This window comes from Agelaius phoeniceus, chromosome 3 (assembly GCF_051311805.1).
Source record: "Agelaius phoeniceus isolate bAgePho1 chromosome 3, bAgePho1.hap1, whole genome shotgun sequence".
Classification (NCBI taxonomy): Eukaryota; Metazoa; Chordata; class Aves; order Passeriformes; family Icteridae; genus Agelaius; species Agelaius phoeniceus.
The window spans coordinates 80,796,828-80,868,916 of record NC_135267.1 but is presented as its reverse complement, the minus strand read 5'-3'; the positions used below and the strand labels follow the sequence as shown (position 1 = coordinate 80,868,916).

The 72,089-nt window shown below is 39.2% G+C and overlaps 1 protein-coding gene across 3 annotated transcripts; it reads right to left on the bottom strand.

The window, feature by feature from the left end:
* Positions 1 to 18,172: 18,172 nt before the first annotated feature.
* Positions 18,173 to 65,169, bottom strand: RMDN2 (regulator of microtubule dynamics 2). 3 transcript variants are annotated; one of them, XM_077175718.1, is made up of 11 exons: positions 65,036 to 65,169; positions 63,781 to 64,247; positions 57,265 to 57,460; positions 56,199 to 56,301; positions 52,321 to 52,381; positions 41,084 to 41,159; positions 39,351 to 39,428; positions 30,755 to 30,853; positions 28,947 to 29,000; positions 28,778 to 28,858; positions 18,173 to 18,887 (listed from the first exon to the last, which is right to left on the bottom strand). In XM_077175718.1, the coding sequence occupies exons 2-11, from the start codon at positions 64,233 to 64,235 to the stop codon at positions 18,834 to 18,836; spliced, it is 1,257 nt and encodes a 418-aa protein (XP_077031833.1). In that variant the 5' UTR covers positions 64,236 to 64,247; positions 65,036 to 65,169; the 3' UTR covers positions 18,173 to 18,833. The 3 variants fall into 3 exon arrangements, with proteins under 3 accessions (XP_077031833.1, XP_077031834.1, XP_054485774.2); XM_077175719.1 differs by lacking the exon at positions 65,036 to 65,169 and adding an exon at positions 64,728 to 64,880; XM_054629799.2 differs by lacking the exon at positions 65,036 to 65,169 and adding an exon at positions 64,732 to 64,869.
* Between the last annotated feature and the right edge of the window lie 6,920 nt (positions 65,170 to 72,089).

The following is a 72,089-nucleotide window of genomic DNA, read 5'->3' as shown; positions in this document are numbered from 1 at the left end:
TGAGATTATTTTTCTGAAAGCTTTGGAAAAAAAGGATGTCCAAAAAGTAAGTCCTGACTGCCTGTTAAGTCAAATAATAGATCTGGAGGCAGCAAACATGGAAACAAGAGCTGAGGAACTAAACACAAGGGATTGGCTGCAGGATTTGAGAACAAAACAGATCTACAACAAAAGATAGTCTGTCATTCTCCTCACCTCGGCATCCCCAGTACCTGAGAACAACAGGAGGAAGAGACAGCCCAGCTGCAACATCTGAACACCTTTTGGGGGAATCTTCCACCTGACATTCAGACAGAGCAGTAGAAGAAGCTGGCACTACACCAGAGAGAAACATTTCTGATCTAGAGGGTCTGTTCAGAGCAGCTCAGTGTCATTTATCTGAGCGGGAAGAGTTTGCCATCAGTTGGTTATTCTCACACTATAATTTTGTCTTCAGCTGTATCTAGGCATGCTCAATACCCCCCAAGGAAAGAATGGCATATATACTGTGGCATGCTCCAGAACTAGGCTTAATCTCTGGTGTTATTGGTATATTTTCAGTGGTGGCACAGACCAGGCTTTATTTCCATAATCTTCCTTCTCCCAACCTGACCTCTGGTAAGAGCATAACTGTTATCATGCAGAAACAGGCTTCTAAACCTCTCATGATAACAAATGGGATTTCACATAATCACATTTTCTCTGCTAAAAATAACAGAACACCCTCCACTTATCTAGACTGTTCTGCTCATCATAATAGAAGTGGACATGTGGAGTGAGACACCTTGCTCCCAGTACAAAAGCAAGATTAACCAAGCAAGATAAAGTTTGACTTCACAAAGCAAGTATGGTTTGCAATTGTCTGCAGAAGAGCACACAACAATACCCCATGCTTCTTTTATGCTTTGTATTCTGTGAAGTATTTTCAAGCTGAAGTTCAAAATTTTAATTCAGCTGTATATCTTCTTTTCAATTACACTTTTTCACTCTACAGAGGAAATGCATAAATTGTGAGGCTATTAATCTTCTGTGGTTCACAAAATTTAGATAATTCAAGTTTTAAAAAGTGCCACCAGAAAGCAAACTAAAACTTCACAATAATTACCCTAATGAAAAAATGAGACTCCTAAATGAACCTTGGTCTCGTTGCAAAAAAGCTCATTTTCCCTCCCTTCATTTGGTGTACTGCTGCTGGGACACAGTGCTGTGCTTCAACTTGTTCCAAGACAGAACTCTGTTCATCTCTCTGTTTCTGGCACAAGAGAGGAAGAGCTGAACCTATACTCCAAAACAATATGCCCTGCAGGGAAGCTTTCTGAGCAACCCTTCCAGGTGGCACAGAAACAAAAGAGAGGTGTTTTCCACCAGTTTTCTCCAGATGAGAATTCTCTCTCATGTGCCTAACATCGTGCCCAGCCTGCATCTCTCCAGTACCTGAGGAGCACCAGTGCCACAGCGAGCTGAGGGAGATCAGCCACTGGGGCTTTGGTCAGAAACTACACAAATAGTCTTTAAAAAATCAAACAAGAAAGAATTCCCATAAAGGAGGGAAAGAAAAAAAATCCAGAATAAATAAATATTTAAATTGACAAGTTCTCCACAGAATTCCAAGGCAGATGCTCCAGTGACATCATACCTGAACTGAAACTTTGTACAAAAGAACCCCTACTACTCCTGATGCCATTACGACTGATATATTTGGCACCTGTGTGTGCAGACTTACAGCACACTGACAACCTTGTTCTCTACATTTGAAGGTTAAGGTAATTTCCTTTAAGCAGAAATAGAATACAAAACATTTGTCTCACAATGTATTCACTACACAGCGCTGTTCAGATATCTTCACGCCTTACTTAAAGCCAGCAAGATTCCTTTCCTATCTTCACAGGGATCTCTCACCCCAATACAATACTTTTCTGCTTGAGTAAATAGCTCTAGCCTGTTCCCAGAGTTAAGTGTATACAGTAGTTTTTATTGTGCATAAAGCCATAAAACTGCTCAGCAGAACAGAAAGGAAAGTTCCTGGAATAAGTAGATGTTCCATCAGTTGTCTGAATGACTGAAACAGTGAAAGCAGAGGAGATGCATGAGGCTTGCATACTAAGCTTTTGCTCTCAAGAGGACAGATTGCTTTTCCTAGGATTTATGAAGAGTCAGTTAATGAAGTGACAGGAGTTCTTTAGCTCTTTTTATAGCCCCCAGACTGTGTTGCTGTTAGCATATACCATTTTCCCTAGCAAAGATCCAGTTAGCACAGCTTCCTGCATCATTACATTCATATACAGCCAAGGTCTTCATATAATTCTGAACAAGTTACTCCCTGAGGATTTGTCATCCTACTCTTTTCTTCAGAAACTTCCCTGAAATACATGCATCTCTAGGTGGCAAAAGTCAATTATCTCACTTAAACCAAGCCAAAGATAGTAGTTTTTATTTTTCTGATAAAGGCACTCTCTGCCTTCTGGGGAAATCCAGCTAAGCTTGATTATATGCTAATAGAAGCAGTTGTTCTTCAGGGTCAATAGCAAAGATTTTTTGTGTTCAGAGGAATAAGTATAAGGAAAATTGGGACAGTTGAGAAATGAGAAGAAGAACACATCAAAGGAGGAGAAATAACAGGCCAAAGAGAATAGAAAGAAATATTTTGTGCCATGGAGGAGAATGAAAGTGAGGAGAGAGAACATGAGCAGCTGCTGATGGTAATTAGCCCCACTACAACAACTCCCCAGGGCACCCTAGGGACCACAGATTGTGATTGTGACACAACCCCCCAGCAAAGGGCAATTAGTGCCATCTGCCCCTCAGCCAGCCTGCTCATACCAAACATATTCAGGTTATTGATGTGCCATGTCCTGCCTTTACTGCTTCCACACCAAATGCTAGAGAACTGCCTTTTGTTCTGCCCTGCTTAGAAATGGAAATGTTAAGCTACAGAACATAATTGGTGGTGCACTTAGATTAGGAAAAGAACAATACTCTTATGCTGGTGGGACACATTTCCTTAGGGACTGAGGAAATAAGCCACATGGTTTAGCTAGGCCATGTTGCACAGTCTAACCCAACCACCTGATGTCACAGAATCACAGACTGGTGGAGATGAGAAGGAACCTCTGGAAGTCACCTGACCTGACACCCTGAGGAAGCAGGGCCTCCTGGAGCTGGTCTAGTCGTTCTACTCTCATGTTAATAACTACCCACAGTGCTATAAGCATTTTCCTTCAGATTTTTTACAGCAAACACATAGTAAATTTATTTACCACTAGTTCACTTTCTTCTTAAAGTTAAGCCCATATGGGCAAAACCCTGGGAAACACATTGCTGTCCCTAGGAAGTGTTCTTCCACAGCATCCTTCCCTGCTCCTACTGGATGAGAAAATCCTTCCCTTCACTTTCTTTAGGAGGGATCCCCACAGGCAGGAAGGGAGAAAGACCATATAAGATAGCATGAGTGCCCATCTCCTGCTGTTTTGAACTGGATTTTATGTGATTTTATGTGCATTTGCTCCCTGCTTCAGCACATAATAGAGAGGATCTCTCTGTCCAGAACGAACTGTCAGAGACTTTGCTCCTGCTGAACTGAGCCAGTAAGTCATTCACGTCTTCCCCAGATGTTTCTGTTTTCTGAACTAACAGGAACCACATGTACTCCTGGCTCTCCCTGAAGGTCTGGGCCAGCACAAACAGAGGAGGGGGGAATTTCCCACTTGACTTCAGGAAGCAGGCGCCTGCAGGAGCAGAGTTGGTCCAGGATGCTTCCCATGTGAGGGCTCTAACAAAGAACCACTCCCAAACCACTGGGAAGAGAGCACACAGGTGGGACCAACTGTTGCAAATGCCCCTCACCTTCAAAAGATTTTAATCCTTTTACACTTCTAAATAGCACTTCACTGTCTTTGATACTTGTAGTATCAATTAAGCACTACATGCAGCAAACTTACCTATGGTAGTAGGTGAAACAGCCATGCAATTTAAGACATGGATAATAAACAGTAGTGCCCTGTTTGCTCACTGAGTTTTAGTGTACAAGTCTGTGTTTATTGTAATGGTCATCATGTAATCAAGGAACCGAAGCTTTCCTCTTAGCTTTTAAAAAACAAATACCTTATAAAATTCTGTTATCTGTTCTCATGTTTCCAAATATCAATAAAACTATGGTCAATGCACAGCATGCCATCAGTCAAACTTTGTAGCCAGGCTTTAAGAGAGGAAAACCTACAGAGCAACACACTTGCAAACACCCAAATCCCTAATCTGGCCATCACCTTTTACTGACTTTTTTTTGTAATTTACTGTATACTGAAAGTTAAATTTTAAAGATAGGAAACAAATTACAATTTATGCCAATGCTAATATAGGCAGAAGAATTCAGGCCACTGAATACACTTGAAAAATAACTAGAAATTAGAACTATACCTTTCCCTTTCCAGTGTTTGGTTTGTGGGTTGGAATTTTTTCCTTTGCTGTCTCATTCTTGCATAGATAGTGGTCAAAACCCCTTGCAGAATGCATGCTTTCCCAGGCTCCAAAAACATTCTATTTAGTTATCAAAAACAGGTATCAAAACTCTACCTCAAATTTTTAGAGTCTTTCTTTTATCCAACATACAAAAACATGTGTTTACAGAAGCTCACCAAACCCAGCATGCTTAAACTGTGCCACAGAAGTGATCTCCAAATTTATTAGGAGGTACATCATGTTTTCAGCTTAAATGCATGTGGTTTATTGCCTTTTAGTTCTGACTGCTAAATAGCAGCATTATTTGAAAAGACAGGCTTCAGGGACATAAGACTCATGGGTAAAGGAATTTCAGTAGCAGCACAGGCTTGCACAGTAAGGCTGGAAAGTAGCCCAGTGTTTTTCTAGGATATTTCTTTTCCTTTGTCTAGCTTTGGCCAGATTATATGTATTTTTAGTGCTGCTTCTTGCAAGGTACTGGCCCTCAACCTGTGCTCAGTAAAAGGCCTGGACTCCTGCAGATGTCCTGTGAATTTCTCCACTGAAACTTTAACTCTTACGTCAGTTTGAGTCCCTTCTTCACAAAGGCACTCAGACACGAGTAAAGAACAAATTAGAGAGAATCACCACATCCCTATGCTGGTTTAAAGGGAAAAAAAAAGAAAAAACAACAAAAAAACCCAGACCACCCTAATTGTAATTCTGCACTTGCAGTTTTCAACTTTTGACATACAACCCCAGGATCCTTTTATACACACTATCAGAGAACTTCTCTGCCAGTAGCCTGCAAGGCATGACAAAGGCACATTTTTTGTCCAGGAACAAACTAAAACATGGGGTTAAAGTTCATAATTAACTACAGCTCCATTCCAAGTCCAGTGATCTTAATGAATATCAGTAAATTTCAAAGACTGTCAGGTTACTTTCTTCTCCCAGATGACCAAAACAGATTCCAGGAGACAAAAAGAACTTGATTTCTGTCTCCATGCCCCCAAGAATCATTATTATTTTTAATGAAACACATTGAAGGTCCACACTGCTGTCTGCAACTTGGTTTATTTTTAGCTGGCAATGTAGTTAATAAAAACCAGGTACGAACCTCATCCTGCTTTAGAAGCCCATCTTGGAAATCAGACAGCTCTGCTAAAGTCATTATAAAACAAGATTTTAAGATACATCTAAAAAGCCATAAACCAAACTGTTCTTAATATGCCATAAAAGAGCTGTTTATCTATGTGCATGCATTGAAACAACTGATGTTGCACTTTTCCATTTATAGGGAAAGGCAACCCTGTCAGAGAGACCACACACTATGTCACATTTAGTACCTGTTAGGAAAATTTCAGCATGATTTTAATTATTTCCAAGCTTGGTAAATCCCCCTTCTGCCTCCTTGCTGGAAGGGTTTACATCAATTAAAATGGACCATCCTGTAAACTGTTTAAATGCCTAGAAAACTTCAATTTGCATCATAGTTAGCAAATTCTTCTCCTTCTAATTGTCCAGCTACAGCCTTGGCCACGACAACATAAAATGCAGTTTGACAGGTAGCACAGTACCTAGAATGCCATCCAGATGTCCCTGTATTGCTCTCAATGCCTGTGATGAATTGTTTGTGCTATCTACAGAGCTATCCTGCACTGCCAGAAAAACCAAGAGAGAACAGAGGGGCCACTTGGCTGCAGTGACACCAGATGAGCTCCTTCAGCATTTGTATCTAAAGGCTAAACCTCTAGAAAAGCTAGGGCCACAAACCTGCTATCCTACATCTATGGCTGCGAATCTCTTGAGGAATTTGCATATGCAAAACCAAACACATTCATTCATCTTAGGATGAACCACCTTCAGGAGGCAAGGCTGTCTGGGGTCCTGCCCACCCAAACCCCAGGAAAGTGCTCAAGCAAGGAAAGACAAGTACAGAGACTACACAACAGGAAGCAGCAACACCTTTGGTGGAAATGATGTGGGCACGTGGGCCAGGAAGAGAGGCCTGACACTCCATCTTTGGATCCACGTCTGGTGCACCTGGACATATCATACCCTTGATAACCAAGGGCCAAGGCTTAGCTGAAACATCTCCCTCATGCTGGGCTACTCACAGCATTAGAGCCTACAGGCTGGTTTTTTCAGAGCAGAAAGACACAGCAAGGTGCAAAGCAATAACCTGTAGTCATGTTGGGGCTTGCAGCTTCAAGAAGCCCAGCATTAGAGGTTTCCACACACAGTTACCCTGGCAGAGGGAAAAATTGAGTTATGACCAGCAGAAGAAAGTCTGCTGTTAAAAGCAAAGCTGGGGCTGGTGTTCACTGATCTGCCCCTCGTATCTCGGTCTGCAATGCAGAGGGGACAGCAAAAGGTAATTACAGGAATATATAAGAAAGAAAGCCTCTTGGCCCCCTTCCAAAGAGACCTCAGCACTTGCTAGCAAAGGGCAATCTTCACCTGCAGCCAGACATCTCCCTGCTCTTCAGTCTGGCCAGCAAGATGAAACCTGAGAGCTTAATCCATGGTAAATTAAAGAACCAGTATGTGTTTTAACAATTAATAAGAACATTCCAGGGAGTAGCAGAGTTTGTGCATATAAACTGGCTAGGACAAAAACCTAAAACATTCTTGCATGTCCTACTCCACAGCTGGGATGCCCACCTCTTCTGACAGAATCTGTTCTGGTAGCACAAGCTTTGTTCTTATTTCTCAATGAAAAACAATAGGAATAATGAGATCACTACGCTCTTTTATACATTTTTCCCTTTGCAGAAATAAAAGGCCAGATTTATGTTTTGTTTCATACTTCATTCCAATTTGGAAAAAGACACATATATCTTGTTAAGCAGCCTCATGCTGCAGTAGGACTGAGCACTGCTCTCCCAGTGTGAACAGATCACATAGAGATTTTGATATCACAGAAATGGGTCATCTGAAGTTTCCTTGGTTCTGGATTTTGCAAGTAAGCCAAAGCTTTCTGGGAGTAAAGGAAGGGTGTTTGTTACCAAGGAAACTCAGCTGGTCCTTACAGTAACAGAAGATGGATTATATGAGCAGAACAAAACTTCTGGTTATACCTAACCACAATAAATACCAGATGCTTCCAATATATTTCTGCTCCCCTCAGGGTGGAGTTCCCAAGCTTTCAAGACAACGCCGTACAAGTCCTTTAGACACCTAACTGTAAAAGGAGGACAACAGCCTGCCCAAAGAAATCTTTCATGTAAGGAGGTACAAGTATCCCAGTTGAGTTTCATATTGTTGCAGGAGGAAAACAAAATTTTTACATAGCCCTTACAATGATTAATAATTGAATAAGGAGTTGCATAGGAAAATGTTATATTGCTAAACATCTTTCACACAGATGAACGTTAGAATTGTTTCTCCCTTGCATTTCAGGAATTAGTAAATAATGCTGGGGCCAATTCCCAAACACAAGGTGATTTTAGTAGATCCCCTTGTTTGGGACCAACCCAGTGTCACCAACAGTTAAATATAATCCCTTAAATTATACACCACTGGCTCTGTCTGACAAATGCAAGTGTAAAACAAACTCTGGGTAGCACTTCAACACCAAAGGCAAGGGCAATCTTGGGATTTAGGGGCAGCAAAGTCTCTTCATTCCCAAATGGCAGATACATCAGTGTCTCCAATAAGGGGGTTCATTGACAGGTTCAGAGCATGGACTAAGAACACAAGGCAGGATGCAGACACACATGCTGTGTCAGGCATTTGAACAGGGAAGGCTGCAGACCCCGAGGGGAACAACACCATGAGCTACACTGTGAGATGCCTTAATTCTTTCTGTTCCTTGCATCACCTGGGATCCCAAGCAGGCTCATGAATTTCAGTTCACAATCTAGAAACAGAAGAGCTAATTGGAACCCAGCACACCAATGCAGCCAAGCCCATCGCCAAACCTCTCTCTGGGGCTTGCTGTAACCACAAAACTTCTGGGTGCATTTCAAGCCATAGCCCTCACAGCAAGCCCAGCCCTTCCCTAGGGAAAGGGATGGGTGTTAAGGAGGAGATCCTAGGGAAGTGCTTTGCTAATCACACTTTCAGCTCCAGGAAAGTGTTCATGTCCCCAGGCAATGTTTTTGACAAAATTGCATCTGAATGCCAAAAATTAAGGAAATGAAAAATGAGTAAAGAGCAAATTAAAATCCCATAGCATTTAATTGTGGAATCAACAGAATGTTGTGTTCCTGGAACAAGCACCGTGCCCCAGGCACCTCAGCAACTGCAGCCCGGCACTGAGAGGGGCTGAGTCTCCTCAGCGTCCCACTGTCCCAGCCAAATGACAACTGGGAACGCATGAGACTCAAAGCTAAAATCCTGGTACACGCCAGGGTTTCTCCTCCCTTTCCTTTTTAGTGTTTGCAGCACTGTCTTGAACGTGACTAACGAGAACAACTGAAACAATGGATGTGGCTTCTGCAAAGCAGCCCATTGTCAGAGAGGGGATCGCAGGGCTGGTGACTCAGTGGCTGCCCAGCATCCCTGTTTCCCCACACGTGTCCTTGCAGGCTGATCTCCTCATTAGGATATAACTACAGGATGCCATGTGATCTCTGTTTAATGGAAGCATAGTCATGGTGCATTCATATATTCCTTTAAAAATTTAACTGATGGACATGCCTCCTTGCAAATTGCTTTCAACTGTTAAAGCTACTTTCACAAGGGGGAAAAAAGGGGTTAATTAATAAGAAACATGTAATTCAAAGTTAAGAAAAATCATATTAATACAGAATGAATTTGTTAAGTTCTTACTTATTATCACTATGATAACATTGTGCTGAAAACTGTTTTCTTTCCTTCACCAGAAGATATGTTGGCTCCTCCCATCCCTTAAGTTTACAAGTTTAGAAACTGCAGCTTTTGTGATGTGAAAAATCTAATAGCAAATTCCATCTGTGCTGAAAGATCATGAGTCTCTCTAAGGCTGCCCCAATGCCTGCAATATTAATAATTACTCAACCTGTCTGAATATGAGATATATCCTTCTGAAATCTGTCAATAACAACTGGAAAATCTATTATGTCATTGGAAAAAAAAATTGTGGACTTGAGCAATGGGATTGCTTGGTACCTAAGTTTCCACATCACCTGTATTTTATTTTAATTACATTGAGCAACTGACTGCAATTTCCCATGTCTCTGGTGCAAAAAAAAATATTTTTGTAGCTTTTATAAGATTCTGAAAAAAAGAGATGTTCCACTCAGTTTGCAAAAGCTGATCCTAGAGATGAGAAGGGACCCTCTCTGATAAAACAGGTAAGTAATTGCAACTATGGCCAAGTAACTCAGTAAACAGAGCATTACCCCCCTCCCCCCACCCCAAGTTGTACATACTGCATGCACTAAGCATTAAATATATTGGAGGTTGTACATAATAATGAAGATACCAGTGCAGAACTAAGATTCCAAATTCCTCTGTTTCTGACTGCCAAGTGTCAGAAAAATCAGAATAAAAATCAAAGCCAGCTCTGGAGAGGAGGAGTTACAGAAAATCAACACAATAAAACAGAATTTGTCAAAACCCATGGAAACTGAAGTCCTGGAGATGTACACAGCTCTGCTGCAGACTTAAGTTTTATGGACACTTTCCCTTCTGGCCACAGGGCCCCAACTGTCTCAGGTCAAACCTACTGACAGGCCTGTGGTTCCTGCTGAAAGTTCTGCCCATACACTTGGCAGAAAAAGCACTTCATGGCCCCTGCAAAGCTGCCTCTAAAGCTCACTGGTTTAAGGTTACATTTTGACTTCTCCTTACTTGGAATCTGACTGAAAATACCACTCGTTTTGGCAAGAAAACTGGAAGAGATTCAGTGTAATCGGGGTGAGCAGACCAGTTATTAGCATCTCAGCAGGAGCCACTCAGGGATGCACTTCAGTCTCCACATACTTAAGAGCTAAGACAGTTTCAGTCTTGCCTGAAATTTCTCTCCACTCCCCACTCCCACAGGATTTACTTCACTCTTTGGTGAACAAGTACTGAGTTCAGGAAGCCAAAGAAAGTCAATCATACCATAGATGGGTACTAAGCAATCCTCCTTGAGAGTTTCTATGCAAACCACAATCCCTACTTACAAAAAAAGCACTCCCAAAAGACAAAACCCCACCCCAACACATAAAGCTCTCCCCTCCTCCTCATCCTCCCTTTCAGCCCCAGACTGCCTGGAAGCAGATATGATGTTTTGGGAACCACCATTCAGGTGACAGAGAAAGGATAGGTGGACTATGTGTTGATTCCTACTGACTCAGTAACCCCTTCATGGAGTTTCCAAGCTCACAGTAGGAGAAGGCAAGGCAAAGGAAGTGAATACATTAATTTACAGCTTCTTTTACCTTTTTTTTTACCATCTGCCTGCTCCAAATTGAACACATAGGAGACTTCCATTAGGAGCTGACAGCTCTATATAAAGTTTATCAGGATTTTATCATCTAGCATTTCCTCTCCAGCACACAAGGTATCCTTTGTTCAACAGATAGTTTCCCTGTCTTTCCTCTCAGAGGGAGGTCCAGCTGCGTGCTGTGACAATTCCCCTTTCATCTTTTAACTCTGCAGTTAGAAGTTATGATATCAAAGGATGTGCAGGCAGAGTCTTTCTCAAGTTTTCACTTCACACATGGATAGAAAATTTAAAAAGTTCACAAAGCAATCAAGTTTCTTATTGAAACTACAAAACACAGCAAGTTATATCTACTGTAACTCCTCTGTTAAACTTATGGATATATCGATCCACACAAATATTTTTGTATGTATATACACCCAAACGCAAAAGCTGTGGTCTCCATACAATTTCTGCTCATGCAATTACAATTCTGCATTCAAAACCAGATAGGATCCATAGCAATCCTGCCAGAGTAAATCCAGTGCAACACAGAAATCAGAAGGTTGCAATGCAGCTGAACCCAGTCAGCCTGTTTGCCCTCAGTCGGTACCACCGTGGACACACTAAGCACCTGCTTCTGTTCTGCTGCTCACGGTTTGACATAAGAAAAGCTCCTTCATGTAAGTTCTTTCTCTGGCCTGAATTTAAGGATTAAATAACCCCCCAACCATTTAGGGAAGACACGGCACCCCTTTGCTTTCATGTAAGGCCGCCAGCTCATGAAGCGGCTCTCAGCCGGTGCAATCGGCGTCAGCTCCCCTGCGGAGACTGCGGGCGGAGCGCTGCTCGCTGGCAGCAGCTGTCCCCCGCCTCGCACCCACCCGGGCTGGTCCCCGCCTCCCAGCCACCCGGGCTGCCCCTTCCCTCCCAGCCACCCGGGCTGGCCCCCTCCTCGCACCCACCTGGGCTGCCTCAGGGCCCTCCGGGGGATTGTAACTGAGCCCTGTAACCAGTCATGGAAGAAAGGGAACGAACTATCGGTACTTAAAACACATCGTATCCCACAAGCCCGAGCCACAGCAGTGTTTTCACACTGGTGTCCTAGCTCAATTTGGGTGCACGTTTAACAGTAACAAGCTTTTCCCACAGGAAAACGGCAGCTCATAGGCAATGCATTTGAACTGTCTTTTCCGCCTTGTATTTTTCCATATAAATTTAAGTTGATGAACATAAACAAACATGTCTTTTGAATCAAGGAAAGTAGAAAATTATACCATTTTCACTTCAACGTCACTTGCTACGCGCAGCAGTGCCCCACAGCACAAGGGGGTGACAGAGCCCTGGCGCATCCCCCCAGGTCTCGTGGCAGGCCTGAGGGGAGGAAGCTCCGCACAGAAGAAAGCCTTGCATGCAGGTAGTCACAGGCTCAAGATTTAACATGCCTACCCACAGGAGTTACCAAATCCTGTCGATCTTTGGTTAGCTCTCCAAGGGACAACTTCCAGATTTGCTCTTTTAACTTAATGCCGGCCTGTGCCACAATCAGACACGCAGGCTTGTATAACACCCACCATTACAGTCCCCCCCACAAGTATCCCCCACACACTGCTCCTGACATAGCCACGGCAGGGTGAAGCTGGATACCCCACAGGGCACGTACTCACCCCTCCTTCGCCTCCAGCCCAGCAGCCGCCATCCCGCAGGCTCCTGCAGCAGCACAGCTCCCGGGGTAGAGCTGCACATCCCCGAGGGACGCTCAGCCGCTGCTCACCCGCACCAAAAGCGCCGATTCCCCGCTGCCAGGGCCCACCTGAACCCCATCAGGGCTCGCTGTGCTCGTGGCTCGGCCAGGTGTGTGCGCTGCCTCTCTGTCCGCCTGGCTGCTGCTCACCAGCGGGGCACTGGCTCACACAGCTCAGTGCCAGAGTATACACAGAGCTGCACGGGCCTCCCACATGCTCCAAACCAGCCTGGAACCAGCAGAAATGGCTTCATCTTCCCTGACAGCATTTTGGGGGCTGACTGAAAGAGTAAAAGAAGACTAAAAAGTGAAGGTTACTTTACCACTGTCTGCTCTTTGTATTCTCCATGTGTTTTTCTTACATGTTTTATTTCAAACCATCCTCATGGGTGAAAGAAGCCTTGTCAGCCCAATTTTTTCACATGGGCAAATAAGTTGTGGGAGGAAGGAAAAATTCTATGGTGTGCAATAGGCTAGAGTAATCACAAAACTCCCCCTCTAGAGAAAATAAACTCATGACCTTTAGAGAATTCATGTATGGTGGGCAACTAATCAAAAGTATTTCTCAAATGACTGTACAGATCCAGGTCCAGTAGTTTGGGGTTTTTTCTCCCCCCTTGATCTATTGTTCTGAATTTCTCCCATGAGAGCTGAAAATACCTGCCTTTCATTTCCTGAATCAACCTGTTGGGACATGTAGGACTGGCTGTAAAAGGGCATGAAAGCAGTGCACTGCTGAACAAGCTGGATTGAGCACTAGATGTACAGAAGCAATGTCATACAAGGTCATGCAGGTACTTTTAAAAATCTCATCCTGGCACAATGCCTGGGACTCACGGATGTCCAGAGGCTGTGTTGCCATGCTCTCAATGGCACCAAAATGTCACAGGCCAAATCAGTGAAACTATTCTTCAGTAAGAAAAACACTTCTAAAACAAAGAAGATGTCAAATGACTGTGGGACCACACACTCAATTATGATCTTTTGAGCCAGTGTGCACTGTGTGCACTGGTAATTCTTGCTCAGGGATTCATGGTGAAGGCAGCAGGAACACTGTTGTGCTTGGAACTGCCAATACCCATACACTGGTGGTATCAAACCAACACACAATCTAGCACTGCTTTTCTATGAACCACTTGCTGCACTTAGAACTGTTGCATTAGATATATTCTGCTGTTCTAATCTGAAAAACATGTATTTTATTACTGTTTTAAGACTTTACATATTAACTTATAGGGCACTATGTAAGCTGGCCTAACATTTTGCAAAAGAGTAATCCTTAACCCAGAACCACAGTCAGGAGCTTTACAAATGAATTTTCGTTTCTTCATAAATTATTATCTTCCAAGATAAGGAACACACAAGTAAATCACTGAGTCCACTCTGCTGATTTGCCACATTTTTCTGAACAGCAAACAAAAACATTTCTCTCTGGAGAGTGAAATCTCAACAGCCACGTTGGTTACCTTTATCCATGAATCAGAAACCTGACCTTAGTTTGGAAAAAGCACATCCATATTCATATCCTTAACACATGTTTAGGTTACAATATTCCCTGTAAATATTGTGTGGCTCTATTTTCAGCTTATACACGTAGGCAATTCAAACCAGCTCATAATTAATCTTAATAAACAAAACACATGAAGAGTGGACAGACTGTGTTTGCGTGTGTGTAACTTGGGTATGTAGCTAAGGAGCTTAACCCCACAGTCACATCATGGGTCAGCAGCACTACCAAGCACAGAGCTCAGATTGTTCATATTCAAGTTTGCACTGGATCCCACAGATACTTCTAGAGTAATTGGTTGTTTATTTAAATGAGTAAAATATTTCCTAAAAAAAAAAAAATTATTAATGTTTCACATTCTTAGTTCCAGTGCTTCATTTCCCAGCATCACACATGCATGGGTTACACAAACATAGACGGGGCCAGAAAAGCTTACTTCTTTTTGTATTGTCAAGACAGTTTGATTTGTTTCTTCTCCAAGGAACTTGGAAGCCTGTGAGAAGGAAAAGTGCTGGAAAATAAGAATATAACCTTATATGCAGAAGGAAAACAGAGCAAATAATAATGTGGCCTTTCAGAGTCACTCCTTCTTGAGTTTGCACTGGATGAATGCTGCAATACAATTTCATCATATTACCACAAGATTTTCTGATTTGGAGTAGGTATAATGTACTACTGTGCCCACTGAAAAAAACACCACAAGACTAGCCTCCAGAATGTCCAGGAAAATTCCAGAAAACCCACCAATCTTGCTCAATTCATAATAACTCACTACAGTTCTAGGTACTTCAAGCAGAATGTGATCAGGTAGTAATGGCTGAAGGTAAGTAGATCCAAATAAGCTGCTATGTTTGGGTTCAACATGGCTGGATCTCTGGGTAGCCATTCCTTCATTGCATTTATTTTGTTGTTGCTTTGGTTTCAGTGTTGCTTTTTGCTTTTGGGGGTAGTTTGTTTGGTTGGCTTTTTAGTTTTTTAGTAGACTTTTACTACTATAATAACAGAGTTTTAGGCATGGATTTATGTGAGGGTTTTTTTTTTTTAACTTGAACTGGACATAGAACTTGTCACTTTCTTTTCTAGATCATCAGCTACTCTCACCACTAGTGGACAGCTTTCTAACTGATTGCAGAAGTCAGTGTATTGATATTACTACACAGAAATGCACAGCTCACCATGACTCAGCAGAAGGAAACACAGTGCTCTAAACAAAGTAGTATGAGAGAGTGTATCTGTTACCATTTCCACAATTGCCTGTGCCATTGCGACCAAAAAATGTATTACATGCTTTGTGTGTTGTGAGGGACAACTGCAAAGGGATTAGGCTTCAGTGACAGAAGCCTTAGCCTCACCACAAGAAATAAAACTTACCTCAGTTATCACAGATGGCAGAACTAGTAGTTTTAACTGTACCGAAGCACATAAATCCTGGTACCAGGTCAAGGCCCCCTGAGCTCACTTTTTTTCAAGTATGTAAAGAGACATATTACACAGAGGATTTACAGTGTATGTACTGGAGCAGAGACCAAACAAGAGATGCCACAGCAGAAGAACTGAAGGAGGTACCATGGCTTCAGGAAGCCTGCAGCCCTATCTGCTCCACATGGCCTCAAACCCGCAGGGGGTTAATACAGAATCACAGACTCTAGCTCCTCCACAGAGACAAAACTACGGAAGTGACTGTCTGCTTGTGGATATTTTAAACAAAAAAGAAAACATATGGCCTCTGGAGCTATGCTTGCTTTTTCTCCAGCTGGTATGACACAGAGAACAGATAGCCTGGGCCTACAACTAAATGCAAAAGCTTTATTCCAAGGAGCAATCTAGGGAACGTGCTTCAATTTTAAAAGTTCTCCGATTAGCAAATCAGAGACAAAAAAATTGAGAATGCTCATGTATACTAATTAGCAAAAACTTTTAAAAGCACAAAATTCTTAGCTGTTTCTTACCTGTGTGACTAATATTTCTGCAAACTACTAAAGACAATTTAGAATTAAATAAGCCCAGCATTTCTCTCACAGATATTAATTTGTAATTCTACACATACATTAGTAATGAGCAAAAATTAAAACTGAATAATGGGCTTAATTCAGAAGGCTGAAAAGAAAGATCAGTAATTTCATTTATAAAATCATAAATTTCTTTTAAAATGTAACCATGTGGATTAAAACCACAGTTATAATAAACAGTCAACAGCAGTCATGATGCACATCTTTAAATTCAAGTCGTGAAACATGCTGATAAATACTTCAGAGCACAAACTCATTTGGTAGTCTGGGCCCAAAGCTGAGCCAGTGTGTGCAGACCCAGCCCACCGACTTCTCTACCCCTGCAGGAGTGCCTGCAGCTCATAGGGAGCTGGAGTTGTGCACTGCCCAGGGACAGCAAGGCCAGGAGGGATATCAAGAAGTCATCTAGTCCAACCTCTGCCAGAGGATGAACGTGCCTTAAACACTGCCTATGTATGAAATCTGATTTAACTTTTATACTAAAACTTAAGTAAATGATTTTATAATGTTCTCAGGAAATGTATTGCAGGGCTTTGCAAAGTTACCATCAGGATCATTTTCTCCTAATGCCTAATCTGAAGGCAGGCAATTACCTCTTGCCCTATGAATAGGGAATTTGGAGAACAAGCTTTGGGGTTCTTTTTTTACTGTCTTGTCTGCAAAAGCTTTTTACAAATGTGAATACTCCTTTAGTCCTTGCTCCTGCAGACTAAACACACCAAATTCTTTCATGTTTTACACGCAAAATAATGTTGTCTAGCACTCTCATCTTTCTTGTCTCTCTCTCTTCACTGGACTCCTTCCAGTTAGACCCCAACCTCCCTCAAGTGTGGTGCCTGAAACCAGATACAGTACACCAGCTCAGACCTCATTAGCACTTATTAGGCCTAATTAGAGTAAAAGGTTATTTCATGTGAATTTAATGGGGAATGTTTATTTATTCAGTCTAGTATGAAATTTGCTTTTTCACAAAAACATAACATTATTGACCCATGATTAACTTGCCACTCACTGGAATCTGCATGTCCTTTTCCATAGAATTACAACTGGCCTGGTCTCCTCCAATCTCTTTCTGTTAATTACTTCTATTCAAGACTTTATATTTGCCCTCAATGAAGTAAATCCTAATTATGTCATGTAATTTCAGTAATTAATGTAAGTAACTTCTTGTTCTAATCTATTTTTCCAATGCACTTTCAGCTTTTATCAGCAATAATTACTTGTAAATGAAGTATCTATTGCACAATCCAACTTATTTTATAAAGTATACAAATTAGCATAAAAATTATTTCAGGAAAGGCCTCCTTATTACATCTTCCTAGGTGACAGTGAGTTGTTAACAACCCCAAGTACAAATCACTCTTGTAGATTCTTTTAAACTATGCTTCCTGCACTGTCTACGAAAACATCAAAAGCAGACTTTACCAAGAGCCCCTTACCAAAATCATGATGTGTCACCTTTCCAGCTTCCCCATTCACAAGCCAATTACTCTGTGTGAATCACAAGACTGTCACAGAAGGAAGTGTTAGGATTAATCTTTCATTTTCCCTCTTCTCTGAGGTTATGTATGGAAAAAAAATAACTCTTGAAATGAGGACATATAGAAACTATTTTTCCCACAGGATGAACATTCAAAAAAAAAAAAAAGCATATTTCAATTTGTGAAGATCTCCCCATCTTTGCTATAAAGTGGTCCACATTATCTTACACATCAAATTGATCAAGGGAACATATAGTTGTCCCTACTCAATTCAATGTTCTTTAACAGAAATGCCAACTTCTTCAAGGTAGACTCCCTGCATCTAGATTAAGAACCTGAATTAAAAGCCAATCACAACTGGCCTCTCTTCTTCTACAGACTCTGGTGTACCCTGGATCAGTCCAGTGGTGAATGGAAATTCTTTCCCTATCTGCTACATTTTATTGAAAACACTGCTGTCCAACACACTCAGAAGTAGTAGGTCTTTAGTAGTCTATTTTTATGTACAGGTTATGTCATATAGATGATATAAAAGGTTAGTGATGGACACATGCTAGACTAGGTTCTTCAAAGACACTCTGATGAAACCACATTAGGCAACTCTTCAAAGACAGAGAGCCAGACTTCACAAACTTGATGGAGATCCTGATACAAATCCATTAAATATCAGAGCTGTAATAGATTATTCTAAACCACTTTATTTAATTGGTCTTATCTTTCATATTGTTCTTGATGTTACAAATAAATTATAATATTTAATTTATAAAATTTTCACATTTCTTTGTAAAACCAACAATAGGTTTAAAGTAAAAAGAGCTTTGTTGCAGCAACAGCTTTGTTTAACTTCAACAAGATTGTAATATTTTAAGAGTAGAGAAATGTGTAAACATAAATAGTAATGATTTTCTTCTGTACACATCCGTGTAAATTAGTTGATATAAATATAATTTACTACAGAAACATTTTTTTATTTGTTTATGCTACACACAGTTCTATGCTGGCATCATGTACTAGTTGATTCATCTTTCAAAGAGCGAGATTTATTCCTTTTGCATTCAAACCCCCAGTAAGTCCATTGCCAGCAGTGGACTTCATGTTCAGAGAATCAGACTCACAGTGTCAGAAATCTAAAATTAAACTTCAGTACAAGATTATAAATAATCAAAAATGAATGTATTATTTTAATACCATAATTGCCAGACACTTAAAGGCCACGATCCAAGCCAACCAAAATCAATGACTGTTTTTCCATTGACTTAGCTGAAATTTACCCGCAGTTTCCAGTCGCATTTTAGTTTTACAATTTTATTACAGCATGAAGAGTTAAAAGTACGTAGTATCAGAGCTTCAGCGTAAGAAGTAAAGCCTCTAAGTCTTTCTGGGCCTCTTTATCCTGAAAGAAACAGACAACCATGCATCAATTTAGAGAGGATAAATCCCTTCATTTGCCTAATACGTGCCTATCCACATTTCTTTACTAACAACAGACATAACACACAACTGCAACAGCCACAAAATGTAAAGACTGCATAGTAAGTTAATTTATCAGTGAATACAAAAATAAAGTTTGAAGTGAAAACAAGAGCCAGATGGCGGCCCTCCCTTTACAGCTCTGTTAAAGCACTTAAAATGTTAGCCCACAAATAGCCTTCTCAGCAGACCAGTAAGCCCTTCAGCCTGGGATATAATTTTTATTGGTGTACTTTGCACAAAGTATTGCCTTGCCTTATACCTGATGTAATCTCGCATCCCGACCACATGCAGTTTCTCTAAAGATGTTCTGTGATGTTTGCTAACGATTTATTATGCAACTAAGAAGAAAACATTGGGAAATGTAACTAATGACATAGATTAGATTGTGGGTTCAGAGCATACAGCCATACCTACCTGTAACAGCCACCATGGGCTAACTCCACCCTCAGTAGCTTCCAGACTGGGCTTTGCCTATGCTACTGGGCTCATGGCAGACCCAAGGTGGGAGCAAGTGCCAGGTGACCTGCTGTGCTCAGAGCCAACACTACACTGCACTCCTAGGGCAGCAGGAAAAGGCTCCTTTTAGGCCAATGCTCAGAGCCAACACTACACTGTACTCCTTGGGCAGCAGGAGAAAGCAGGAAAAGGCTCCTTTTAGGCCCAAATGTTTTAAGTGCACAGCTTGCAAGGGGCTTCAAACCTAAGCCAGGCCTAAGACTGTCTCACAGGTACCCACTGACATATGTTTTGGGTATTCCATGTATAATCTGCTTGGAAAGGGGGACATGCATATGAGCATGTAACCACAGTACAAAAACTCCATTATTCTACTTGTTTTTAAGTGTCCCCTGGATATAATCTGTTTCCTTTAGCTGCTGTTGCTGTGAAACTTCTAGCTTGAAAAATGCACCTTGGTTTAAAAAACACATTTCTAAAATGTCACCACCTCATGCCTGAAGGCTCATAAGGGTCTAAACACCCAACACATGCACCTATGGATATTTACCAGTGCAAGTGAAAAGTGCCTGCACATCACAGATTTTGTGTAAGTATTTCTAATGACAGGGTCCAGTAATGATAATGCCATGGGATATTCTGAAGGAAAATACTGTAGATAGTCAGTGAAGTAATCACTAGATTTCAGGATCACTTCATTACTCAATCAACCAAAGAGCTGGAACAAAATACAGAACATTTTAGAATGTATTTCATGGGTGAAGAAATTCCTGCTTCTCTTTATTTTGGTTAGTTGTCTATAATGTCATGGAGGAACAGAGAAGAATATTGAGATGATAGAAACCATATGCCAGACATGTCAAACTACATCATATTATTGGTCTGGATTAAGGCATTAATACATTAGCTGGACACTTCTCTTGGAGTTACTGCCTTACTCCTACTGGCAACAATAGGCTAAACTATCTGCCTAATCATTTATCAGAGGCCTTTAAAGGCACACACTGCAAAGCTAGTAAGCTCTTGCCAAAATACTCTAACAGAAGGAAATGTCATGCAGCATTGAGCAGCCCTTAAACTCCACATCACTACAGGCTGTCTGGAGTACCATGCCGTCCATCGCTTTCAACAAAAATTGAAAACCTCAAAATTTTCCCTTAATTCAGGGAAAACAGACTCTTTTCTGTACTGACCGTGGTCAACTTGTGAAAATGATTCTAAACTCCATTAAATAAAAAAGTAAAAAGCCAGATATTGTCCCATGCTAGTAAGAAATGGAAAAGCTTAATTGTATCTGGTTGTACTCTTATGATACTTTTCTAAGTTGAAAATTATAAAGGTGCAGGTTTTCTCATATCTGAATAGTGTTCAGCATTTCATGAGTTGATGGGATTCTCTACTCATTTTGCAGGATACAGCATTTTAAAAATATATCTCCAAACAACTTTGGATAATTGTCTCTTTAGAAGTAAAGGATTTTATTGGGCAATGAGCTTTACAAGTTGCAAAGGTCCAGAAAACATTGGGCAATCTTCCCTGAATCTTCCTCTGGGCTTAGGAAAAAGAATGGAACAAAACCCAAGATTGTTCTGAGAACTGTCTGGAGAAGAAACTGCAAACGTGCAAAGCATTCTACCTCTGGTTTGCCAGTTCTAAACAGGCAAATATCAGTTAAAGCAGGAATTACTGTTGCAAACTGCTTGACGGGTTGCATTAAAGCCAGCAGCTTCCGGTCAATAACAACTCGTATGGCAAAAGCATTGAAAAAAATCAGTAATGGCATTAAAAACAGAGCTAAGAATGGTCAGTGAAGGGAATATTATGTCACCTTTGGAGAGACTCCTTCCAGACCAAGAGGTGTGTCATGCTAAAAGGAGAGAGAAGCCACAACTCTGTTCAGTGTACTAGTTTCTGGTTTTAGGGTGAAAACTTCATTATTGCCCAAAGCTTTGCTGCTAATGCTAATGGAAAGAAAAAGCCATAAATCCTGTCCTGGGTCAACTCTCTTCCTTGTTGATTTCTGGGTCTGTGGCTTTCTGAAAATGAACAATAAGGTCAGCCTTTTTTTTTCTTTCTTTTTTTTTTTTTCCCAGACAGCAGGGTTTCTCTTTAGAGTGTGGCAAGCAGAAGAAGAGGTGCAAGTTGTAGGAGGAATGCAACGTACTTGAGTCAATCCCATTTGTTCACCCTGAGGCTTAGTTCAGCACTGACTAAATACACAACCATTTTCAACCTTGTCTTTCTACTGTCAAGGCTTACATTTATTAAACACTCCTTATATCATTTTCAGAGTTGAATATGAGTTCAAAATGTTCTGCAAACTGCTACACAAAATGTATTCAAATTACAGGGTCAGGGACCGTATTTTGCCTTATTTTGTTGCTTTACTTTTATGTTTCATCATTCACAGGGGATATGCACAGGAAAAAAAGACCTGGGAGGCCAGGGACTGAACAAGGGGAGAGAGGGAGTTGAAAACAAGAGCAAGAAGGAAGAGAGAGCTGGTGGGAAAAAGGGAATGTAGGCTTAACTGGAAGTAGTCCACATTTTGACAGTTCATTTTTGCTGAAAAAAATTTACTGATACATATACATGGAGAATTACACATATAAGTATGAATGTAAAAATTAAATGGTAATTAAAGCCAAGAAAGAAAGATAATGATTTTACCTTCCATCTCTGTTAATTATTTCCTTATGTGCTAATACACTCAACCCAGGCACTGCACATGTGTGCACTTGTTGACAAAGTCCCAAGTGTCAGCAGAGAACGATACAGCCCCATGACCACAACCAAAATGGTTACACCAGCCAACGAAAACATAATTGTGTGCAACCACTGCCAAATCCCAAGCTGACATGCATCCTGTAGGGTTTCACTGAAGTCAGCAGGGCAGCATGGTATATTAAATGAGCTGGGCTGCAAGGGTGGTCCAAAGCTGTACTCTGATATGCAGTAACAGCAATGAGGTGCTGAGAGACACTCCTGCTTTGGGGTACAGCTGTATCATTCCCTCACAGCTCCAGCAGAAATCCTGGACTAGCAGAAGAGACTCCCAAGTATGCACAAGGGTTGATAGAGAGCAATAGCTCTTGTGGACAGTACAAATCATGCAAAGCTAAATGCTATCCTATCCCTTCCTGGTTTCCTGACAGACTCTCACAGATGGTGTGACTGTAGTGTGCACTAACAATTGTATAGTACCATGAGTTTTCTCCTTTGATATTGCCACACACCAATGCAATCACCCATGTGATTCTCCTTCTTCTACATGACTGCTGTATGCCACAATCTGGTGTATTCTACGTTCTTTCATATTACCACTATCTTCTCTGGGGATTAACCATAACTTTTCAAGGCTTTTAGGATCAAGGCAATCACAGCTTTAAAATATGCAGCTGTCAATAAGTACAGATTTTTGGATATTACTTCAAGTAGAGGGGAAAATACCCTTTCTCACCCAGAAGAATATGAAAATGAGCTCATTCAAGGACTACTGTTGAAAAATTACAAACCAGCAGAATACAATTCAGAATAGTTAGTAGACATGTAAAATTTTAATTGGCTAGTTCCTTCCTGACTTGAAAGACTACATTTCACCTATGATCTGTTTTTCTTTTACTACTGTATACAATATGGAGCTTTTGGTGTTCAAGACATTCTCCTCTTTCTGTCTGCCTCTCCCATGATGGGACCTACAGCTTTTCTTTCTGCACAGTCATTGCTGAAACAGCCTGAAGACAATCAGACCCAGTTAAAGCCCTCTCAGAAAGGTGCCTGTCAAGGCTTTCCTTCACCCTGCATATTGCCTCTAAGACAATGTATTTCAAAATCCCAGGAGTCTGACTTGGCCCAGCTACTCTACAAAAATTCAGAATGGGATTTTGCCAATCTGTTTTGTAATCCTGGAGTGTACCACTACCTCAGCGAATACTTCTTCCATTCTGTCCCTGCATCATGAGAATGCCAGTGGAAGAGACACACTCCATACTTTGGGGAACTGGCTGCTGACCAGTCTTGCTGGACTAAGAACTATGCTAAAACTGTGTTAGCTTTGATAGGATGTTGAAATGAATACTGTGTGACAGTCAGTTTCATCATAAATATAATAAGCTTGGTATTTATCAGGATAAACTTCATCCTTATGTATGAAACTGTGACACCACAAAAAATATCTTCACTTTTCGGAATCATTTTCAGAGGGAGAGAAGAAATAAGTACACAATGCAAACAAAGCTTTTTTCAAGGACTTCAAAAACATGCAGATAGAAAATTGATCTGATCACTAAGATAGAGAAAAATAGACTATTCTTTTAAGTACAAAATAATGTAAAATATGGGCAGTCTCAAATTATTTTAGCAACTCTTTACCAAATGTCTCACTTCCCCTAGAATTTTAGTTTGAAGTTTGACTTCTTTATCATGAGTTTTTAAAAAGTGTATTCCCTGCACTTGAAGCAGTCACATCCATTGTATACAAACCCACTAATTACAGAATAGTTTTTTTAAGCACACTCAAAAAATATTTTAGCTTTGAGTTGGTGGTAGCTATTAGGAAATTCTTGTTCAACTCCACAAACAGTACTAGCAGGAAAACAATAGCCTAGCATTCAAAATGAACACAAATCAGAACACTTCCATTATTTTTCAATTGAAACATCATTGATTTTTGCTGGCCATTTGGAGGACAAATATGCAAAAAATCTAAAGCAACAAATATTCACTGAAAAGCATGACATTTTGTATTGAGCTGAAGATATGAAGAAAATATTCTGGTTGATGAGAAAACAAAAACACTTTATAAGGTTAGTTGAAATTACGCCGTTTCAATTGGTAGTTTTTTTCAAAAACAAGTCATAATTTGTAACCTTCACTTTAAAAGCAAGGGTAAATTACTTTTTTCTCCTCAAAATCTTACTCAGAAGGACAAATTACAATAGCAGCTTCAAATAAGATCTGTTGGAAATATCACAACAAGGTCTGCTCATATGACCAATCTATGGCTGCTGGAGTGGTATTTCTTGGAAAAACTTGAAAATACAGATAGAGAAATGGTCTGTTGGAATGGAACAGTGATGGGTGCTGAAATTTATACTCTGACCTCTCTTCCATCCCTCTGCAAATCCCACTTTTTTCCTTATAGACAATATTAAAAATGAAATTAACAGCCAAGGAAATCAATTATGGTGTTGTACAAAAAAGTGTAAGAAAACTGTATGAGTTCTCCTCAGCAGCTGCATTCTTGTGTAAAAATTCAGCCATTGTTGCTGCCTATTATTACATTTATCACCTCCTCCACACAAGTTTCAGATGTCACTGAGGCTGAAGGCAAAGTCTTTAACAAGTCTCTGCTTCCTGCTATTCTACACTTGTAAGAAGTGAATGTCATAATCATGAATTTCTGTAAGATCTAAATCTCTCTTCTTTGTTAATTTCAACTCTGAATTGCTATCATTTCTAATTCCTGGGAAGGACAGAGTGCACAAAATCACCAATAATTTTGTAAAACACTTTCTTATCTTTAGGGAAGTTTTAATCTACATTTTAAGTAAGACTTTCAGCAACTCAGTGCAAATAGATTTCCTTTGCATTTTTCCTGCTTTCCTGTCTTCATCTCTTCCAAGACTACACCTTTTGTAATGCAACTGCTGCTTTTGAGATTAATTTAAAAAAAAAAATGTAATAGAGACCAGAACCTTGAAATTTTAATCTCTTTCTCTGCTAGGCTGTTAACTCCTTTGTGGTGAGCTTACTGGTCCTACAAGCACAGAATTCATTGTCGTGCTCATGCTTGTCTCCAGACACAAGAAAAAACAGTTCAGTGACTATTATACTTTATAATTCGGCATTGAGACTTGAAATTCTAAGAGTTCCAGTCTTGAAAACTTCCAACAATCTTTATTATAAACAAGAAATTAGGGTCTTATTCCCCTTACAAGCAAAGGACCACGTGTTTAACCATACACACACACACACCCCCTAACCTGTTCTGTCTTTCTGTATGCAAGACAGACATTCATGATTTCAAAATTAAATTACATTTTGTCTTCAAATTAAAAAAGTAATTTTGTTCCACCACAATAGTCCACCACATCTGGTTTCAAGAGTCCTTCACACAGTCCCAGTCAGCAAGGCTCTGAGCACACTACAAAGTAATGAGTCTCAGTAAGGGTAATGCAACATCCTCTAGATGAACAGAGCAGCTGTTAAGCACTTAACAATAACTCACAGCAGCCCTGAACATTGGGATCTCTTTTACTGAAGGGCAAATGTTTCCCAGGACCCTGAGGTTATCCACCTGGGTAGCAACCAGAGAAAAACTGAACAATTAAATGTCCCATGCACCTCCAGCAGTGAAGTACCACTCTACACTATTTATGGCCAAGGAAGGACTGTATGATTCATTGGAGGCTTTTTGTTTAGAAAGGATAGAGAAAGGTCTTTAAAGTTGCACTGTAATATCAGCTATGTTTTTCCAGATGTAATTTGAACCAAATCTCACATATTTCCTTTTAAAATAAAAAGAATCCATAGACTGATAAGTTAAAAATGTGCCAAATTACTTTTAAAAACTGTCCTGTTTTTACAAATCCTCCTGTAACTCTTAATTTACAGGACTCACTCAATCAGAACTTGTTTCTTTTTTTATAATTTCTGTGTGTCCTTTTTAAGATTCAGAATAGGTTTGAAACAGGCCATTTGATTTTTTTTTTCCTTTAACAAGAATTAACTATGTTTGGAAGCCCCTTTACCCCTTGAATTAAAACAAACTCTGTAAATGGTAAAACAGAGGCACAGAAGTGATATCTGGATGTGACATAACATTCAAGACAAAAATAATATCACTTAACTTGAAATATCATGTGAAATGAATCCTAGAAAAAGTGTCAAAGAAGTGTCCTGAATTACAGCAGCTGAGAATTTGACTTGAGGATTAAAATGAGCTATGGGCTAGTTTACTGATGCCAAGCACCTCTGGTTCCCAGAAGGCACTGGAAACTGTGGATGCTCAGAAGCAATAAAAAGTAAACCACTGTCTATGATAATTTTTCTGCAGGATGATTTTTATCATGAAATACTATACATTTCCTCAACATGGCACCTTTCCAGAAACTTTGTCTCTCAGCCTGCTCCTGATTTTATGCCTTTATACAAATACATGTTTCTCACTAGAATCCAACATTTAAAAACAATAAAGGAGTTCCCCTGCTAGAAGAAAGAGAAAATTCATATGAGAAACTATGATTACACTTGGGAATGATGGGTTTCACATGACTGTGACAAAATACCACACTGCTGACAACCCTGAGATCCTGAGCTGTGGCAAATGGAAAGAAATCCTCACACTGCTGCTGACCTGTGCTTTTTTTTAGACCATGAGACCCAACTTCTACAGGGCTGCAGTCAATTCAGGCAATAATAAAGTGCATATTAGCATCTGTTTATTACTCTCTCCCCAATGCCTCTTCAGTCTTATTACAGTCTCTCTCCCCTCTTAAACTAATCTCACTAAATGTTATTCCTACATACAGCTCCAAGCCCTGAACCACTTCACTTCCAACACATTTTCCCAAAAATCAGTAACAGTCTTTCTGTAACACAATAACCAAAACAACATGTAATATTCAAATTCAGATGGGATTTGAGGTAACAGCCAGCAACAGCAGAGTTCGTGTTCCAGATCTCCATTTCACAGTAATTTCTTTCAGCATGCACTTGGTTTTTTTACCCTGTGCTGAGTGCTTGGTTGTTTTTTTTTAAATTGAATTACATACTACTGCCCTAATGCCATATTCTTCTGGACTCTTTTTTCCTAAATCTAACTCAAAAACATCACAAGTAAACAAGACAAAGGAGATTAATCTGTGATATCTACAGAATTTTTCAAAATAGGAGAGGTCAAATCATCTTGTCCTCTTTAGATGGACAAAAGATTTTTGGGGGCCATTTGATGCTCACTCTTCTGATTACACAAATCAGCGTAATTCTTGTTCTCATCACCACCCTGGTTGTCAGAATATATATCCCTTGGACACCTATCTCTCAGACTCATTTTGAATTCCTGCTCTCACCTCAGGGTTCCTTTTCCTTCTCAGGTCTGCTGATACTTCACAAATGTGATGGGATATTAAACAGATAATTTATAGCAGCCTTTCCTATGTTCTGTAATAGGCAAGCTGAAGGTATATTTTAACAGTAAGTAAAGAATAAAGAGAATTAAATCATTGTTAATGTCATATCAGTATCAATACATATTTAAAGAAACACTGAACTTAAGCAATGATTACTTAATTTATGATTGGTACATACTATGACTGGGGCCAAAAATCAGGCCACCCAGGAGCAGCGGCTGGTGAGGCATGCAGGGGTCTTTCTTCCCAGCAGGAACACTTGACATAAACATGTTAGTGCTCCACACACAGCATTTATTGTCAATCAAGTTAAAGAGTTATTTAATGGTCTTTTTCCTTAACTTCAAAGAATTAAATGGGGTGGGGCCAATTCCTCTCAGGAATCACCTCTCTCTCTCCATACCACATCTGCTGTGCTCAGAGGGGGTCCCTTAGGCTGAAAAAGCTCAGGTTTGAACTCATCATGCTCTAGGATGGTAAGATGTTTCCAGTTATGGGTCATTTATGGAACTTGCTTTTACATGAGATCAGACAGAGTGAACCTTCTTGCCATGACTTGGTTTATATTTGAGAAATTAAACAACTTAAAATCTCTCAAATATTTGTAGAAATTTTGTGTCCACATACCAAAATGCTCTAATGGGCCTAAAATACTGTAATGGGCCTCAAGAGGAATCTAGTAACCTCTCAGAACAAACTCTAGGCTAGCAGATGTGACTTGAAGAACTGTGCCCCCTTAACTGCCCTGTCGTTGAAGACAAAGCCAATCTTTAATAACTCATCTGTCTCTGCTGTAATTAACATACTGCCCTTAACAAGAATCACAAATCAGAGGCTTTCAGGAGCAGAGACAGAGACTGTAGGACAAAAATCCAGAGTGCTTTCAATTGAGAAAAGCATAGGTCTGGGGCAAAATTTCAGCACAGCTAGAGTGACACACTCAACTGCTTATGCTCAAGATGATCTAATGAAGTGGGTTGAATTACAAAGAGTACAATTCAATTTCTGATACAGACGAGTCCCTAACAGTTCCCCAAACAAAGATTTTTTTAAAGCTGTTGATACAGACAACTGTAATGAGCCAACCTAGAGTGGAGGAAAAAGGAATGTTCTGTCTTCAGAGGAAAAACTGAAACATTATGTTGCTACCCGCAGTGCAAGAATGGATGCCAAAGACAAGAGAGCAGTCACAAGGGAACAAGTTATCACTCTCAATACCCACCTCATTAGTAACTGAGAGAATTGACAGTGCAGAATCACAGCACTTCAGTGCATTGCTTTTCTGGCCAAGATCTTTATAGCACTGAAAAGAAAAAACATTTTGTTTCCAATCAGACCACTGTAAGAACACCAGAGTCTACAAATCATTATTTTTAAAAGAACTTGGTTACCTTTGCCAAATACACATAATTGCATTTGGAATATCCTGGACGCATTTCTTCTGCCTAAATAATAAAAAACAGGAAAGAAAATAGACATAAAACTTGCATGATGAGATTTATGTGGTCTGCATAACATTTTTAGTAATGCACTACATTTCCTCAAACATCAGACTGAATCATCCCTACTCTGTGTAATGCAATCTGTTTAGTAGCACTTCAAAAAAATCAAGAAAACAAAAAAATTACAACACTCAAAACCTAAACCAGGCACATGAGATGCTGACAATGAACACAGAAAATGTTCTGTACTGCTTGCTCTCCTCTCTCCCTAAGCACTCTGTAAAAATTTAGGGTCCTTCTGTACAAGATCTATTGGATTCATTCACTTACAGGGTAGGTTTAAAGATACCACTGTCTATAGATTATTAACATTTATTTCCTCATCAAAGAAGTGAGAAAGTAACCAACATTCACATTTTGTGTAATGAGTAAAGAACTGTGTTTATCAATTTTACAATTATTTCCCTTCCACATTCTCTTATCTTCTAGCTTTGGGTTCACTTTTCTTTTTAAATTATCATCTTCTAAAATGTTCAGGTAATTTAAAAAGTTTAATAATGTCCTTTTTTTTTAAAACAAATCAAGGATATAGAAGCTTGCAAGATGAGTAAAACTTTTACTAATTATCTTCTAACAAAGAAGCAGCTTTTAATCAAAGAACAGCTATTGGGAGGGGAAAATTACATCAGTGAAATTTATGGTAGCTGTAATCTTTGGACCAAAACAATGCTGCTTTACCACAACTGTGTAAAATCCAACAACTGAAAAAGAAACCTAAACAGTTGTCTTTTAGACAATAATTTGATTTTTGTTGCTGAAGATGACTTAAAACCACAGTCACTCTGCAGCCCACCACAAAATACCCTGAGGCTAAAGCAAATGTTTCAAATTATTTCTACCGCTTTTGGAATTTGACCTTCAAGATAAAATCTCTTAAACTGGGAAGATGGTAATGTATTGTCCTGTCCAAAATTTAGGAGATTTTCAGTCTTTAAATAGACTAAGAACAAAGAAAAGAAGAACTTTTTATAGTGAGGAAAAGATGCCTGTCCAATTTCTTTGAAAAACTTTGATAGCAATTGTAACAATAGAAATTTATGCTTTGAATCTAGTCATGTGAAAAACTTTTATGCTTTTGAGCTCCAGAAGCAGAAATTATTCATATGGAAAGCAATAAAAGATAGATTTATTTTATTCATGTGATGTTTTCTCATAACTGTGTTCAAATAGAATGCCCAGGAACATGGACCTATATATGACAGGGCTTTCTTCTCTACTTCACTACAAAAGCCATTTCATCTCCACAAATAAGAAAGACTTTTACTGAAATTCAGTGGAAAATAGTTTCAGATCAGGAAAAAGAGAAGCATCACAATGTCAAAGTTTTCCTTGCCTATGTCAACTCTCTTGCAGAAACAGGCAAATCAGCAATCACTATCACTATAGTTCATCTCTTTTAGCAGCATATGTAACTAATCTATATTCACATCACATTCAATTCAATAACTATTAGCCATGGCAATTAATTGGAGAATTTCCTGAAACTAAATAAAGAAAAGAAAGGTGCTAACCACTCATGTCCAAACTAATTTTAAAACTGAAAAGAAAAAAAATATTTTAATAGAAAGCTCAGTGGTGTTTGGAAGAGCCCTGAATGGATAGCTACTGAACACAGTGTGTTGAACAGACATCTTGACAATACTCACATATAACAGCTGGCAAACAGCAATATAGGAAAACCCTTAGCTAGGACTTACCTTAAGGAAATTCTGCAATGCTTCTTCTACTGTTGAAGTTGGTGGAGTCCCAAAGAGAGCAGCAGCTACTTTCTTTTCAAGCCACGACAACTGAGCTACCTAGAAATAAGAATCAAACAAACAAAATATTAAAAAGTGAGATTTCTTAAGAGTTTCTTTTCGGTTTTGCAGTAAATACTGTCTTTCATATTGTACTACCTATACAACATATTTTGGAAAAGAACCTGTAAAGGAATGCTTTATAGTGTCAGTTTGGCCAGCTCAAAGCAGTCTTTTGGATTTTAGAGTCATATGACCAAACACCAACATCCTCAATATAAGGTTATTTCCATGTTCAAAGCTTAAAGTACATTTTAGGTATCATAGCATCTTGTCTTTTTAAAAAACCTAAGGCTAGAAATAGTACTTGAAACCTGTTAAGGTTTTCATGAAATAGACAGCTTTGCAAGAGAATCTATGCACTTGACTACTTTCCTATATTATAAAAAGGTGTTGCTGCTGTAAAAATGTGAGTCGTTTTGGAGCTTGTATAACAAGTTAATTTATTACACAGAAGATGGTGACAACCACTGTTAAGAAATAGGCTCAATTTTTAGCTCCTCCAATCTGACAAATAACACTTACCAATGACCTCTTCTCATTTCAGGAAGATCAGCTGCTATAAAAGGACTTTAGGGAACTGTCATATTGCCACACAATGCATATGACTAACATACACTGACACCTGACAGAAACTGCTTTGGTTACTGCCATAAGGTATTTGGCTCCATCACCCAACCCTCACATCTCTAGCAAAGGATGGAGTTGATAAGAAATGCAGTGTGAAAGAAAAGCTTGTTTAAGTGGAGGAGTGAAGCCACTTTCCTTTGGTCACTTCTACCACATCTGTAAAGAAAAGCCAGAAGTTTTTTCCTTCACATCCGTATTTGAAGCACAGCACTGATGGCTCCTGTCACGAGCAGATGAGTCGAAAAATGGTAAAAACCAAGGTTCTGTATTTTCTGGCCTGATCTATGCAGAGGCAACACAGAGAGGAGGCACACATAGGGTGTGTGAAAGAGAGCCCCTCATCAGAGACTTGGACATGAGATATGAATCACATAGGGACATCTCTTTTTCAGAAGGAGCTGCAATTCAAATAACAGAGTTCAGCCTTGAAGTCAAGTCTCTCCTACTGCTATAAAATTTAAAATGGTTTTGCTTTGCTTTAGATTTTTCCTGCCTCATTCCCTGGCTTCTCAATATTTGCAGGGCTGCTGCTGCTCCCCGTACCAGCTCCACCTATATCCAGCAATTATCCAGGAGATGTCAGCTAATAATTGTAAAATATGGGAATCCACTTTGTCATAACTATCCACAGCTACCAACCAGAATGCTTCTCCTCTGAACAGACATCAAGTTCTACCTACTTCTTCTTGCAAACGAAAAACACCATTGCAAAGACCAGAAATACAGGTCAGCATGCAGCAGGGAAATGCACAGGACCATGTTTTCTCATCTGGCCCCAATGCCTCTAGCCACATGAGAGCAGCATTGCATGGAGACAGAAGGCATCCTGTCCCAGTCCTGCTAGCTGCTCAGTAGGGTCCCAAGGCCTTATTTGTTACATGTTGTGTCTCACACCAAAGCACTAAATTATAACCTAGAGAGAAACAATATTACAAAAAAAAAAGCTTTTGTTTTCATTCTCTTTCACATACCTCGCTTTTGAAGCTTCTTCTGAGCACAGAAAATGTTTTTACAAAACCTCTCCAGCAATCATGGAGTTCTTACTCATTGGAGCAACAAGATGCTGTTGCCCCTGCAGTGCTTTCCCACTGTGTTACAAACTGCAACATGCTGCTTAAAACTTCTAATTGTAGGTATAGATAAAATGTCCTTCCCCATTTCATTTCTCTCACTGTTGTATAGTTTCTGAGACACATTCTGCAAGAGTTATTAAAAGATTTTTTGCCAAAGTGCTGGTTTTTTCATGTCAATCTACTGTCGCCTTGTTCTCTCTTCTCCTGGAAGAGGAAGGGCGTTTCTATATTTCTAGGTCCCTCACATCAAGAAGGAGGAAGAGAGGGGGTAAAAATAAAGGGAAAGTGTTACACTGTTCTCTGCAAAAGCACACAACACCCTGGAGATACACACTGCACAGATACAATTACCACACTCATGTCTGCTGTTATGCAATAATGAGGAAACAAAATTGCAGTTTTTCCATGTGGAGTTATAATTAACTATTGAAAACACAAGTTCTTCCTGGCAGTTACTTTATTTTCTTATGAGATTTAATTAGAACTGATTTGCTGAGGTTTTAGTCTTTATTTTGTCAGGCTTGGGTGCTGCTTTGCACTACTCAAATTTCTAAAAAGCCCAAACATATATGCAGTTGGCCATTTTTATTTCACCATCCCCATCAAGCTAAAACAATGTTTAAAAGTGAAATGCATGTAAGCGCATGCACATTTCACACAAAACCACCCACACTGAAAGGGGGTTGTAGCAAGGTGGGTGTCAGTCTCTCCTCCCAGGTAACAAGTGATGGGACCAGACAAAAGAGTACCAAGGGAAGGTTTGGACTGGATCTTAGGAAAATTTCCTTTACTGAAAAGGCAGTCAAGCATTGGGATAGGTTGCCCAAGGAAGTGATATAATCACCTCCCTGGAAGTGTTCCAAGACATGTGGGTGTGGCACTTGTGGACATGGGTTGGTGGTGAACAGGACAGTGCTGGGTTAACAGCTGGACTTGATCTTAATAGGTCTTCTCCAACCTTGATGATTCTATGATTCTATGGCAATAGTGAGGTTTTTATAATGTGCACTCTATCCAGCATTATACTTTGTGACTATTCCAGAGACAATCTGAGAATTCTGTAATGTTTCAGCAGTGAGACTTACATGCCACTGCCTTTATGAATTTGTCACAGCAAGCCTAGCCCTCCATATATGAAGTATCTAGTTCACACAAGTTGTCCAGGTTCCTTGCATGGTCAATACAGAGAAGCACTTCCATTAGGCAATTCTTCTTCACCTACTTTAGCCTGAGATGAACACTCCTATCTTTCTTTTCTTCAACTACAAAAGGAGCAGACCCTGGGGATAGCTAAAGGCAGCTGAGGTGAATCCCATCACAACAGCTTAACTGTGCCCCACCTGAGTCTGTCTGCACCCCTCTACGACTGAAGTGGAACAAATGGAAGAGATCTGTTGTATGAATACACAAAACTGTGTCCCAGAGCAATAATGATGAACAGGAACCTATACTCTTCCCCTAAACACCCATAAGCAAAGTCTTTAATTTGAAATAATTTCATTTGAGTAACTCTTACACTATGTTCAATGAAATGGAAACATCATTCCTACTATACCTAGATATTAATGATTCTCTGTCTGTGAGCAAGCACAGGGAATGGACCTCCTGGTGTAACATGCTCTAGCATAGTTCAGAATTGATTGCTACAGTCAAGGCTACTCCAATAGTGCAAAGTGCACCTGGAGGTCCGTACAAAATCAAGTGTATAGAGAGGGTAACTGCCATCAACTACAGCAGAACCATGATTTCACTTAGTGAGTGTTCAAGGAGTAGTAGAGTACAACAGGTAATAAGGTAAACAACTACTGCTGAAAGTAATAGCTGCAACAACCACAAAATGAAGGAATGAAGTTTTGACCTACAGATGATTTCCAAATGTAAGTGAGTTTTGGTTTTTTAGGTCTCCTAAACCCGGATGTCAGTCCTGCCAGAAGCCTGAAAATTCAGAGCAGCACTGCAAGGAACACTGTGTTTCCACAGAATATCAGGTTTTAATGTGGTGGGTCACACAAGGAACATCACTCCCAAGCTGCCAAACATAAGGAGAGCTACTCCCACCCACTCAAGAGCAACAAAGGCCTGAGGAACCATCAGCCAACTCCTGATGTCCCTTAGAGCTGAAGGGTAGTGGGTCATCCTGGCAGCCCGGCCTTTGCCAAGGAGAGGAGGCCACTCTACAGTATCCTGAAGCAAATAGAGATGCTTGTCTCAACCAACCTCTCCTATTGTGTCAACCAACTCTCTCCTGATCTGTCAACAAACTGTCATCAATTTATCCTATACCAAAATCTCCATTATATCCAGAGATGGAAGAAAGGCACTCCCAGAGTTAAACTGCCGCTGAACGTTAAGTTCATACTCGGCACTCTTCCATCAGGCCTCTCGGATCTCTGGTGATTCTCCCTTAAATACTGGGAAAATGCATTTCAAAAATATCCCTTTCTCTTCCTTAGCCTAGCATCAGCAAAAGTCATATATATATATATATATATATATATATATATATATATATATATATATATATATATATATATGTACTGTAACACTGGCTGGATTTTTGTCTTCTGTTTGTAATTTATGAGAAGCAAACCCTCCCCACTTTGACAGCTCCTTTCAAATTCCAGGATGTTGGTTTGAAGGAAATTAACCCACTGGAATTGAAAAACCATCCATGATTGACTTTCAGCCCTAAAAGACATCCTCTTCCAATGCTTCTTTCCTAACAGCTCACTGAACACATATCACACAATTGTCTTCCATAAAGGTAAATCACAGCATTGATCCAGCTTCAGTAAAATATTAATGGCATCTATTTAAATATCCCCAGAGAGTTTCTTTTTCTTTTTCATTACAATGTATTAATGTAAAATTGTACTAAATAATTTTGCAATGTTTTGACTTCTGGAAGAGATTAAGTAACTGGACACCAATTTTGAAATACTGGCTTCCAACAAAAACATTCTCTTTCTTGCCAGCTGAGGAACCTGGACAATCTGCACAGGCATTTAGGTATTTATCCAACTTGAACTGGGCTTTTCACCTTCCAGTAAGGGAAGCCCACGTAGAGAGCACACAAAGGAACCGTATCAATTTATTCCCTGATGTAACCCAAACAGATACTGGGATACACCAGAGACAAACCCAAAATATGCCCTATAACCTGCAGAAGGAAAATCCCAGGAGATCTAATTTTTAATACACTACTAGCATTTACCAGGGACTCTGATCCAGTTTCACAAGTACATGATAGCTGTTCTGTGCCTGTCCTGTAATGGCAAGTAGACATAAGTCTTAAACTAGAAAGTTTTATCAGCTATTTGAAACATTAAAACACTTAACTCCCCTCCCCGCCCCGACCATACAACTATAAAGAATTATCAGATAATTGTGCTGAAAACTTTAAGGAAATAATTCTTATATACCATGCATCATAGATTGATTCACTTCTTGTATACACAGCAGGTCTCATAGGCAAAATTTTGCCCACTATGACATCTATGAAATGACTGGTGAAAATCTTGCCTATCTGATTGTGATAACAGGAGTAATTTTCTAACAGAGCTGAGAGGATTCTATGATCCTCCTCTTTTGTACAGCTCTACTGACTTTAAATGGTAAGAGAAATAAGAAACAGCAAAAACTGATTTTTAGACAAGGTGGTGCACAACTGTCACTGGCTCTGCATCACAGACAAACCCCAGCTGATGTGAGGCAGTGAAAACCCAGCTCATCCTTTCTCCTGGAAGGTGCTATGACACCTTGCATCAGCTTCATTTCTGGCCCAGCAAGAAAAACTGCTGGTAAGAAACTTGGCAGCACTGTACCACTGCTCCTTGCAAAGGACTGTGGCACACTGAGGAAGGTGGGAAATGGCAGGCAGTCAGGCCAGATTAAACTCCACTAATTAAACAGCTTTTACTAGCACAGCATGCAGTCTTTGCATATATATTCAGTCTTCAATAAATCTTCTGCATCTGCCTCCACTGGTTTAGGGGTGACAGTATTGACAATTGGACTTGATGATCTTGAAGGTCTCTTCTAACATTGATGATTCTATGATTATATACTTTTTACCTCAAAGTCTTTTCAATGGATTTCCACTTGTGAAAATGAACTGTAGCCCTGAGTTACACTTGAAGCATCTGCATTTAGAATATCTTATGCAATTCCTGTTTGTCATCCAAAAAAAACGTATGCTAAACAATAGTAATAAGATCCCCTAACATTAAATCAGGAGTGAATGGGAAATATCTGACTATACTGGGAAGACTTAAGTACATCAGATTTCACAAAACTGTTATCAAGGCCTATAAAATATCAAAAACTTGTTATCTTTTTTAATTACACTGCTTCAGAAAAAGAATATGTGACCAAAATTACACAAAAATACCCTGGGAAGCAATACCTACAAAAGAACAAACATTGTGGCCAATCCTAACTTGCTCCCAAAGTCAGCTAGGCTAAATGTAAAAACTAACCTTCTTGCCTGAATCATCCCCTTTCTGCTTTAATTATCTCACACTGGACAACACCTTCCCAGCCTCAGCAACAGTGAGACTGAACATTAAAAACAGAGCAGCTAAGAGGAGCATTATCACTCCACCTAGAGGTACCAGAACAGATGAGTGAAAAAGGACTTTTTCAACACTCCATCATAATCTCTACCCTGACAAAGTATTTGGAATCAAGGCCACAGCCAACAATCTTCTTTTGGGATAATTACCACAGCATGAAACTTCACAGTCTGCAGAACAGGAGCAAGGAATTTGGCATACCTTCCACAAGCTCCCCATGACTACCTATATCACAGGCATCGCCAAAACCTGGGTTAGTGAATCAGCACAGAAACAATTCACTCAGCTAAAACTAGTGAGGATATTACCAATCTCACTGGGCTAGGGTTAAAATTAGTAATGCCTCAAAACTAGTGTTTCCAAATGACCTCATCTTGCTACTGAAAGTGTACAAAGACAGTAAGTTTTTAAGAGCTGACAGCCCTAAAAGTTGAACAATATGTTATTCATACTTGCATTTGTTTAGAGTACGAAAATTTGTTCTGTGTGTTTCAGGTTACTATTTTGTCATGGCAGTCACAGAAGGCAAGAATTAAAAAAAAAAAAGAAGAACAACAGAAATCTGAATTCAATCCTTACATATTTCAGTGGCTGCATCTGTTTAGGTAGATTGTTTCACTTAAATAAATGCAGGTCAGGTCATAACCTAAAGCAAATGCTAATCTGTGGTTTCAATGTTTAGTAAGGAAGTCCTGCATATATGTTGCAAGTGTGGGATATGAATTTGTAACAATACAGTACAACAAACCACATGTATTACTCAGTCAGGAAGTGGTGATTATCATGAAAATGAAATGAGGAAAAAAAAAGTGCAATAAGAACAAAGTGAGGTATACTGAGATTGTGTGTTTCAAAAAGCAGCAGCTCACAGGAGAAATAAGCCATGAAAAACATCTGGGAGTATTTGGCTTAAATGGAAGCTGCAGTTAGCTGTTGGGCACAGCACAGTATAAAAGTGCTTAAGGAATCATTGGTCAGAGAGATGCTTCCCAGAGGCAGTACAACAGGCATACTATAGGACCATCTTCAGCAACTTATTTTTGCAGAGCTAATGCTGATATTCAAGATTACACTGTGACAAAAAGCAAAAAGCCAAATTCCTTGCAAAAGCTGGTGTCATTCCTTATTCAAATCAACAGAGAAAAAACATGGTTGCTGAAAGCTCTTTGGAAGTTATATATATGACCTGAAAAACTGCTGAAAGATTACTTTGCATTAAGTCTTGTTGCAGATAAAGACAAAGTCTGCAATGTGTCACAGTAAATCCTTCTTTCCAGTTTGTCGGCACTTTGTAGTGACTTGCACTGGAAGTATCCGAAAGAAAAAAGCTTGGCTGGAATTCACTGTGCATTAGCAGTCATTATTCTGAGAAGACTCACAGTGATCTTTTACAGCATAGACAATGCAAGAATGTTTTCTTCCAACAAAAGATTCCTCAAAGCACTAGAGATGAACCAGTATGGACAGCCAGCTCAAAGATGTGGATTACCAAAAAGACAACTCTCTTATTAAAGCACAAGCACAATTTTTCTAAAAAATTAATGAATAGTTAATCTTGTAAACCAATTATCCTATTTTTTCATATATGAGTACTTATCACTACAGAATCTACTGCAATCTAATATAATCTTTATAAAACAAAAATATATAACTAAAACAATCTTTAAAAGCAGCTGTTGTACTGGTAGGACACAAATTGTATTTCTTGCAAAACTCATAGGTGAATTACAGATTTTTATGCATGAATATTTTTTGGACATTCCTTGGAATTTACCAAGCCAGTATGGTACCCTTGCCGCCACAGACATAATCCCACAGCATCGTCAGTGCCTTTAACTTAAGTTATGGATGGGAAATAAAGTTACCACAAGGCTATGCTACCAGCCCAGGTCCACCCAGAAAATTTATGGCAGAACAAAGAAGTAAACTCAAGAGGTCATCCTTCCTCCCTTCCAAAAATCAGTTACTTTTCATTCATTCATTCAGATAAAAAACCTGAACAAACAATGAGGTACATACAAGCACAGCTTACCTAATTACATTGCAGGAATGGTCAGCTGTGAGCATCATGCATCTGGTATTGAACTCAGGAAGTGTAAATGTCTATTTAGCTCAAAACATCTACTTAAATAAACACCTACTTTGTCTTAAGTCCCACTATTTAATTACAATTCTTTATTATACTCAATTCATATGTTAGATAAATAAAACACAACTTACTGAATAGCACCATCTTCCATTTAGGTAATATAAAAAGGGATCTTGAGGCTTAAGTTCAATTGCCTTGTCTAGGTGCTCCTATTGGAAAGAAAATTAGTATCACTTTAGATGTTTGTTTGGCAAGTGCGTTTACATCCTAAGTAGTTTGCTGCAAGTCAGAAACAAATTCAGAAATTCTCTCCTGCTGCAATTGTCTTCTAACAACCTAAAACTTCAACTAGCAAATCCCTTCCTCATGGAGGGAAACCACAAAATTATTTAGCAACTTTGCACACAATGCAAGAAGGCATGCTGTATTTAGAACATGACTAAATAGCTCTAAAGTTCAGTCAAATAATTCAAGAACTTTTGTCTTAAAAAGGCAAAAACTTCAATTACATTAATTTCATTTACAGTTTAATATTAGGAAACTATCACAGATCAAATCAGTGAGTAAGCAACTACTCTTGAAGAGATCTTACATGTGAGCACCCATTACTGAAGCATAGTTCCTTCCACCCTGGAATGTGACAGCCCCAATGAAATGGCACTTGACACAAACAACTGTTATTATATTGTGATATTCAGAAAATAAAATGGTTCTGTTTATAGTGAAACTACAAAACCTATAAAGTATCTAATGAGGCCCTTCCAAATCATTCTCATTTCAGGTCATGAGTACCTTTAATTTACCAAAAAAAAGCTCTTACTGCTCAACCTGAGCTGGAAGAAAAAATAAATATTTCAGCCTTACCATTTGCCTCTCAAAATAAATTTCATTCAAACATTTCTTTTTTTCCCCCCATATATCTTTCTAATTAAGCCAGTCACAAAAGTATTTGACTAACATATATATAAGAGACTACTATACTCATACCCACAAACTATTCAGATAGGAGCTACATTTTCATACTACTATTTTCCCAAATCAACAGATTTCAGGATTACTTGTGAGAAGCAAAACTTCCCTGAAACGGCTACTGCTCACACTGCAGTGACTCTTTTAAAACTTTTAAAAACTCCATCCTTGAACAGCTGCAGCACTTGTGTTATTTGTCTTTTTCCCTTTGTTCCCAGCCCGTCCCAGTGCTCGGGGCTTAGCTGGCTTGGCACAGCTCAGATGTAATGAATGCTCTCTCATAGGAAAGCTCTGCCACACTCCAAGTCCTAACACGGACATGATGTGAAAGGAGCCCACCCCAGGCATTCCCCAGGGATTGGAACTCGTCTGTTGCCTTTCACTGTCACCCAGAAAGGGGGGACGCCAGCTTGGAGGGCAAGGCATGGATGGAAAGTGTCTAAGCAATGCTGAGGACAAGGAGGGGGAGAGTAGCACATGTAACACAAACAGCTAACTCTAAAAAACACAATTACCTTTGCAAGGACAGAGTTAAAACAAACATTACTTAAGGGCAACATGAAGGATGACTGCAGAACTGTGTTAGTTCATCGCTTGCCATTTCATGTTTTGGTTTTCTAAACAGAATCATTATTGCCTTTCCCCCCCCCCTTCTGACTACAAAGGAAATCAGAAATCTTAATGCTGTTCCCAGAATCCTACCTCAATTCTTATATTTTGCAAGCATATAATTTATTTTCATACATAATAATAACCTTTTCAATTTAACTTCAGCACCAAAATAGATCTGTGAGGCTGAATTACTGTGTTGGAAAACCTGTCTTTGACACTATGTAAGGAAATAACTTAAAGGAATAGCTTAAAAAAAACAACCCCAAATCCTACAAAAACATACCTTAAAGAGATAACCATTCCTGATTTTGTTTTGTACACTTTCAAACTGAGACATATAGCCACACATAATTGCAAACCTGAGAGGGGAAAAGAAAAACACACACACATACTTTTTGTGATTTAAATAAACCTTTGAATCATATTAGAAAATATTTCAATACCTAATGCACACATTTACACTTTTATTTTTCCATCTGAATGGCTGGATGGAAGTTTGGTATGAGCTATACATATTGAAGAACAGACAAAAACACAAACCAAAACAAAACAATGGAAACAAGGAGAAGTTTAAATGACACTATTTGGGTTGTCAGTTAAGTGACAAAACAGCTTTCATCTCCAAAATTTAGGCCATTTAGTTCAGAGTGCAACACTTCCAGACTGGCTCTACTGACAGCAGTTTACCTTGACACATTGTGCTCTGCACTTCACCGGGAACGTGAGCACCACCAGCTGCAGAAACTCACCCAGGAAGGCAAATGCTTCAGGTGTGCCCAGTTGGAAGCTGTACACACCTCAGAAACATTCACAGCTGCCTTCTACCCTTCTCAAGTATCCCAGTGCATTCCTGCACTTCTGACACTCTTCTAGTATCTTTAAAATTTGAAAACATACACACACATTCTGCTCTAACAGGATCACTACTGCTATTATTAGATTTCTATTGCTAAGATCATTATTATTTCTATTATTATTACTATGATTATCATAAATTGGGGACACTGAGTGGTAAAAGAAATGTGAGATAATTTCTATAAAATATTTGTATTGTTAAGCAGTTATAAGTGAACATACTTTCAGAGGTAAGCCTATAAAGATTCAGATCTCCTAAGCAGCACTAGTATCTTATTGACACTCCACCTAAATTTCTATTGCTTTCTTCTTATTTCTTCAACAGTTATAGAACCTTTATGCATAAGGAATTTCTTGCACAGATATCAATAACAGTTTCCTTGGACCTATTTTCATTGGTATTAAGACAACTTTGCACCTCTGTATAAAACTAATAAAATCACCAAAGAAATAGTTAAGCAGCAAAACCTCATGTAGATTACTTTTCTAATATTTTTCAGAATTTTGCTTTTTTATCAAATATTTTACAATGCAACACCAGACAAAAATAAAATATAATCCTAAAAGAAGGAAATCAAGTTGAAGTCCAGAGGAAAATATGAGTTATGCAAGAAGCTTACCGAGTTAATTATGGCAACACAACCACAATCTGTAAAGCACACACAGTTTATAAGGACTATTAAACATCAGCTTTCTTGAATTGCTTTATATAATGTAATTATTCAAGTTCCAGTGAATCCTGATTAAAATGTCATTGCTAACACAACTCAAGAAATTACTTTATTGCTCAGTTATACCTAATGGTTTTAAGTCAGAAATGCTCATGCTACAGGTAATTTTGGCCAGAAGTGTTTTGGTCACTAAGTGTTCCCAGGTAAGGCACGAAGTCAGCAGAACACCAGTTGAGCTTGTAAGAGCTCCAGACACACTGTCAAACACTGCTGGGCAGGGTGTTTGCTGTGACCAATGTGCACTGGGCAAAATCCAGCTAATGGCAGCACTAGTGCTGACAGAGCTGCAGCCAGAGTGCATTTCCTATGGGAACAAGCTGCAGTTGAGGGAAAGGCAAGGGGTGGGGGTGAGGAAAGTTCAGGTATTTAGGCAGAGGGGGGAGGTAGTGAAAACTTTATTAGGGTTAAGTAACTCAAGCAACATTGCCCCTATTCCCTTCACTCATTAAGTGCTAATCAGATAAACTCAGCATACCATAGCTAAACGGATTGCTGCTACAAAAGAAAACAATGAAAAGCGAACAAGCTAATCCAGCATCTTGCAGTATTTCCCTGTCTGTGCGTGACAAGAAAGAGGGCCTTAGTTTAAACTAGTTCAAAGAAAAACTTCTACTTACAGCTAAAATCTCTTGGGAGGGAAATCCCAATGAAATTTCCACTGAATTAAAAGTAAGCTAACCTACTAACTTTAAATACCCATTATTTTTCCACAGAAAAGATAAAAATGTCTTTCATATCTTTAAGTTTTTTTAACTTGCTTTGGTTTGGTTTTTTAAATTTTATACTTTTGAAATGGACTAGGCAGCCAATTGATAAAAAGTAATTATTTCATTTTTTAAATTCTATGGCATTTTGGATATTAATTTAATTTCTAAAAAATCTCACAAACAACATAAAAAATGTGTCCTTTCTTTCCTGAGAAGAATTTTTTAGACATTTTAAATAATTTTCAAAGAGTTTAAGACACCAGGCAAACTTTTATTTTCAATGGTGCAAAGGGTAATGTTAATCATTGAATGGTCTATATTGTAAGGGGCCTTAAAGATCGAGTTTCAACCGCCCTGCCATAGGCAGGGACCCTTCCACTAGACCAGGTTGCTCACAGCCCCATCCAGCCTGGCCTTGAACACCTCCAGGGATGCCCATTCTCTAGGCAATCTGTTCCAGTGCCTCACCACTCTCATGGTGAAGAAAATGACCAAAGAAAACGAGGCAGGGAGTAACTAGAAATGCTTCCATGTCAGTCTTTCCACAGCCCTGGACTCCGTGGTCACCTGCCCCATCTCGTGGTGACAGGGGGAATACTGAAAAGATGATCATACAACAACATGCAAATACCTAATGAAATGGGTAAAAAGCACACCTCTTAGAAGTGCAAGCAATACTGGTTCTCTGCACAGCCATTACCTCCCTCACACCCTCTGACTATCAGAGTACTGCTTACAGAACTTTCACAGACAAAACTAAAGAGAGAAATTGTATCAGGAAAGCTCTGCCAGGAATGACCTCTTTGCTGAGCTGATGTTACTACTGGGTAATGTAAAAACCAGCCCCAGACACATTCATCTAGATAAACACAACAATAATCACCTCAAGTGACACAGTACTTGGTTGGTGTAAAAAATGTTATTCCCAGACGGAAGAAAAATTACTGAACACAGTGTAGCAGCATATGATTAATCCCCACAATTAGCAAACCTTTATTAAGCATAAACACAATCAAACAAACTCAATATAATAGGTCAGCACCATGTTCCTCCATGATGTCCTGGAACTCAGACTTGCAAGAAACTCTAGCTGACAGAGATGGATGCCAAGTACCTATGTAGCCATCATGCAGAAGGTCCTAATCAAAGTGAATTAACATTTTCCCTTCTGGTGATACATGTGTATTCAGGCCAGGGAAAACTGTAAGGGACATATCTTAACCTATTGCCAAAAAAAGAGAAGCAGGTTGATCCAATAATTTTATCAAGCCAATTTGAATTTTAATAGAAAAAATGATACCTACACTTAAGACTCTGTCATCCACAGCTTATTCTACATGAGACAGATTTACAGAAAAGATTTTGAAGTCTCAAATGAAGATTAAACCACAGTAGGGCAGTTAAATATAGCATTATTTATCTTTGCCCTGATAAATTTCACATGGCCAAAACCAGAAATAACATGCACCTTCCCAGACTTGTTCCTTCCTCTCCTATATACCCTTTTATATATCCCAAATCTAAAAAAAACCTTTTATGTCACATAGACTTTGGAAATGTGTGGGTACAGGTTACATTTAGAAATCCAGATCTCCATTTTAGCATCTCAGTATCAATAGGAAAGAAAAAGATCAATTTTTTAAATTATCTGACAAGACTTTGCAAATGGGAGGAGAGTCTGTGATATTTACCACCACCAAAGTTTAATTCATGTGTTTCATAACTGTTTGTCACTCCCTCCTCCTTATCTGAGAAATATTTAACATGTAAAGTAGTGTGAGCAAAGGCTAATGTGTGGGCAGCACAAAAGAGGCCCAGTGAAAAGAAAGTTCATTCCCCCTCCAGTTCTAAATATGTTCCTGCATCCCTCCACCTCTGCATGGCTCAGTTCTGTGCATGCCATCTTATATTTTAGCCCAGAACTCCCTCACTCACCAGTTTCACCCACTTATATATTCTGACAGTCTCTGCAATGTAGTGAGACCCACAGGATTTCTTTTTGACATTATTTCAATGAGATACCAATTTCTATGTAGAGAGATTTTGCAACTGAAATTACTAATTATGATCCCTGTTGCATTGCCCTTCCTGAGATCCCAGTTTTTCATACTTCATATCATATCACTTTGGTACCAAGATATTTAATCTACAAAAATGCATCTGACACAAAGTTTCCATGCAAGGGTAAATTATTGGTTTGCATTGGTATATGATCATCCTCATGGGGATATGGAAGCAGGGCCTAAGAACGCCTGAGATGGCCAACACACCAAGTAAGATGTGCCAAGGTGCAAAGTGAAGTGTTTAGGTGATATTTTGTTTGCAGAGATTTTTTTGCTAATGGGGATTTCATTTCCCTTTCCTTTTTCTGGGAATATAACTGAGTCCACACTGTAGAAATTGGCAGAAATACACTTTTCACATTAAAAATTCAACAGAGCATTGAAGCTGAGCTCCAGGGAAACATCAGATGCAGCGCACGCTTGTGTAGGTAACACTTGCAAAAACATGAAAAACCCCTACTTTGGTTTAAAAAACCTCAAAGGTAAGGCATTAAGAATTCTGGATTTATTTACTGCAACACATGCAGTATACCAAATCAAAGGAAAATGCTGCTGTTAATGTGTATTCACAGAAGTTCACCAGTAGAACGTGTGGATGCCATGTTCAGCATTCCTTAGGCTGTGAAACCCACAACTGTGCTAAATTTCTGTTTCCAGAAATTTAACTTTTATTTTTATAATAGACAGTTGTTACAGATGGAAATACAATCTTGAAGAAATTAGCAGGACAGTCCTCACAAGTGTAGAAACAGAGTGAAACAATAGCTTTCAGAGACGGTAACACAACAATTCTGCTTGATAGAAATGTAATAGGCATCATTAGGTTGTCAGAATTATTTCCTCTGTGACCATTCTGGCAAAAAGCTTGTAGTAAACAGATCTTTTCACGTGTCAAACCTTCCTCCTTTGCACTTGGCATGAGCATGCTGCAGTGTTTCACTGATCCACTTACTTCAGGACAACTTAACAGCTTTTGAGAAATGGCTTCTCAATTTGAAATTTTCAATTATTAAAAAAAAATAAATTACATAATTCAAAGATTACTGACTAAGATTACACATAATTAAGAAAAAAGATTGCTGTAAAATTTCTTTGGTCTTTCCATGAATCAAATACAGGGCAAACAACTAAGAGCTGGAAACCTTGTATTTCTGTACAAACTATCAATTCCTGAAAAATGCGACTGCCTGATAGAAACAGATGCTTGTCACTTGCAAGTTATCTGCCTCATCTAAGTTTAAATAAGGGATAATTAAGGGCAGCAGGTAACAAGCATTTAGTTAGAAACAGTTGAGGATTTAATTTTAAAAGTGACCGTATCCTACAACATATTCCAAAATTTTGAAAAGTTTTGTTTCACTGGAAAATTACTTTTATGCCATTACACCTTACAAACCTGACAAATTATCTGCTAGAATTCTATTACTGAGATGGAATGTTCACTTTTTTGTAGGAAGTTTGTGTAAAATCACCAAAATACGCAAATGACAATGATTATTTGTGTCCTTGAACCAACCTGCACTACTGTTCCGTAGTGCTGCCTGCCAGTGAGAGACTGTACCTAAGCTCTGGAACTCACTTCCATGGAAAACCCAGGGCTTGTGAAAATATCTGTGCTTCTGATGACCACTCATACACATGACAGAGAAAACTCTTGGGGGGAGGTGTGTTCAGAAAGGGTTTCCACATACAGCCACTGGGTTTTCACTTGCTAACTTCACTTGCACCTAAATGAGATGTGCTGTATGACTCCCACCAACGGGTGACTTCTAGAGAGTAACACAAACTCAAGAGCAGCACCAAGTTTGTTTGTGGCAAACAAACCAAAACTAAATGCAAATAATTACCGTTTTAAGCAACTTTCCTGAAAATTTGCTATAACAGTAACCTTTTTGTTCTTGCAAAGCCTGTAACAAGTTCTCCTCCACAAAAAAGGAAGTGTGGGGATCTGCACAACAGCAAAGAAACCTTCCAGACCTCTTTCCCAAACTCCTGAAGTAAACCAGCAACAAACCTCCCACAAATATAAAAATTCACTGGTTTTCCAAAAGAATTTAAAAGTGATAGTTTAGTTTTAAATAAAAGCACTGTTCTTATGCATCTACATGTTGTTTTCTGTAACTGTAAGGTTGTAAAGCAGCACAACTACAAAGCAACTGTAGCATCAAATTGTTCACATAGCACTTCTAATTAAAATCTGGGTGATAAAGATGCTCCATGATCCAAGATGAGCTGCAAGGATTCACAGCTGTCCTTTGGGAATCACTGACCCACAAAATGAATTTGTTTGAGGCTTGGAAAAAATAAGAGGACCTGCAATGGCTGATGATAACTTTTGCATGCGAGTTCCTCTACAACTTGAAAAATTGACATTGGCTGAACAAAGCCACAAATCACTTAGAATATTTACTCTATCTTTCTTTAGGGTATTCATACAAATATTAAAGCTCTCTTTTTCCTTTCCAGTGTTGCCATTTACTTCAGTTATTTAGAGGTCAACATTCAAAAAGTCTGAAGGTTTTTGATCTCATTGGCAACTACAAGATTAAGTATTATCACATGTTTTCAAGAATCTGGATTCAGATATGAAAATTATTTGCAGCTGCAGTTCATTACCAAAACCAACTGACTACTTCAAGATATTTTGCTTTCTTTGTTCTGCATATGTTTCCTCAAATTTAATTTGAGGCTGAATACTGTTAGTATTCTGATCAGTAAGTTGAACAGTTGGAGAGTTGATCATTTTATCATACAATTTTACAGAAAAACATAGGTGATGCACTAAGAAGATATATGGCATCTTTTGTTCTTAACTGAAGTAAATATCAAAAGTAAGGCAATACAGCTGAACTCTAAGCCTACATTAGCAAGTTTGCTCATGGAACCATTCCACTAAATTCCACTGGTGGACACAAAAAATGTGTTCTGTCTTACAGACACCTTATAGCAATTCCACAAAACAGAAAAATACCTGCTCTGGAAAAGGGATGCTTTTTCTTGTATAACTCTGTCTACACTAGGAAAATTATGTGTGTCAAAGTGTCACAAGAACCTGTTTATTTGGTAAATAGAACTTTCAAGCAGCAGGGATAAGCTTCCAAAAGAAACTTCCAAATGGGTCTATAGACCTAACCACTGCATGACAGGCATAGTGCATATTTTTAATGGAAAAAAAAGAAATCGTTAAAAAATGCCTTTTTCTAGTATTTCTAAATATTAGGAAAAGCCCTATAAAAGATTTAGTAAGAGACAATATTCAACAGCACAACTCCAAATGACCCTTTAGTCACAGCAGGGAATATTTTTAGATCAATTCAGCTCCATTGAGGAATTCCCAATTAACTTAAAACTCAAAAGAAATTTACTCTAAAAATAAAAACAAGAGTCCACATCTTAGCTAGGGATATTGGTAAGACAATAAGAAGAGGTTCTATAAATACACCAGAAGGAAAAAAAAACAGAAATGAAAGTGCAGAACAATTAGCAATGAGGAAATAATGGCAAAAGATGAAACCAACGAGGCTGAATTCAATTTCTTCCTCACTTATATCCCCCCTGCTCCACAAGGGTTAACTGTAAGTAGAGAGCAAGGTAAAGGACCAGGAAAAGAACAGGGTATCATTTAATCCTCACTCACTTAGTAAGCCATAATATATTAAACAGTTTAAGAGAACACTAGAAATAATGTATGAGTGGACAACATAGATGGCAGCTATACCAAACATGAGTGAAAACCTCAGTTGTGCTGACTGGAAATATCAAACCCCCTCAGAAATTAGTAAGAAATCAAGAAATACTTTCTCAACTTTCTTCAGTCAAGGTCAGAAAACCAGCTTGGTTATCAATAGCTGATACAGACTGACATAGCCTTACATGCAACAAACAGATGGGCTCATCTTACACAGGCTAGGATTATTTACCTTGTACAGCTTTAGAAAACATTATGTTGGCAGTGAGATGAAAAGGAAGGATTTTGGTCTCAGACAGCATTGCTTTCACACTGACCTTGCACTCATGCTGAGCTTCTCATTTCTCTCTGTTGCAGCCAGCAGAGACCCTGTTCAATTCACAGGACCCCTGCCCAAACACAGATGCCTACTGCCACTGGAGGTGCCCTAGGGTTTCTCACCACTTCTGGATGATGGCCTGGAAGCGTAGAGACCCCAAAGGTCCTGTGTGATATCCATCATGCCATGCAAATATCCTGGCACATCAAATGGCACATGCTGCCTCTCAACTCTCCCTCCCCTCTAAGTGCAGGATCTGGCCCTTGCTCACATGCAGGCACATATGACAGAGACAGAACATCCACGTGTCCATCTGGAGCTGGGCACTGCCCTTTAGCTCTGATCTTGACCACCCACTAGTGATCCTAGCATCTTTTTGTATATATATTTGTTCTATTTTTTTTCTTTTCAGTTCTTTTCTCTATTATTCTTATTAACTATGGATTTCATATTACTTTCACATATTATTTATTCATAACTTAATTGTATTGCATCGTTATCTGTTTACACACAGTCTTTTCTATTTATAACCTCAGGGAAAATTCTGTTTGTGTACAACTTTGAGAGAACAGTTTTTACAGAGAAGATTCCCTAAAGTCTTATTTCCTGTTCATGGGGATTAACATGTGAAATAATGTTTAGATAAACTGGAAAAATTTGCATTAGGCCAGACTCAAACAATATAGATCTGGCACAGAGCTGACTACAGAAGTCTTGTGAGTAATGCAGAAAGCCCCAATAGCAAGCAAAAAGGCAAACATAGCTGCTATCAGGGAGAAGGAGAAGTGTTCCAGGCAAACCAGCCTAACCTGAAGACAATACAGGATAAATTATTCTGGAAGTGCATAAGCATACAAAACAGTTAACACAAGATTTTTGTGAAAAAAACAGGATAAAAGAAAAATTCTGGCAAGATAAAAAAGCCTGGGTAAGAGGAATGCAACAAATGAAATACACCTTGTTTATGTGGCCTTTGACTTTGTCCTACCTGCTGTTCCTCAAAACATAACTGTGGAAATATTTAGATTAAATCACCTGTAGAAATGGTTGCAGAACCAGGTTCATGTGAACCTGAGCATCCCTATAGGTGTCACCCAGAGTTTGGTGCTGGGTCCATTATCTTCCAGTAATTTCATTAATTAAGTTAATGATTTTAAAAAGCCCATACAACAAAAACCACTTTTGAAATAAAATGTTAATCCATTGAAATAAAATGTTAATCCCATGAGGGGATGCATTTACAAACCTAAATGGCCTCAAACCTCAGAAATAGTCAGAAATAAACATGAAATCAATTAAATGTGTGTAAAACACTTTAAAAAGAATAAAATAGAATAAAACAAGTTTAAAAAATAAGTTACAAAACAAGTCCAATTGGTTAAGTAGCAGCACAGCACAAAAATGTCTATTGGGACCACAGATGGAACAACTATTGTTATGCTAAACAAAAATATACCAAAGTCTCGCTGGAGCATGGAAGTCCATTCTGCCCAGTATTTAGAGCCTCAGTTAGATTGGCACAACCATTACACTTACATCACACTTTAAAAATCATGCAGTAAGTCAGAAAGATGTCAGAAAATAAAGACAAGCCGATAATATATTCAGAAAAAAAAATAGTGAACTATTTTAATCTATAATGTCTATCTATACCTCTAGAAAGACATCAGTTAAACAATAACTGATAAAAACCTCATGTTCACTTGCAACCCAGATACATGAAGGCTGAAAACTGCAAACCATACAAAAATCCATTGCCTGTTACAAGAAGCAGTAGCTTAAAAAATGTAAGATTTTCCTCTTAAACCTCTCAATTTGGCTTTCTGAGCTAACCTCTGGAACACATCTCCTTACACTCATAATTCTTCCCCTGCTAGATGTTCCTGCCAGGACAGGATCTCACATGTGAAGTCCAGAAGACCACCTACATCTCCCTGCACAACATGTAAGGGTTTATCAGGATAGTTTCTGCCAGTGAAGCTGCATTTATACTAGGATATTTTGTCAGTCTTGTGGGCTGAGGAGGAAGGGAGGGGCAGGATTCATACTTGAATGTGATTTTGTGGTTGTTTATACACAGAGTTCTAGCTGAGAGGGGTACACCAGCATTACCCTGAGGAAGTGGCCATGGCTGTGGTGAAGTAAAGAGCAGGAATGGCTTTAAATTGCTTTCAGAAAGAGAGAAAGCAAGACAGAGAATTACCGAATTAAATTACAATGTCTGTGACTAATCAAGTATCTAAACCTGAGATAGCTGACATGTGCTCCCTTTGTTGGCAATGGAGATGTTGTCAACTGAGCCCCAGGAGAAATTCATCTCACCCTCATGCAAGACTAAATGAGCAAAATTGACTCCAGTGAACTGCACTCCAGAAGTGGCTGATTCCTTTAGATTGTGAAAGGAGCCTGGGGTAAAAGTATTTGTTTTAGATATGAAGAAGTTTGGTGAAATCCCATCCCACAAGTGCAAAGACAAAATTAATGAAGAATGTAGAAACCAAAATTCAGAGGAAAAGCTAATAATATTAGAAAAGAAATCAGAAGCTCAGTAAAATTTACTAATAAAATACTAAGGTGAGGAACTATCAGCTAGAACTCAGAAGAATTATCTTTTACCTGATAATGTTGATTTGATAAAAAAATATTGATATTTGCAGAGTTTGTTAGTTCTGGCAAGGTCTACAAAACTAAACTAAGAGTCATGCTTGGAGAAAAACTGTATGATAAAACAAAAATTGAGAAGTTAATTCAAATTTCCATAGTCCTCTACATCTATTTTTAATTATCACAATTTAGACTATTACAAGAAAAGGAAAGCACAATTCAAGGTCAAATGACATTATTTTGTGAATTGTTGAAAGGGAAGGCAAATGGAAAACTATGGCTTCTCTGAGCAAAAAAATAGTGGCTTAAGCAAATACTGTTATGTCCATTTCTTGGTACTTATTGAAGTATGGTTATTGAGTTGTTTCACATGCTATAGTAAATGCTTCACAAAATATTTCAATGTAATTTTTAGTAGCAACTGGTAATAACTGAATTTCATAAAACTGTGAAAAAATATTAATGACTAATTTATGAAACTGATGTCAGGCTGGGGTTTTTTCCTTGAACTTAATAAATGTACACAAGTTTGTAAAAACTTTGTCAAACTTACCACTGGTGACTCTCAGCACTCCCAGCATCCAGCTTAATAGCTTTTTCAGCTTTAATCTTTCCTGTAAATGGAGTACAATATATGAAAGTATTTATTGTACTCTTCCACATTTTAGGTGACTCCCAAGAACAAAGCAATCTGATTTACTCTAGCAGCAAAGAAATTGCTTCCTGTTCTTAGAAACATTTAGATGAACAATGTAACATCCTGGCTTTACTTCATTTACATAGTCATACACTTACATGTAAGTATATATAAACTATACATGCAATTTTAGTATTTTCCTTTACAATCCAGTTCAGATGCAGTTAAATCAGGGAAGGATTGGACTGGACTGCCAAAGGAGGCCATCATGTCTGAAAGACTGAAGAGCCTTAAAAGCAGGCCAGACAAGCACCTGTCAGAAGAACCAGCAAAGCCATTTCAATGCCTTGGGTACAGGAATAAACTAGCTGAAGTTCCTTTCTAGCACAAAGCCTTCCCTTAAGTTCCACTTTTAACTGAATAAAGATGACAGTAGGTGATTTGATCAAACCCACACCCCCAGTAAGAAGTTCAGATGAGATGCTTGCTGTTTGCAGAGTCTCAGCTGCAAGCAATTAAGCTGCACTGACATTTCTGTATTGTAAGTTAACTTCATAAAAACAAAGAATAGCATACACACTCCTCCTACCCAGTGGAATGAAAAATAACCATGAAACTACTGCCAGCTCTCCTGCAGTCTCAAGCCCTCTGCAGCACTTCCAAAAACTGAGATGAAAAAGGCTGCCGCCACCCCCACTTCATGAGAATGAGCCAAACTAGGCTGGTTACTCAACACCTAAGACTCACTTTCATTCCATCATTCTTTATCTCTCCCTGTCTTTTGCTATCATTCATCAGCTGAGGTTAGATGCAGTTACAGAATCACAGAATCTGCTGAGTTGGAAAGGACCTGCAAAGATCATTGAATCCAATTCCTGGCTTGCACAGGACCACCCCAAAGAGTCACACCATGTGCCTGACAGCATTGTCCAAATGCTTCTTGAACTCTGTCAGGCTGTGCTTGACTACTTCCCTGGGGAGCTGTTCCAGTGCCCAACCATACTCCAGTGAATAACCTTTTCTTGATATCCATCCTAAACCTCCCTGACACAACTTCAGGCCATTCCCTTGGGTCCTGTCACTGGCACCACAGAGATCAGTGTCTGCCCCTCCTCTTCCCCTGATGAGGAAGTTGTAGCTGCAACAAGGTTTCCCCTCAGTCTCCTCTTCTCCAAACTGAACAGACCAAGTGACCTCAGCTGCTCCTCATGTGGCTTCCCAACAAGGTCCTTCACCGCCCTCGTGGCCCTCCTTTGGATGCTCCCCAATAGTTCAATGTCATTTTTACACTCTGTCACCCAAAACTGCCCCCAGCACTCAAGGTGAGGCTGTCCCAGTGCAGAGCAGAGCAGGACAATCCCCTCCCTTGCCTGGCTGGTGATGACCCCCAGGACGGGGTTGGCCCTCCTGGCTGCCAGGGCACTGCTGGCTCATATTCAACTTGCCAGTGACCAGGATCCATGGTGCTGCTTCCCAGCATCTCATTCCCGAGCCTGTCTGTACATCCAGGGTTGTCCCATCCCAGGTACAGAATCCAACACTTTCCCTTGTTGACTTCATACCATTGGTGATTGCCCAGCTCTCTGATTTGTTGAGGTTCTCTCTGCCCTCAAAGTACTCAACAACTCCTCCCAGTTTTGTATCCTCTGTGAACTTGCTCTGTATCCCTTCCAGTCCTGTGTCCAAGTCATTTATGAAGATGTTGAAGAGCACAGGGCAGAGAATGGAACCCCCCTAGTGACAGATCCAGTCTGATGTCACCCCATTCACTGTAACCCTTTGTGCCTGGCCCATGAGCCAGTTGCTCACCCATCCCATGATGTGTTTATCCAGCTGTGCGCTGGACATTTTGTCCAGAAAGATCCTGTGAGAGACAGTATCCAAAACTTTACTGATATTCAAAAATATTATATCAACCGGTTTCCCTTGATCAGCTAGGTGGGGTACTTTGTCATAAAAGGAAACCAGGTTTGATAAGCAACACCTTCCTTTCATGAAGCTGTGCTGGCTGCAACCAATGGCTTCATTGTCCTCCAGATGTTTTTCTGTACCTCCCAGAATAATCTGCTCCATAACTTCACCAGGCACTGAAGTAAGACTGACAGACCTATAGTTGCCAGGGTCCTCCTTCTTGCCCTTTTTGAAAATCTGGACAATGTCAGCCAACTTCCAGTCAGCTGGACCTCTCCAGATTCCCAAGACTGCTCAAAAATTATCAGGAGAGGTTTTGAGATGACACCAACTAGTTCTTTGAGGATTGTTGGATGAATCCCATCAGGCCCACAGATTTTTAGGAATCCAGCTGAAGCAGCAGATCATACACAATTTCCAGGTTGACTGGGAATTGATCATTCTTGGTAGCCATGGTACTCCAGCTCAGGACACTGATAACCCCTTGCTCCATTACCCGTGTTGAAGACAGAGGCAAAGAATACATTAAACATCTCTGCCTTGTCCATGTCCCCGTTTGTGAGGCAACCACCCTCATCCTGTAATGGGCTGATGTTATTTGTACACTGCCTATTGCCATTAATACATTTGAAAAAACTCTTTATTGTCCCCCACAGTCCTGGCCAGCTTCAAGTCCAGTCACTGGTAAAAGCAAAAGATTCAGCAACAGAATTTACTGTTTTCATTTACTTTGTGTCATAATCCTCACTGTAGGATTTATGTACAAAGCCAAGTTGCTACTAAAGCAAAGACAGTATCAATTAAGTTGCTGAGACAGTGCAAGTCTTTAGGAATATTTAGATGACAAAAGGATTGGAAAAAGGAAGGACCTTGAACAAACTGAGGGTGACTGTGGAATATGTTACAACAGCATGAAGGCATCACACAGCCTTTAAGGATGACAAAGGACAGCTGAAACTGCTTTGTCAGTGACACTATCACTGCCAACACAACAAAAAGTTAATGAGAGGTGTCACAAAAGACAAAACAACCCAAACTTGAGTTACACTTACAAATCCGATTTGGTGCGGCCAAAAAAGAAGGGGAAATGGAGAGACAAAAGAAAGAGAGAAGTATCCTGAGATAAAGGCAAAATAGATTATTTTAAAAACAGTGCCTTGACTGGAGGAGAGTGACACATTATAGAGAAATGTAGGTTGTAATGTAATAAAAAGGGAAACAAACTGTTCCTCTAGCCAATATCCATCCAGACAGTGAAAGGGCGGGCAATGATTTTAAAAGCAGCCAAAAAAAAGTGCTATGACGGAGAAAATGAAAATCTTGTAGAGATTAAATTGTCAAACAGGACACATGGGGAGAGATGACTGGAAGCAACATCAACTGTCACACACCACTTCTGTTTCTGGTCAACAGTTCCTCCAGATTCACAGAGTTTCATCACCACAAAAGAGACTGCTGATATGAAGGAGTGCTCTCTGACCACAGGAAAGCAGAAAAACAAACCTTGACCCAGCCCCAACATTTATTTATTCCTCTTGCTCTCCCAAAGATGTAATTAAGAAACTGTGCTAAAAACATCTGGGAGTTTTCACATTCTGTATCCATCTGTTTCTCAACAAAATACAGGATTTTCCAGCCATCTGCAGAGACAACAGCCACTAATCATGACCCATTATACTTCTCTGCCACTGATTTTGGATGTCTCATTGAGGAAAGAATGAAGTTGCAAACTGTGGTGGTTTACTTTACAAAACATTACCATTACAGTACAAATGCTCCCATCTATTGGATTGCAAATTCCTTATATTGGAAAACTTAACCAAAGTTCAAAGCATGTTTCACTACATTCATACGGCATTCTTCATAAACATTTTTCCTCTTACCATCAGTTACATATTTCCTCTTCTCCTCAGCATCAGTAGTCATCTCAAACAGATCTCCATAAGCACGTGCAAGCCTCCAAAGAAAGTCCACACAGTTTTCGTACTGAAAGTAGAGGACAGCTACATAATTCAACTGATCAATATGTGATTTAAACAGTTTACTTTCACAATGCTTAAAATTAATAACATGCTTAAAGCAAATAATCAGAAGATGGCATAATTTTTTGTTAATTTTCCATTCTTCTACACACTACTTTTAGTTTCATGTGAGAACCAATTGACCAATCTTCCATGTACAAAAGAGAATACAGCTTTTGGAAATACCCTAGACTGTCTAAAGAGATTTTATTTTATAAATCAGTTTAAACTTCTTTCAGTATAAACATTTACAAGGTAATCCAGCAAAACACAACAAATCCCTGAAGAAAGTGATGTGTATTTTCTTTAGGGAAGCCATAAGCACCACACTCACTCACAATATCCCATTTACCTTTCTTGGTATTCCAATATTCAGATGAAAATACAGTCAGAACTAATGCTTGCCAAACCAGAATAAAATGGTACACTGAATTGAGAACTGCACATCAAACCACCTTTAAATTTTATCTGGAGTTACATATGGGCCCAGTGAAGCAAAAGGAAAAATTCACATGAATGGTATTAGAAAGGTATGAGCAGACAAGATGCTCACAGTTTCAGAACAGTAGGTCCGGTTTATTACTTAATTTTACAGGATTTTCTCACACAAACTATTCCAAAAGCAGCAGAAGTAAGTGTATTTTACATTGAAAAAAGCCCATGATCTTTCTTTCATGGAAGAACTCCTATGTGAAACAAAGCTTCAAGGTTATTGAATCAGAATGGGATATAAAATAGAAGAACTCCTATGTCCACACAACATGAATATTGACACCACTCTGCAATACTGCTTTTTGACTGTATTTTAAAAATATGCTTGAAATTTCATAGTCCATTTCTATGTGCATTTTAAAGCTTGTATTTAGTTCTCAAAAGCAGAGTAAAGTATAAGTTAGTAGCAACATAATATTAAGTTTACCCATAATACCTTGTCATCATTCTCAAGCAGCAGTCTGAAGCCCTCCTTTTTATCAACCTCTGAACCCTTGTGCAAATTGTCCACCTGCTGTAAAAAATTAAGTAAGTCTTCATCTTTTTCTGATTCCACCATGGCATCAGGTGATTTCATCCATCTCTTTTCTTCCTCAGAGTCTCCTTCAGAATCAGTATGAGCGGTAAGGTAACTAAAATCACAGAAAATAATAACCATTTTTTTCTTAAAAAAAAAAAAGGGCATTGTTAAATAAAAAGCAAAAGTTTCAGAGTACAATTTATCCTGGTTGTCCAACTTTAAAGGATTTTTTATTAAGGATATCAAGCTTATTGTTATTATTACAAAACCTTTATCTTCAAAGGATAGCACAGTCATATTCTAAATATAACAGGTAAGTAATTGTACTGCTGTCTGATACTCCATTAAAAAAATGCAGATACATATTAGAAACACATGTAGCCTTGTGTTTCATATGCAGAACACTTGAAATCATTAATGTGTTTTAAGACATGCTCTGTAACCCTGAATAGGCCTCTTCAACTCTTTACCTCTATTTCCTTATTTTTTGAACAAGGAATGAGCTTACTAACCAAAATATAAGCGCTATAACAATCATTTATACAATATTTTCTTAAATACTTTTAAGATCTAAATACAAGCTTAAATACTTTTAAGATCTAAATACAAGCCAATAAAAATAACACCATTGTTATAAATTCCTTATTTCTTCTAAGCATTCTGAAGTTCAGAGTATCTGAAACTGGAAAAGAGCTTATATTGATTCATGATGCTTAGTGCACAAGGCAGTCAAGGGCAAAGAAATATTTGCAAAAGCATAAATATCACATAGAGATAAGCAGGTGGCCTTACTGTCCAAAGTGCTGAGAATATATTAGGGTACTCCAATTTCAAAGAGGAGCAGCTGATAGCATTGTTTTTAAAAAGCAGCCTTTTGCTTATGTACTAAAAATGGACAGAGAAGCTTCATCTTCTGCATTTCCACTTTTGAAAATATTGCTCTGGGGAGAAGTAATACCTACCAGCTGCCAGGTTCAGAGATTTTCTAAATGGTTACTATGAGTATGAAAAGCATGGAATGTACTATACACATCAAGTAACTGAATAATTGAAGTAGACCATAACAGTCAGAATAGTAAAAAAATCTATTTTTTTTTTCAGAAATATAACCAGGAGAGAATGCTAGCAGTCAAAATGAAGGTTATTAATCATGGCTTTCAAATATTCTGTTTTCAGTATGTTCCTTTCAGAACAGATGAGTGTATCAAAGCGGATACACTTCCAGCCTGTAAATGAACAAATGCTTATGAAGCTACAGATGTGCTAGATGTGGCATGACAGTTTTGCTGCAAAATTAACCCAGTGACACCAGAAAGAGGAGTCAAAATACATTTGGATAAAACAATATATACACAGACCATGTGTACATGTTCAAACTGAAAAATACCATTGAGCAGACCAGAGATGGGAAACTTCATATGTTTCTACAGATTTGTTTTACAAAATCTTGATGATGCTGAAGTTGATGACACATTGCATGCTGTATCTTGCAGAAACTATATTCAGTCACTGAACATTTATTTTCATTTTCTGAAGCATGTTTAAAAACACAGCATATTGTTCTTCCATAGTTATTTTGAAGTGGGCAGATATATATCATGGCTGCATTTATAAGAGCCCCAACTTAACCAAATGTATAAGGGAGTTCCTGGGGAGTGGGACAATCTTTTAGCTCCAATACAAAAGTCTGTGATGTGAAGCTTGTTTGGAAAGTATCTTTCCCCACATGGTTTAGAGGCTCCATTCCCCCTAAATAAAAGATAAATTCGCTGAGGATCTGGGCAATTCTGAACCTAAAATAAGGGCACCAGATAATATAAAAGAGCAATAACTAAGCAGTAAAGACAATATCTTTAGTTACAGGAATTTTGGCACTGCATCAAATGCTACCTAATCAGGTAGATATGAAAGTCAGGAATCAGTGTTTTGGAAGTCAGTGTTGGGGTTGTATTCTTTACCTTTGCTGCGTAAACATCTGCTAAAATTTTTATGATCACTACTGTTCCTGTGTTAGATAACAGATAAAAATTATCATTAGAAAATGCTATTCTCCCAGCAAAAATATAATGGCCAGGTGACAAATAGAAGGTTGGGCTGACACCCAAGCCCATTGGGCTGTCAGTCCAAACAAGCCCAGCAGAGATTTCCAGCAGCACTATACCAAATGTCATGACAAAACATCAAATTGAGGCCAAACATCAAATTCACATGACATCAGGTAAGTCATATATTTATTGGGAGACTCATAGAAAAAGTGTGAAGTAGGTCACTATCTAACAGACCATGAGAACCCATAAGGAGTTAATTACAAAACAGCAGAGACAGCAGGGTCATGTCTTACCCATTCCCTCTCATGTCCACTGTACTTGCAAACTCTCCTCTATTTACCTGCTTTATGAACCCTCAAAGTATTTAAATGTGGAACAGACCCTCTTAAACATTGATTAGAATGTCATAAATTTCAATTTACTTGTTGGGCAATATCTGCCTTCAACAAAGCAGCTAACAGTCTTATATATCTATGCACTCTAAAGCACTGAAATCAGTACTGACACAAACAGAATTGGAGATTCTTCTTAACAGTTTAAAAACTCTGGGACTTTAAGGACTGATAATACTACTCCAAAAAAGAAATAAACAGAAAACAAGGACTAGTCATTGTTGTTCATTTCATAAATATTCCATACAATATTCCATACAGAAAGCTGCAATATTACCTGGTATTTTCCTGCAAGAGGTTTTATCAGATAATAAACAGAAAAGTGATTTACAAGTGATAAACACATTGATCAGTATTTGAAAAAACGGAAGAATGTTTAAAAAATGTCCAGAGTCAGTGCCAACTTGTTTTCACCTTTATTACCAATAGATTTTAAATAAAAGAGAAAAACAGTGATAAGAATGTGAGGAGCAAGGATCAACCAACAGGACTCAGTTGTATCACAATGGACTGTTCAAAGTTCAAAGGACAAATGGAAAGTGTGCTGGAGACTCACCCCACTGTGGCTAAGCAGTTCAGTAAATCCCAGCACCCAGTACTGGATTAAAACAAGCTACATAGTATAAAACACCCCTGTGGTATAAACACAGTTGGGTGGTTCAAAAACTGTGTTGGGGTGTCTGTAAATTGGCAGACACTGGGCCTAACCAGGTATCATTTATTCACAACACTTCAGCTTTTACACAGATCAAATATCATCTGTCATCTCCCTGCCAACTTAGAAGAAAAACACAAGCTGACACAAACACCCTCTCATTTGCTCTGGCTAATTCCACAGAAAGGTGATTTTATGTCACAGATGGATCTGGATCAAATTTGCACTGTATGATTCAGCATATCCATCAGTAATGATAAGTGGCTTTCAAGGAAAGGTTTGGCAAACTGGATTCTTAAGCCAACTGAAGGTTGCATTTAAAATAAATGAACGGCAAAATAAATTAGAAAATGCTAAGTGAAATGATACTCAAAAGCAGGCAGGGCAAATTTCTTTTCCTGTTGACTAAACTATTTCAAGGAAAAATTATAAATAGAGCATCTATCAGAGAAGAATTGACTGAAGTGAATCTTTCTGGTGCCTGATGCCAAATGCAATTTGAAGAGCTTGGATGCTGGGCCAGCTGAAGACGGGCTCCAAAATGACACTGATGTCCAGGGTTCATCACTGCCATATCAGGGAGGAAATAACTTGAAAATCACAAAGAGGAGAATTCGGTGACATGTTCCATTCCAGGTGATCATCTAGACACAATTTATTGCATTTGTAAATAAATGAGTGCTTGTTACACATTCTCAAATATTAAACATTGAAGTTTTCACTACGACATTACTGGAACTGAAACAAGCTAAAAAAAAAAATGGAATACAGAGAAGCACACACTAGAAACCACAGACTCTTTACCATTTAATGTCTCATCTATTCAGTGCACCTTCCATTCACACTGTCATTATGTAAAAACATAGCTCATTTATTAAAACACACAGGACATTTCTCCACTTACAGAAATACATAACTTTTGAAACAGAAAACTTCTCTTCCCAAGGTGTTGAATACCAACAGTGACATTGAGAATATGCTCAGAGCAGATCAAAGCAGTGAGGGCCTTATCAGAGACTGTCAGCTTCCAATATTTAATGAAAAAACTAGGTAGTACTAAAAGCTTTTCTGGAAGAAGTTTACAAACCTGAAACCAATGTAGTCATCCAGCACAAATCCATAAAACTCTTCAGATTAGCTTATCTGTCAATTCCCAGCACCTACCCATTTGTCAATTAAAAACAGAAGTGCTTAACTCAAGTAAAATTCTATCTTCTAGATCATGAAATTACTGCTGAGGCAGTGAAACACAATGCACTTTAGATGGGAGTATAGAAAGGTGAAAAAATGTTTTATCAGTAACAAAGAGCAAAATTTTTTTTCTGTAGTGCAAAAACAAGCACCTGAATGCACCATTGTGTGTGGAATTAGCCAAAAAAGAGTATAAAACAATGTGCATGGTGTAATGCCTACAGCATATGAAGCAGTGATGTAGAGTAACTGGAAAAAACCCAAGTCTTGCTATTGACCCTCCCGGCCATGCACCAGTCATTAAAGTTACAGAAGACCTTGGGAAATGCTGTATACACTGCAACTGTACACATTAGGATTAACAATCTATTTGCAAGAGGAAGAAAAAAAATACTATTTACTTAAATGAAATCAAATTATCTCAAATTTAGAGAAGATATGAAAAACAAACACATCAAGTAAAACGTGTTAATAGGAAAAAAGCCCACCTTTTTTCATAAGGGATTGAAAAACAGCATTGGGAAAGAACATAGCCAAATGACTAATGCTAACTGTAACCTTGAATTATCTTCCTTGCTTCTGACTGTACACAAATACTTGTCAGAGAAGGTCTCTCTTAAGGACACACTCAATGCTCTTGCACACTATAATCACTTGTATTGGATCACCGCATCAGCTTCTTCGTCACACACAAGAACCTGAAAACACAAGTCTCCTTGGCTTGTTTTCAAACAGCAACACATCATTCCTGATCAAAAAACAGGATTTCCTCAAATAATAAATAATGACAACAAATAATAAATTATAAAAACGTGTGGAATAACCCTTGCATTGTGCCTGTGGACCTGGTAATTCATAAACTGGTCCCTTTGCCTTATCTGCATCTCTGAATATTTTATCCATAACATGAAGGCCTATGCAAACCAACCAATGGATGAAATAATCTAAGAAATGAAGAGAACGAAGATGTTTCCACACCAGAAGAAGGAGGACTCTGGTTGAATACTTATGCCAACCCCGAATACTTAAAATAAAGAACTGGTTCATAATAGAACTGACAAGTCTTAAAATATGGTATCAAAATATAAGACTTGTGAACCATGTGGGCTGGAATGTAACACAGAAAGAAATTCTGCTCACAGGAACTGAAAATGAATGTGGAGAAACTGTTAAATATAGAATTCCATTAATATGCAGCATGTTAGCTGTCTCCAGAATATTACAGTTAGTTAAAATATTTTAAAGAGAAAAGGTGACATAAGATGGGCAATTTACAGACATAATGCTGCCTACACAGACGTGTAAGACATGCTGAGAAGTAGCTCAAAAAACTCAGTTGCTATAAACATAGTATTAGTAAATTGCATGTAAGTATCTAATCTGATTATACCAAAACAAAGTTGTAATTACAGGAGATTAATGTCAAGACAAAAATATAGTGCCTCTCCTGGACTCCTGATACAAATCATTCCTCAGCATGTTCCTCAACTCATGAGAATAAATGACCCTATTAACTATAACGTGACTACAAGATGTGATCAAAACTAGGAACTTTCCACCTGACTGAGTCAGTACTCTAAATTCCTCATGGTCACTTTTTGAGCCACCAAAGAGTGTATACAACAGCTCATATACATAAACATTGCCACTTGTACAGAAGTTCTCTCAGATGTAGCTTCCATAGTACGCAATGCCTCTAGGCAGAACACGGTAATAACTCATCTGTGAGGCTGATAAAAAACAATTATCAGGAAAAGCACATGAGCATTTGTACAGTTGGAACAAACTCTATCAAAGACACTTTGCACTAGAAGAACTTTTAAAATTACACCATTATTCTGAACTTTGCCTCTCATTGCATAGCTATGTAGCAATACTGCATCAGTGTTACCAAACACACTCTTAAAAAAGAATCTGTATTATGCTTGGCATTAAGCCAAATTCAGCCATCGTGCAGACTCAGAGATGGTCACCAAGAGTCTTCTCTGATCTAAAAACTGTTAATCTGAACGTTTGTAATTATTTTTCCAGAAGTATAAAATCTGTATCAAACTTTTAAAAGGCTCCTGTTTACAATTTCATATAGGTAATGATGCAACTTGCACTGCATGTGTACAGTAGAATATGCAGATTATTATTAACTCACCCTCCTTCACTTTCTGCCTCCTCAGAGCTGGTAGTTTCTCTTGCACTAGGAGCTGTCTCTGCTTTTCTCCGCCTTGTTGCTCTGTGTGATGGGCTAACTCTCTGAACATCACCACTTCCTTGAAGCTCATTTCGAACAAGCTCTTCAAGTTTTGGAATAGCTTCTTTCAGAAATTCCACCTCTCTCTTCAGTTCATCCACGCTTAGTAGCAGGCCATTCAATTTTTCTAGTATCTGCAGTTGCCTTCCATGTAAAACCATTACTGCTCCTTGCTCATTAGGAGCCTCATTTGGCAAGACCACAGAATTAATTCTGTTACCTATATCCTGGAACCCTCGAATACGCACAGCTGCACCAGGCTTTCGGATCTTGCGGTAACAAACCAGCACCAGGCTTAATCCAGCGGTCCCTGCCATTATGCCCAGCATTAGTCCTCTATTTTCGAAGGGAGACATTTCTGCACACTCCTAGAATTGTAAGACAACAATAAAAGTTTAAGATGTTTCCCAGTGCTCTATGCAAGCGACTTGCTCTGCTCTGAAACCACGAAAGGACAAGGCAGGAAGAACTGCAGACACAAATTTACACTTTTTGCAGGTTCTGCAATAGGAGGCAGCAAAAACAAGCTCAAAGTGGGTTTGGGGGTGTGAGGGGCGCTGGCACGTGGGCAGGACCGAAGCCTTCACTCTTAACCGTCCCGGCATCCTGGGATTTTTTTGTTTTAATGCGAGAAACTCATATAATCGGATTTTCCGCCACCGCAGAGAGGCGGAAACCCAGCTGTCAGGCCGGAGCGCCGCCCGGAGGGGCGTCACGCCGGTCCCCCAGCCCCACCGCGCCGAGGGCTGCCGGAGCCCCGCGCTCGCCTCCTGCCCACCCGCAACCGCCCCGGCCCCGGCCGCCCCGGCAGCGCCGGCCCCGAGCCCAGCGCCGCCCCCGCTACGTACGTACGGCCGGGCCGGGCCGGGTCCGGCCAAGCCGGGAGCAGCAGCGCGTCCGGCCCAGAGCCCGCAGCTCTCCCGCCGCGGCACAGGGGGCGGCGGCGGGGCCGCCCCGGGGCGGCGATACCCGGATCGAGGGGGCCGGGCCTGGGCCGCAGCGCCGGCCGGGCCGCCCGGGTGACGCGCGCTGCCCGGTGGAGGAGGGATCCCCGCAGCGCTGGGAGTCCCGGCGGGCCGTGCTGCTGCTGCTGCGGGACGCCGGCTGCACCTGCCACGAACATGGCTGGAAATAGGCCGTTCTAGAGCAAGTGTACCTGTTCGTGTGTCTGTCCTCAGTCTGGTGGCCGCTCGATTTCACCGGTTTAACCTTTTGCTACTTCTAGGCCACAGAGAAATTGTGTTTCCACTGCATTGGTGGAGACCTGAAGCTGCAAAATCACGGAGAGACCCCGCCCAGTTTCCAGGAGGACGGGCAGTCCCGGCACAAAAGCCTCATTGCAATTTAAGCCATCTAAGGGCCCAAAGCTGATTTTACCAAAGTCCATTATGGATTCCTCAAAGCCTGGAGGAACTTACCATAGAGTGATAGAATGGTTTGGGGTGGAAGGGAAGCTTAAAGGCCATCTAGTTCCAGTCCCCCTGCTGTGGGCAGGGACACCTTCCACTAGAACAGGTTGCTCAGAGCCCCCTCTAGCTTGGCCATAAACACTTGCAGGGTCGGGGCATCCACAGCTTCCCTGGGCAATCTGTCCCAGTGCCTCAACCACCCTCACAGTAAAGATTTTTGTACTAGTGTCTAATCTAAACCTATTCTCTTTCAATCTGAACCTACTTCCCCTTGTCCTGTCACTCCATGCTCTTTTAAATGGTATTGCCCCATCTTTCCTCTAAGTTCACTACAGGTCCCAGGCCACAATTAGGCACAACAAAGCCTTCTCTTTTCCAGGCTGAACAATCCAAGTTCTCTTAGCATTTTTCATAGGAGAGGTGCTCCAGCCCTCTGATTAACCTGGTTTTCCTCATCTGGACTCATTCCAACAGATTAATGTCCTGTGTTGGGAACCCTAGAGCTGGGTGCAGCAATGGAGGTGGAACCTCACCAGAACAGAGGGGCAGAAATTGGATTTATCAGAGTGTAGAAGGTATTGCTCCTGTGCCCCATCTGAGATCACTTTTATTGGTGACTCTCACAAGACTCTCTTTGCCCTTTTATGACAAAATGATCTGACTCCTGTTTCTGGCCTTGGATGGAAGAAGGATCACCACAGACAACTCTCTCTGACATTTGTCTTGGAGTGGCAAGATCTTGAAGGCTTGTGGAGAGCCTGTGCACAACATCCTGCCAGAATTTACAAGCATAAAACTCGTGTTGTTCTGTGTGAGGGCTTAAGGAAACCATCATGGATACCGCTGTGTCTGTGCAATGGAAGAACCACTTCAGCAGCTGAAATTGTCCTCAACCATAGCAATCAGAAACAAAGGAACACAATTCTTAAAAAACATACTAATTGCCTTTAAAAAGTGAGCAGACTGCTGTTCAAAACAAAAAAAGTACCTGAAACAGGTACCAAGAGCTCAAAATTTTTCAGTCTTAGTACAAATTAGCAATTGTAAATCAGTCTAATGTCTATTTATCATCAAACAATTTAGTTTAAATCAATTACAGCTCTAAAATAATTTTTCATTAAGATCCTGAGGATGAAATTACCCTTATGAGACCAAAATACAATCTGAGACAAAGGTAGAAATTTGCTAGAATGAAGAAATGAATACTGTTTCAGTATTTTGCAGGTTTCCTAGTTACAATATAATAATAGCAAAACAAGGTGTAATCTGTTTATATGTTTGTAATTTGAAATTTTTACACAAAGGATGGAAATCTCTTCAATTTTATGGAAATCTCACTAAACTCAATTATTTTAAGAAATTTCACTATAAGTAATGGTTTTAAGATACACAATCCCTCAGTGTTTTAAAATGGAATAAGAAAACATAAATTTCCATGTGCTGATAGTGTTTCAAGTGTTCACAAATGGTAATATAAATGTGTTGGAAAACCTTTAATTTTTGTTTTCCTTTTTTTCCCAGTATATTCTGCCAAAATCTTTCCATAAGCCAATTAAAACAGGAAAAGATTTTTAAAAGAGAATTAATTGGAGGGCAAACATAGCACGGAGCTGAAACAAAATACTACGGATGCAAAAAGCTAAATGAGTATTTTTGAAGATTTTTCAAGGTGACTGCCTCAGGCTGCAGGCCTTAGACAAGGAGAGCTGTTTTCAAAAATAATGGCCCAGGAGAACTACCATCTACAGCTGCCTGGATATGTAGCAACTATGAAAATCAGGTCACCTGTCTGGTCCCAAGAAGCTATTGCATATGTGTAGAAACTTGCTGGAACACAGCAGCTTTCCAAGCTGGAGAACTAAACATCAGTTTACCTAGATTTGACACATAATTCAATTGGCCTAGATATGACATATGTGCTAAAAAAACTGAAATAAATGTTTTTAGAAAAGTACTGTTCTTTTGCATATGAATTTTTCCTAGTTAAAAAAAAACTTTGTTCCTGAAGTCCTAAGAAACAAGTCCAGACAACCATCTGTTATGAAATGGTTAGCCCCAAATATTTTTAGTGTATTTTCAGCCTTATTTCCTAAGAACACAAAGTTTATGCCCCCAGGTTGTCCATGTGTTGTCCTTCTGACAAGCCATACCATGACACTTTCTCCACCCACTAGCTTCTGAACATGGAGCTTAATTTCAGCCAATTGTGACAGAATATGTCAAGATCATAGAATTGTAGGATCATGGAGTGGTTTGGGTTGGAAGGCATGTTCATGATCATCAAATTCCAACTGTCCTGTGATGGGCAGGGACAACCTTCACTGGAACAGGTTGCTCAGGCTGCATCCAACCTGGCCTTGAACACTTCCAGGGATGGGGCATCCACAGCTTCCCCAGGCACCCTGTTCCAGTTCTCACCACCCTCTGAGTAAAGAATTGCTTCCTAACATCTAATCTAAATCTCTCTTCTTTTAATCTAAACCTACTTGTCCTGTCATTATTTGCCCAAGTAAAAATCCACTTTCCCTCTTTTTTTGTAGACTCTTTGAAGTATTGAAAGGCCACTCCAGGTAGTTTCAAGAAGGCCAGCACTTTGGAGTGGCAAGACCTTGTGAATATCCTGCCTCCCTCCACCCCCAGCCCCAGGCAGATGCACAGGAATGAACTTAGCACACCAGTGCTGCAACACTGACACACCTGCACAGGGCACCAGCCTTCTTACAGCACTATTTTTGTAAAACCAGGACAGGCAGTTTACTGGTCTTTTGGGAAATGTTGAACTTTGGACAACACTTTTGTGTCATTGTAGAAAAGTTAGGACATTATTGAGTGATTGTGTTCAATGGATCAGAGAGCCATTACATAGTAAGTAATTGATGCATTCTGTTTCCAGACAAGGTAAGCGTAATCTACCGGTGGTTTCACTTCTGTATGGAAGGCATTTGTGTTTTACAATTTTCATCATTTTCTTTAGCTGTAATTCTTCTGTCCATTTTCTTTCATGATATGCTTTTCTTTCTGAAATGGCCCTCCCTCCCCCACCCCCAAGAGATTAATCTATTGCTTGTAACAGATACAGAAACCTTTAATGAGCTAGTAGCAGTTCATACTTATGACTTCAGCAGTTGTCTTGTAGGTGTAAAGTCAAATATTGTTAATATGTCACCAAACATTGTGAAAGCTTAAATACCTTTGACCAGACTTGCAACCAGCCTGCCAGAAATCCTGTCTGGAAGTCAGAACAGTCAGAAATCACTGTTCTGTCAAGTTTGGTTAAATTCTTCTGAAATTTTTGCTATAAAAATAAAGTTATATCTTACCTCAAAGGGAAACACTCACTGTCAGACTTGTCAGTATTCTCTGCTGCTTTTGGCCTGAACAGTTGTCCAGTGCCCCTAATGAGAAATTAATCAATTGAAGTTAAAAGGAGATGGGTAATAGCATCCTGATCTTTTCTGTTTTCTTTAAATAAAGATATACTGCTTAGCACAGTTCCCTGGGGAGATGAGGCTGCCTCTGCCTTTATGTCACCATGCATGCAAATGTAACTGTACCTTTCCCTCCTCCCCAGTATTTTTGAATCTTTGGCCAGTCTTAGTCAAATTCAACAGAGAAACTCTAACAAATTTTGTTAAGGTAGTTGATCTTTTAAAGAAGAAATTTCTGAATTAGAGTCATTGCTATGGGGAAGATCGTTTATCCCTTGGTGCAAAACTGAAAATCCACACAGGAGAAAAGCATTTTGCAAGGACAGGAAAAGCTAAAGCTGAGCTCACATTTTATCAGATGTGAACAAACAGAATTACAAGTTATAACCTGATAGGAAACCTGGCTTCATTAGTTCAACTGCACTCACAATCATCTGTTTATTTATTTATTGTGTTGATAGGATCCAGTGCTGCATTTTCACCTAAGTACAAATGGTCACTGATGGCATGGCTTTTCAAACAGCAAAAGAAAAAATGTACGTACTGCTCCTGCTTCTTTGTGTCTTCAGGAATCTCAAGGACATTATCAAAATGTATTTATAGAAGCTCTGTTAACTTTTTTAAGGCCAAGGTAGATGATTCAGTTTCCTTGATGTAAGAGATGATAGCTGGCAGTCCAAAAGAGTTTGCATATGTTGTGTTGACAACAATAGGAAAAAATAAGCAAGGCTACATCTGATGTAATTTCACAGCACTGCCTGATTTCTTCACAAAGAGAAATTGTCCTTGTAGTGCCTGGGTAAAAAGAGGAAAAATATATGAACAGTCATAAAAAGAAAAACAATATGTGTGTATAAAAACATATTTTAAATGTATATGTATATGTTCCTTGGGAGTTAAAACTCAAAGAGAATCAATGTTTTTATAAAGATGTATGTGCACACTGTATTCCACATCACCCACTGTATTTTCTTTTACTGAATGAAAAGTGTCCTTTTTTCAGCTTCTCTATAAATATGCTATTTCAGAACATACTGAGGTATTTTAAAGAGCTTTACTGTTTCCACCTGCAAAGGGCAGCATGCCCCTTCCTGAACTCCAGTAAATATTGCCTGATGGCCCTAGGATTTCTACAATTTCACATTAAAAAATCATCATCCAGGTGACGTGGTCTGTTCTTCCATCATTTCTGTCCCTCTTCTCTGTTACCTCTTGTGAGCTTATAAAAAAATTTCCTTTCTGATTTCAAGTTTCCATCTAGGCCACTAAGGATTTGTGTACATTAGCAAGCACTGGGGTCTGACAGGAGTGGGTGTCTGGGCCAAACAGCTGGTGCTGATGCCATGACATCCATGCTGTGCCCTGGGCTAACTTTTGCCAACTCCAGCCTGATCACAGGGGCTGTGTGCCTGTTTGTGGCTGCAGTGCCTCTGCTGTGCTTCTGCAAGGGATATTCCCAAAGTGCAACCAGGTGTTCCATGCCTGGTACGCGGTGAAGCAAAGCTTGCCAAGCTGGGACAATTGGGAGATTTGCCTGCGAGGTGCACACCTGACCCAACCCAAAGCATTGCTGTCCACATACATATTTACACTAGGAGAATCTGATGTGGCTTCCACCACCATTCAGGGCAGAGTGAATACAGCAGGAGTGCACCTCCCCCCAGCAATTGCTGAGTGCTGGCAAAGGGGCTCCTCCTTCATCGTGGGAGCACTTCTGAACAATGACAATCAGTAAGTGCAGCTAAAAGCACCAGGAAAAGTGGTGAAACCAGGTGAGTTAAGGAGAAGCATAAACAAACACCTAACCACTTAAGAGAGTTTTGCTATATACAGTAACAAGATTATTACTGTATGCAATGCACCCACACATACACACTAACAAAAATATATTTATGTACACAGCATTTTAGTTTTGCAGATGGTTTCAAGACACCTGATGTGCTTTTTCATAAGGAGATAGGTGTTAAACTAAAATGTAAATGTAGATTTTAGTCCTTTAATTGATGTTTGCAGCCCATCCTGGTATTTAAGAAATTTTCCTTGTGATTCTGTGCTGCAGATTCCTAAAGAGTAAATAAACCAAGTGGGCTTTCTGAATTTTGGAGAGATGGGCTCACAAGTCCTTTGCTCATTCATAGTTACAGTGCTGCTATCTTGTGGCAGCAGCAACTGCAACACTTGCAAAATCTGATATTGAGTCATTGTCAAGAATTGCAATTATGGCATTTAAATGTTTGCACGTTTCTTTCTAATTTAGAAAAACTGTGTTTGTGTGATTATTGCATTATGTTATATGGGGAACCATTATTCAGTGTGGTCCAGAATTTTGTCCTGCATTTCAGCAGAAGTAACAAAACCCCTCCCAGGACATTCTGAAATATTAGCAGTGAAAGCAGCGAAACTGTTTCTTCTATTGCCACCTCTCAGAAACACTATTTAAAGCTATTGCATGTCTGTGCAATGTGCAATTTCAAAAATCCATATCTAATGAAAAGATAGAAAAGTATCTCAGGCAACATTACAGTATTTCTATGAAACAGGCAGATTTTTGGCCAGGGTAGGTTTTTTTAGCTGCATTTTCATTGGCATGTGCTTTGATAGCCAAACTGAAATACCAGAGTATGATTCCAGAGCTAGGAAGAAATTGTACAAACAACTGAAACATGTTTTTATTTGGTTGGTTTGTTTGTTTTCCAGTTTGCAAAAGTACATGGACATACAGGATTCTATGTCAGCAGGCACATAGAATTTTTGACAGACTTCTATTGCATACTGTTATTATCCACTTTACCAAGTTACTAAGCAGCTTTTCAAGATCATCTGTTTTCATAAAAGAAATATTTTTTCTCAATAGTCTTGGATTGTGAAAGCAGGACTTAAGCAACCAAAACACCTAGAAAAGTCACATACAGCCCTGCCCTTCCAAAGGGCAAGAAAATAATTTCCAAAAGTATTATCTTATATTTTATTTATACTAAAATATGGTTTATCTTCCAGTTGTGAAACAATCCTTTTTTTCACTTTCCTATTTTTTAAAAAACATTTTTTAAATTTAAAACACTTTAAAAGGAGTCTGTAGATCTGTATTCCTCACACAACTACAAGTCCTACTGAGCAAGAAGTTTAAAATATGCATAAAATTTAGCACCACACCTGAACAAGTCTGATACTAATCAAGAGTTACTCTGAAGAGCCAACAGCATGTGAGGTAGATAAGGTATCCATTCCACTATTTTGCATCAGAACCTGATTTCAAAATACAGAAAGAATGCTAAAAATGTGCTTATTTTTTAACTTACTGCAGCATTATCCCTTATGAGGATGCAAAAGGAATTTGTAAATGTGCAGAATAGGAAATCTGTTTCATCTCCGG

What these genes read in the sequence shown, in the direction of transcription:
- RMDN2 (XM_077175718.1), bottom strand. Translation starts at nt 64,235, where the DNA reads ATGTCTCCCTTCGAAAATAGAGGACTAATGCTGGGCATAATGGCAGGG. An exon ending in CATTGCAGAATTTCCTTAAG is followed by an intron (nt 29,001 to 30,754) that starts GTAAGTCCTAGC and finishes TTTATTATTTAG; the next exon opens with GCAGAAGAAATGCGTCCAGG. An exon ending in ATTATGTGTATTTGGCAAAG is followed by an intron (nt 28,859 to 28,946) that starts GTAACCAAGTTC and finishes TTTTCTTTTCAG; the next exon opens with TGCTATAAAGATCTTGGCCA.